The sequence below is a fragment of the Cariama cristata genome, unplaced genomic scaffold, assembly GCF_000690535.1.
Source record: "Cariama cristata isolate BGI_N322 unplaced genomic scaffold, ASM69053v1 scaffold18075, whole genome shotgun sequence".
Taxonomy (NCBI): Eukaryota; Metazoa; Chordata; class Aves; order Cariamiformes; family Cariamidae; genus Cariama; species Cariama cristata.
Genome location: NW_009617163.1, coordinates 16,277 through 80,849, shown reverse-complemented (window position 1 = coordinate 80,849; position 64,573 = coordinate 16,277). Strand labels below are relative to the sequence as shown.

Here is a 64,573-nt window from a genome sequence, read left to right as displayed (position 1 = left end):
ATCTCCTTCTATACGCATTCTCACAAAACCGATTTCGTTTTTATTACTGAACGTATGAAAGCATGTCATACAGAGGTCATTTTTTATTCCACTCCTGGCAGTTGATCCAAAGGCCGAAATACTTATTTCATTCATATAACCTGATAATAAACATATGAACAACAGTCAAAGTTGGCTGCCAACTCCCTACAGAGAAGTTATAGACAGAAAAATAATCAGTATGTTAATTATTTTATTTTAAATCCATGGTCCCCATCCTGAATCCAATTCTTTTAGGTGAATTTGGAAAATCAGATATTTGAACGAGAAGCTGTATGAAGTTAATCTTTATTAAGTATTTTTCTGCTAATAACATACTGGCATAAACTGGACTAATGGTTTAAAACTAGACTGTGAATCTGACTGTCCATCAGATATTTGTTGTGGGCACCCTGCAGTTTCTTAAATGAAGCATTAGCTTGACCCACAAAGAATAAACAAAGATTCTCAGGATGATGATAAACACTTTGGGGATATACACCCCTTCCATAACTGAACTAATAGATTCGAATGTGAACATAGTTTGCACGACATATTCTTTCAATTAGTTTTATTTTAGTATAAATATGCCAGCAATATGGAATCTAATGTCACATCGGGAATTTCCTGAAATGGGGCACTACTGCTAATGAAGTTATCTGATTCAAGCTTTTAGAGCGAGTTCCACACACAGAGTGATGTATTCCCATTTGGAAGCGACTGCAGTTATCAGTAGCCAAGAACAATACGTTGCTTAAGCGACTCCCTGAGGCATAGAAAGCTCAAACCCCTCTAAAAATTGGTGTGTGATAAATAATTGACCCATACATCATTTTACACACCCATACATATTACATAACGAAAACAAGTTAATATTTGTGCTGTGCTTTGAAGATGTAAAGTGTGAATGCTTTTATTACTAATAAACTGTATTTTTCATAGATCAGCACTGAAACTTTAATGAACCTCTGGATATTGAAATACATGTTACAAATCATTTAGTGATTCTGGTTTTAACTTCAGACTCCTAATTGACGAAAGGATTAAGTTTACGCCCATTTTAGGGTGCCATGTTGAAAAAATTGTCTTGAGACTTTATTTCAGGCACTTCAAGCACACATTAAGCTGACATACGATGGGAACATACGTACACGTGTTACATTGAATACAGGGTGCATTGCTAATACACAGTCTTGTGCACTGGGAAAATCTGGTGACTCAAGGAAAGCCATTAGCTACTTGTGGGTCAGCTTCTCCTACTGAGTAATCCAGTAGAAACTTCAACATTTTAGGCCCAAAATAAACTAAATGCAACAGAGCTGGAATAAAAATCTCCTCAGGATAAAGACGGGAAAGTGCAGAAGCATCGCAAACTCTATGAAATATTATAAGAAGGAAAAAATGCTGGCTTTACGTCTCTCTGAAAAAAATTAGACATCAACAAGAAACTTACTGACAACATTTCTGCTCTTTCTGGCCTTCCTTCCACAAAATACTCAGTTTAATAAACTGCTCTGTCATAAAGCACATCAGTTATATAATTTGATAGAGTTAATAATGGAACAGCTTCAAATACTATGTTCCCTCAAGTTTTTGAGAATTTTACTCATCCAGTATCTTGTACAATGTCCTCACACGTGTTGTACATTCAGTAAAGACTAAAATGAATTTTGCATGCAAGGCTATGCATTTTCATTGTCATTAAGAAAAGTTAATTACTGAATAAATTGCAAGTTCAGAAATATAATGCATTAGCACAGAACCTATCCTTTTTGCCTGAAGAACCTATTAAACTTCATCTTGTTAGCAGACTAAAAATCTTAATTAGCATTTTGTTTTGGACAAATCCTTGTAAAGCCTGCATTGTCTGTTGCAAATATAAGAGGAGAGAGACTCAGCAGATGAGGGTTTACATGTGAACACCGCATCATTTTTGAGTATTCCATAAAATCTGACAATATAATCTCCAACTTAAGAAACCAGCAACTGTGAGCAGTTTTTCTGCTTGTCTGTATTCTACTCAGCCCTGAATTCCTTTTCATTTATCAGTCAATGACCTGTTAAAAAGTTACATACAGTTAAACTCTTGTAACTATGTGGTTAACTGTACAACCTGAGTTTCTACAAACAAAAAAAAAAAAAAAAAAAAAAAAGAGCATTTTTGGTCGTTGATATATGCACAAATTCCATCTCATTGTCATAGATTTCCCAGTACAACTGTCACCAAATACACAGAAGACAAGATTGGAAGCAATGCAACAACTAATCAAGTTTTAACATCTAACTTGATGAATTTCAAGTGAGTTTGTCTGTTCGGTTTTGGTTGGTTTGGTTTTTTCTTCAGTGAAAGAAGCAAACACAATACCTTGGGGAATATACATATTAAGAAAAATGTACTTCATTATTTCACTTAGCATTTCCAAAGAACCATTACTTTCTAGATTTTAGGAGTCAGCTTTTTCAAATTACTACTACAACATAGGAAGAGCTGTGCATCCACAATCCCACCAAGAGTTAGTCCTGTTAAGACTAACAAGATCACACCCTTTTGCCACTAAACTACTCCTCTTGTTAACTTACTCCTTGATCAATCCCAACTTCTTGCATAGTTTCTGCCCAGCTGAATCATGTACATTTCTACAGATATGTTGATCTTCCACAGACTTTTGGATCTGAGGAAGTTTTGACAAAAGTATACCTCCTTCTATGCAGTAAGTATTGCCGGCTGAAGTCCTTCCCTACCTATAACGTATAGCAGAAATAACCATAAGACTACCTTTACCCTTTGCAGAGTGGCAGCCATATCATACTGGCAATTCTAAGTTCACACACACACACACACACATCCCCCACCCCTCGAAAGAATGCAGTAGAAGAAAAACAGGTCCCAATGGGAGTAATCTATAAAGATCACAAAAATTTAGAAAAACAGAGGGACAGAATTCGCTTGGCCGAAACAACTGCTTGCGAAACCAAAAAGGGTGGAAAATGAAAATATTTTATTACCACCACTTCTCTCCTGGTTTTGCCTACTTAAGTCAGGCAAACAAACAGGCAGTTCTTCCCTCCTAGTCCTCCAGGGACATGCAGTATCTGAAAGAAGAGTAAAAGATCCTTTTACCAGCTCCCCACCAAACAAGGGGTAGAAAGTACAGCACAAGTGTTTCTTCAAGATGTTCGCCGAACTACTGCAGAAACTCAAGAGACAATATGTTTCAAATGAAAGTACAGAAACCAGCATAACTTTCAAAGACAAAACGAATAACTAAACACTGGTGCCACTCAAACATTGCATACAAACAGTGTACAAAGCCACTCATCAGCAAAGGAAAAGTGTCTCACTGATCTCCCCGACTGACTTTACTCCATTTGTCACATAGCCGCAGAGTAGGAGTAGGTCAGATGAGCCCAGGTTCTTATCTCAGCAAAGACAAACCGACAAGAATGACTAAATGTCCTCCTCCTTTGCTGAACAGACAGTATCTAAAGGGGGCAGGAAAACAGGCCATTGGGGATTAAAAAACCTCAAAAAAACACCCAGCAGAAGTACCTTTCATTTAAGTCCAATTGTGCATTTCTCTTGTTGTGTGTAATGAGTGTTGGTATGCTGGACAAGGCAACAGTCTGACCTGTAGAGGAAGATTTCTTTCTGACTGAGAAATGGGAATGGATTTGGTGTGGGAGAAGGCAAGGAAGCACGAGACCTAATTTTTTTTTCTAATTCAAGGTAGGATTTAAAAAAGACACAGATTTGAAAAAATCTGACTTTCAAGCCATTTTCCATTCAAACCATTCAATTCCATTCCATTCAAACCATTCAAAAACCACTCAATTAAATGGTTGGATCTTTTTGTACTAGGTTCCTTCAGTGAAAAAGCTTTCTTTTTTTCTTTGCCTGTGTATTTTACATTTTTGAATGGACTTCAAGGTAGAACAGGTAAAACTAATAAAAAACACCGTGGGAGGGCAATTGCAGTGTTCTTAGTCAATAGATCACCATAACTTTTTTAACCCTAAATCATTTTGGAATCTAAGACAAAAGCATAAAGGGGCAGCAGCGTGAAACAAAAGGCAGGGTAAACAAAACATTGCAAAAAACAAGCAAGTTTCAGTAGGCTCAAACACAACAGAACGGCCAAAGAATGAATGTCACAGTCAGAGAGAGCAATTGAAGATATTTCTAAAAACATTGTGAAGGTGTAAAGGGAGTGGAAGCTAATTTCAATGCAGGTAAGGTTGACAGTAGTTTAAAACCTCTTGAGAAGTAACTGATTTCTGATCTCGGTAAGAAAGAGAAGTTTAGTAAACCAACACATTTTTTTAAATTCGGGTATTCAGCAGCATGGTTAAGACTTCCAATCACCAGAAAGGTTGGAGTTGGGGAGGGGGGGCAGCTGTTTTTAACACATTCTTATCCCCAGGGTCCCTCTGTATGGACAAATGAAAGTTGTAATGACCCACTGCATAAATTAAATCTCTCAAAGATGAAATACAATAGAAGATTGATGCATAAAGACAAAACTGGGCATAAAATAGCAGGATAACTGAAAGCCATAACCACATCTTGGTATGAGATTACAGACTTGGGGAACTTAACATCTTGTTTTGAAGACATTGCTCAAGGAAAGCCTTTTAAACCTGTATATTAAAACTAATGAGCTAAATAGGCCATGCATTAAAAAACTAAAATCTGGTGCCATTCTTGGAAGAGTGAAGACAAGCACGATCATTTTTTGCTCCCCTGAATGTTGAATTACAGTGATTAGATTCCTCTACAAGCTGCATTAATTTGTTATTTGCATGGAGACAGTGTAATAGGAAAACATTTTCCACATTAGTGCAACAGACAGCTTTTATGCCTGAGCTCTATAAAGAATAAATTTGCAATTTTCCAGAAAGAAATAAGGTAATGAATAACTGGAATTCCACTGTGGGAATACTACTTCTCTGTACAGTAGCCATTTCAATTAAATATACAAGATTTGAGACTACACCATTTTCATTGCTGTATCCTAAGAGGCATTGGTTTGCTTGAGCCATGCGGTCAGATATTTCCAAATCATGTAAGAAAAAGTTAAATTTTAACAATCAGTGAAGACAGTGAGGTCCCAAAAGAAGACTTAGTAAAAACAGGCTGACGTACAGAAAGATGTTAAAATAGGCATAAATGCCTCATGATTCATATTCCATATTCTTAAACATGTTCAGACCCAAACTGTGCATATAATATTTTCTTGTTGTCATCAAGCAGTACTTTTGCCATTTTTATCTAGCAAGAGCATTAATAAGGTTTCTTTATTCCTGCTTTTTTCACTATATTTCATACAATCAAGGAAGGGATAGAGATAGCTAAAAGCCAAAATTAAGGATAATGGCTCAAAGCCTAATATAGCATTTTATCGACTTCAGCGAGGGCTGAACTTCACACACTTTTCTCCATCTTGTAAGCAAAGAAATAGGCAGACGACTATTGTTTCCTGCTACCAGGAAAACTGCTAAAAGGTTTACACGAAGTTATTTAGAGTTATTTGCTGCTGCAGCACGTGATTAAATTCAAAACTTATAATCAGTTTCTTTCTTCAGATTTTCTTAGGTGGCAGACATCACTCTGTTTAGTCAAATTTGTTTTGTACAAACTTCTGATTTTCTCAATTTATTTTTAATAACTTTAACATAAAACAATGCTTAAAAAGATAACGGTGTAACATAATAGCTCAATACTGAGATACAAAGAGCTTTCCATAAATGCAGATGTCCTACATCTTTAACCTATTGTAGCTGAAGACAACTACACCACCCTGCTGCAGGACTTTCTCTCTTTTCAATTAATATCAGCAGGCTATAGTTGGTATTTTTATTGGTTTAGTACAGATGCTTATTCTGAACATAGAATTGTATACTAAATGCAAAAAGGTGATAAAAAAGAAAAAAACCCACAACTTGAAAAGGTTACTGAAAATCAAGATAAAGCGAAATAGAAATGGCTTCTAGAAAACTAATATTTGTATCCCTGTAGTGTTAATTATGCCCTGGATTTTAAGGAGAGTTTAAATTGCCTCTTTCAACAGATGTTCTCTTAAAAGAATGGCTTATTTGGGAAATGACAGGTCTTTGTCAAAGCTTACCCAGTGGAATACAAAAATTAGTACCAACTAACTATAGCCCCAAGTACTACAAACTCTTTATTCTCAACAACAATATGCCACCCCTGTTAGCAGCTAGCTTACTAATTATATGTAAGGTATCTTGAGCAGCTATAAAGAAACAGCTAGTTCAACTCCACTAGTTAAGTTGATATCCTTCCGCCTTCAGAGCTGGCCATAGTGAATTCAGTTATACATATGAAAACTGGTTTGATCACAAAAAAAACCAAACCAAACCAAACCAAAAAAAAACCCACCACCAAATCTCATCCAGCCCCCAAAAGATACACTGAAATCTGCCGCCAGGCTGCCTCTTCCCTTCCTTCATCTTTCAAACAACAGCATAATTTACAAAAAGCGATCAAAGATCAATATACTTCTGATAGCTATGGATATCTATTTAACAAAAATAAAGCCTTAAAAGTGAAAAAAATAATTAAAACTCAGATTTTTTTCAATGCAATTGTATATATTGGATCTTTTAAGCAATAATAGAAAATATGCCTTAAAGCAGATTTCAGACAAGCAGATGTGAATATTCTCAACAAAATCCTGATTCCTAAAGTTCAACTCAGGAATGAGAAATTTACTATTCTGGCATAAATCAAATTCAATCAAAACAAGAAGAATCATGGATATTATTTTTTACAATTAATTTCTCACATTGTGGATTAAACCCAGGATTATTCTACCAGACAAATCTGAACAGCCTTTTCTAGTTTCTACATAAAATAACCCACCTAGAATTAATCCAAGTTGCTGTTGCTATGGAGTGCAACGCTTTCTGCATTTAGTTGGTCACCAGTTTCCTGTTAAAACAGGTAACTATGTATCAAGAAAACTATAATATCACAGGAGGATAAAAGACTTTCTCCATAAATAGCCTAAGAATTCTCTGCATCATAACCCAAAATGTAAACAGGAGAATGGGAAACCAAATGGGCCTTGTATTAAAATGTACACGTTTTGGCAAAATAATTTTGATAATAATTCAGATCTTAATTGAATTGCAGCTTCAGAAAGATATATATCTGGTATCCTTCCGTGGCAGCAGCAGCACTCCCTTGACCTTAAAAGAGCCAAGATTTCAGCCCATACTTACCCTGATATGCTTCTGGGTTATTTTACTGAACTAAATCAGTGGGATTTGTCTGCTTCTTTTTAGTAACACCAGTCACTTCCTACCTATTTGGCACTCATTCTTAGAATATAATAGGTTTGGTACTGCCTTTTTCATTTTTGAATTCATGGTTCCTTGGTAGTCTTAATTTTCTCAGAGTATTAAAAGATGACAGATTAATAGGTGGTTCTTTGCAACTATGTGGGCAGATCTTTAATGGAGCTCATTAGTTTATATTAGTGAATAGCGTACAGAGATGTTGAAGCTGTTCCTAGAGGGCAACACTTCTACTGCTAAATAAAAAAAAAAATTAACAAAAATTAAAATCCTCACTTCTATGATTAAATAAACACCAATTAGGCCTATTGATGTGAAGAAGAAACAAAGTAAATTATTCATTCAGTATAAACATTAAAGAAAATTCCAAAACATATTTTGGTGCTACAGTGGCGGTTTTTGCTACAAAATTCAGCTGTCCTTAATACCAGAAAAAGGGAATCTTTTGAGATTTACCAAGCATACCTTGTACATCTGTTTATCGTCTAGGACACTTAGTAGTGTAATAGGCTGCTACTCAACACAGCAGAGAATTCTGTGGGATCTCCTATCATAATAAGCCTTGAGCTAGGAACGGATTATGAAAAAAATAATAATCACAACATTAAATGCAAGTCAAGCTTGGCACTCAACCAAAAAACCCTGGACATTTATATTAACATGGCACACATAAAAGGATTTCATTTTACACAAAACATTTTTTATTGAACTTTATTGGACTTTTTTCTAGCACCTGCTTAGGTTTCCAGGTAACCATGAAGTTTAATAAACCTGTACAATGATAATTAAACACTGTAAATAATTTATCTGCTTAATCTTCCTAACCGGCCTTTTATTCTTTTGTAGAAAAGTGATCCTTGCTGACATTCTGAATAAGGTTGGCAAAATAAGTGCAGTGAGGAGTGGTAGCATAAAGTGGATTTGCTCTCAATAATGTATGAAGCCACATGCTGGGTAAAGGAATCCTCACAAAAGCGGTACCACAGCAATCTGTTCCTTTCATCTGCAGCCAGCATTTAAAGTGAAGGTGCTGCTCCGAATCAAAAGCACAATCATTCATTTGTGAGCAGATGTCCTTCACACGGCAGGCAGCACTTTTTCAAAACAGAGCTGAACAAATGCACTGCTGTGAGACAAGTTCCCCTACCCATTAAAGAAGGAACACAGTATATATTAATTTAGCAGGTTGTTGAATGTTTTAAAGTAGAATTTATGAAGCAGAAAAAGCATGTGGTGAAACAAAATGGCTTTCAAACTAAAATATGAAAAAGCTCCTCTAGTTATTCGTTTGCAAAATGCAGGAGTCCAAGGCTCATTACAATAGTTTATGCAGGAAATAAGCTGAAATGTGAGGTGGGTGATTTTCCACACTACACTCAGATTATTAACTAAAAGAGGCCATTAATTTGATAATATGTGTGTGACGGTAAGATTGCACGTATATGTATTCTGTGTTCACATTTGTTCACAGAATTTAGGATTAAATCAAAGTGAAAGTTGTTTAAAGCTGTTGGGACTCTGCACCATTTAGCAAAATAAACCTGAGAGCTGCTTAGAAAGTGAGTTCTGACACTTTTGGTTAACTAGATTTTTCTAGTTCCCTCTGCATGCACAAGCCTCTTTTGGAGAGTATTTCTTTTTCTAATACTTTTGGATGTGGTCCATGCACGCTGCGGTAGACAGAAAGATTCATGCTGACTCCTGTGTGAGCCAGACTAGGAACTTTGTTATGAAAATTACGGTGGTTGCTCTTTCAATTTTTGGAGTACATTCCTCTTGCACACATTAAAATATATATTATAAAATAACATACAAAACTTTTACTCCTTACTCATAATAATTTGAAGCGCCATCACTACTACCCCTCAGTTACAGCAATTGTATATGCTGTATGTAGATAACAACACAGACCTTTCAAAAGCAAGATGTTATCAAATGAAGGCATGCAAGTCAAACTCTTCTGCGATGACCAAGATGAACAGGCAGTTACATCCCTCTATGTGTATTGTTTTATAAATACCTATTGGTTAGGGAATTCCTCTGGCTCCTTTCCATAATCCTCTTCTAAGGAGAAGCAACCTATGAGATCCGCACCATAATTTTAGCCACCGCTTCCACAGTCTGTCCAGTCACGCCGTCCCACCTGCAAGTTGCAGAGAGGCTGTGTAATACCCTCCCACCCATCACCCAGGCATGGGTGGCCTAAAACCATCCTGCACGCTTTGTTCAGCTCACTCGGTACCTGGTCACACCCAAACACACATCAAACCTTATGAGCTATCTGCCTTTGCCAACAAAAGCCGCATCTTTCCTTTCCTTCTTCCCTCTCTCCCGTAACATGGCCTATAAGCACATCAATATTTACAATTACTTTATCCACATTAAACACACACGCTGAGTTTTGCTGCCCACACAGAAAAAGGTTGATTCCTTCTTGCAGAAACATACTGTTACTAGCAGTATAATTATTATAAGGTATACTGCAATTTAAACCTGAATCTCTGTTTATATATGCATGATTATTATACCAGGAGTCATTTGTGGATAGCGCACAGATAAAAATGCAGCTAATAACTCTTACTGTAATGATTAATCCATTTATGAATATATTATTTAAACTAATAGTTCAGGTAGGGTATCTTAAACAAGTTACAGAGTACATCGACCAAATCAAATACCAGCTACTAGATCAATAAGAAACTATAAGTAACTCTAGGGAATAGGTACACTTGCATAAGAAATTGTGAATTTTTAAAATCCCTCTATTGGGAGAACAACCTCATAAAAAATAATTGCTTTAGGCCATTATCTTTGGATTTTGGCAAACTGATGGTAAACTAGAAATTGAAATAAGAATTTTACACTGTATAACAAACTATTTTTATACTATTTTTATATATTACTATTTTTTAAACTAGTCAAAGGAAAAACAATACCTGATACTTCTGTTTAGTTTTTCAACTCATTAGTATTTAAAATACAACCTGGTTTATGTAACATGTGAACACACTGTCAAGACTATGCCCTAGATTCAATATAAACGAAATATATTTATTTATAAACTTTAAATATTTTTCTTCTACAATTTACAAGAGACAAAAAAAAAGAACTTTAAACGAAGCATCTTTAAGGCAAAATTAAAAAACAAAAACAAAACAAAAAACCCAGAACAGCAAACCAAGTCAAAAATTAAACAAACAGCAAACCAAAAGGAAAACCTTTTTTTCTCATAACACATTTCAGAAACTGTTAACCTTAGTACAAAAGAAATTTGTGTACTACATAATAATAAACAGAAATTTATCTAAACGTCACCAAAAAGAAGCTCGTTGTATTTATGTTCCAAGTATAAACATACGTAATGAAAAGTCAAACTGGGCCAGCAAATGGCACACATAGTACCGTAGGCACCCAGTTAAACCTGGCAATTTAGCTTGTTGGCAACCACTATGAAAAGGTCTCTGTACTTGATTTAGTACTTTTTTTAATCTGAATGTATAACTTTAATCTTTCAAAGTAGGATTTTTAATTAAAGGTACCAAGTGCAAATTCACTAAGGAAGCCACTGCCCTCCACTCACTCTGATGCTAAAGGTGTGCTTTATCTCTGTTTCAAGTGATACTGCATTTTAAAAATTAATTAGTAGCTTGCAAGAACAGCCACACATTATTGAGTAAGTAACAGCATTTAAGTGAAACAGATGAAATATTGGTAAGCAATGCAGACCACAGTATAAGTATGTGAAGGGGGTCATAGGCTAATCCCTATTGATTTTCCAAGTATGCGTACAGCACCGCTGGGAAAGGCCAGTTCTGTTGGCAATCAGCTAGCACAAATACATTATAAATCTTACTGTCCACCTTCACTGATCAGTGTCACTTACTTCCTCCACTAAAGACCATGAGGAAACTACAACAAATCCACTGACAAACAACCAGGAAAGAATTTTAAAACCTTTCTCCTAATGCATAATTTCACAACACTTGTAACGTACGTAAGGTAAAACAGAAGCAAGTTTCAAGGAGCAATATGGTACTTGTTTTGACTGTTCAGATAAATAATCCACAAGAAAACTGCCGGACCACAATAGAGGAGGAACACAAGTAATGATGAACAAGTCATTCACATTAATATTACAAACGAACATGAAAATTTTGAGCAAATACTTTGCCATGTGTTTGCCTGTTGATGGAGGGAACTGAAACACATTAATATCCCAAAGCTGAAGACAATACTGCCCTAGCAGAGAAGGAGCAAGCAGACTGCTCTCTAGAACCACGCACAATAACCACCTTTGAGTGCAAAATTCACAACACTGCAGAAGAAATAAGCAGGTCTGCTGCAGCTATGATCGCACTCCCTTGAATGGATCATTCCAGCTACCCTTACTCAGCTGAGTACTGTTCACTCATGAGTAAACTAACTGCTAGCAACCTAGCTTCATCCTCATTTATTAATAAGCCTCCAGGTCAGTATAGCTTTTCTGAGTAACTTCCATATTGCTGCAAGAGGACCAATTCACTTCCTTCTCTAGTTCTGTCCACCTTCTCTGTTTCCTCCAGTAAATAACACTAGAAAAGTCAAGTTCATTCAGGAACACTGCACATCGTTTCAGAAAGGTCAGTAAAAAAGGGTTTTCTAAAAAGGAGACCAGGAGGTCTTTCTCGGAAAATTTTGTGCCACAGCAGCCCATTTATCATCTCTTTGGTTTTCCTTTTAAGCAAGCATTGCTGCAGTTAGGATATCTTTTTTAAGACCCACTCAGCTGTCTCATGCATTTTCAGCCACCAGTGCAAGCCCAGGAATGCAGTGCCACAGATGAGGAGTACGCTGGTTTACATATTCAAACTCAAAGATTCAAAGCCATGAGTCTACTTCCACAAGGCACAAAACAAAACAACACAATCCATTCCCTTGATCCACAATCTGTGTGCTTCATCTCCTTCCTTTACAGTCCTATGATGAAATTTCTTTTATAGGAATGGCAACAGTATTGCAAATCAGCCAGAGAAGCATCCAGGTCTTCATTTGATATAAAAATGCTTGTATAGATTGGGTTTCTTCTCAGACACCTAGTAGGAACAATTTACCCCAGTAATAACACATCTTACTTAAGGGTTTTTTCTACACATTTCACAGATTCATTATAAATACCTATGCAATATCACAAATTGCACAGATTCAGGAATTTTAGAGGTTTTTTTTGGGGGGGTTATTGTTTTGTTTTGAAGAAATGTTGCTGAATACTGTATAATGTTACATGCTGAATGAAAGAAAAATGATGCGTGTGTCCAGACTAGTCCTAGAAGTAGCAAAGAGCTCCAGTGGCCATAAGGTAACTCCTATATAGATAGCAATAAAAAGTTCAAGGCTTAACCAACTTGGTAGGGGAAACAAGGGCTGTGTTGTCAAATGCACAAATGAGGTATTGAAAAAAGAGTAAAATACAACATATTTTGTGTTATAGTTACCATCTCAGCGGGTATATGAAACAAGACTGATAGGCTGATTTTGAAATAACTAGTGCTTACGTAAAAGCAATATATGAGCTTTAAAGTAAATACATACTACATTTAAGCAGCTAATACAGTTAAATACAGCTTCGCTAGGTTCAGATCAGTGAGAAAGCAGTATTTAAACTGGTTCTGTATTAACTACATAAAGTGCAAAAATCAAGTTGCACTAATTACTCTGTAGGTTAGATGTTCTGAAACATACACTTTCATTGTGGAATAAGGTTGTGCTACAATTGACAATTCCAACCTAGTTGTACATAATATATCACAGGCAACACAACATTCAATTCACCACTTTCTTAAATGTAACAGATTTAGCAGTTCTCTTTGCTGAAAGTGGAAAAAACCACTAGCTTCCCTTACAAATCTGGAACACTCCTGAATATAACTTCTATGGTGTCAGCTTCTGCTGGAAACCCAGTTTACATTCACTTTCAGTACAGTATGTGTTTGCAGAAAGCAGTGTATAAAATGAGACCAAAATTTCCATTTAAAAATATCATTTAATGGAATTTTAAACTGTCTAAGAAGATGGATACACTGTGTTTGTTTTCTACATTAATGATCTATAAAAAGAATGGAATAGACCATAAATACAGTATTTTTTTGCAACAGCCTTTACTAAAAATGCTACTACTTGTGTTTATCATTTATATCCTCATACACAACCTCAAAATTGATTACACTTTAAACCACACATAACTTGCTGTGTTTTTCATTTTGAGTCATATTGCAAACATTTTTATAACTCTGTTAATATATTCCATACTTTGTATTCTTATTGATTATTAATATTTCTTTAGGAGATTTTATTGCTTTTCAAATAAAAAATGTTAGGTATTTTAAAAATCTAGAAAATACTATTGCAACCTATATACTTTTCTTCCTCATGATAATTCTAATATAAAAATTGTTAGCATGAATATTTGCAGACTATCGTTTTTCACATTTAAACTCAAGAAATAAAGTGGAAACAGCTAATAATACAAGGTACTGCATAGGTTCCAATTTTTTTTTTTTCTCAAATCTCTATTTAAGCTGTTGGGCTGAATCCATAATTGTTTTGAACACTTAAAAAAATTAATATACCAAAAGAGTGTCCATATAAAACATCATGGGTTTATATCAGGTATAAATTATCTTTCCTAATTACTACTGCAGTTTGCAGACTGAAATACAATTTATATTTAGGATATGATTTTGCTATTAATTATCAAATTGAAAAAATTAAAATCTTGCATTATAAATTCTCTCTTGGAAATTAATGTTATTCTTTTTTTCCATAATCCTATCACACAAGCAATAAGTGCATTGCAGCATGAACACTTTAATTTTTCCAGTTAGTTTTGAGCAAGCCCAGAGGTGAGGTTTAATAAGGATCAATGGCACTTTATCTGGGACAGGGCCACTTCACAGCATGCAAATTACACAGTAACACTTAAAAAAAGAAATAGATTTAATTAAAAAAAAAGTAGAACCACAGGCTCTGGAAATTCAATTAAAGGATTTATGCAAAGGTTTGCTAGGTTTTTATATGCAGTTACTGCTTATATAATGAGCTTTTCATATTAAAAATCAATAGGTAATCTAGAGTAGAAGATCATCCCCTTAAATACATTTTTGAAATCAATTTGAAAAATAGTCCATCAACTGCTGTGACTACTCTTGCTGCTTCGATTAGACTAAGAGCAATATTTAGATTGTAAGACGTGCTATGGAATATCTATGCTTGGATTTTGCTTTCAAGTGTTCTTATACTTTTAAGTGCCCAAGTAATCATACAGTAATTCAAGACTGTGTACAATGGATAAATAATTTATTTAATTACTAGCAAGGGCATAAAAGTCCTGAAATATGTGAAAAACCTAGGCATCTAATGGCACAATCTGACAACATTTTGAATATATGCAAAAACCTACATCTATGAATGGCTTTGCTATCTTTCTTCTCACCTACTAGCCACTTAGCACACCGAGATAAATATTTCTGTTTATAACTTATTAAAGTCACCAGCTAAGGAAGCAATTAGCCTAACACTTGTCTGAAGTGCAACTTTCACACATCATGAATTTAAAGATGGATCAGGTCCTGCGTCCTTCAGGTTTAATCTAATTTGCCAAGATACTGTGGTGATATAAGATCATTATATTAAAGTCCAAATATCCTAGTTAATATTCAGCACTTGTCACAAATTCATATCACATGCAAGCAAGTACACCTTCGAAATGAATGAAGATGGACCCATTGCATCAGCACTTAATTTGCATCTGTCTAACCAACTGCACAGAGTTTGTAAATATTCTGAGGTGAACATTGTAAAGTGGTCACTCAACTGTCCTTTTTGTTCAACAAAAAAACCCAAAGCAGTGAGAGTTATCAAATACGAAGAATCCAAGGGATTCACTCACAGCAAGGGCTGCTGCTGTTGTTATTGCAGCATGGTAGTCTCCACACAAGAGAGGATAAACACAAGACTCCTTCCTTGCACATGTAGACTTTTCACATCTGCTTCCATCCGTTCATAGGTCTTTCCATTTTATTCCTTAATTGAGCACCACGTTGTTGAACACACATTTTAGCCACTGAGAAATTCTTGGACCAAAATATTTTTCTGTTATATGCTTGCAGGTAATGCCTAGGCACAGTGCTTTCGTGGTTTTGGATGCTCAGGAAATGTAGATTCTAAATAAGAGCTTCTAAATAATGAAATACAGAGGGAAAAACAGCACTCATTTATTACATTACCTCACATGTTCATATGATAGAGAGAGGAAGAAATCTTTATTTCTGTTGTTGGTTATACATTCATGCATATATGTTTCATTATCTTAATTCAATACTTTAGAAGAAACATAATTCCTTTATAAAAGGTTTGAAAAATGGTTCTGGCATTCTACGCACGAAACAAAGCAAAATGACAACCATGAGAGTCAGGGATTAGAGAAAATTTCCTCTATCTGTACCATGCTCTGCCAAGCAAAGTATTTCAGCTATGAAATATCCTCAGAGGCAAATATATTGTATGAAAGTTTCAGAGTAAGAAGAAAAATAAATAGTAGCTGAAAAGTAACTAATAGTTTTCAGTTACATTGATGATATTTAACAACAAAACCATACTGTTCAGGAAGTGAGTTTACCAACAGCTTGCCTGTTAAAAGTTTATATTATTTAAACCTGCCTCACCAATACCCAAAATTCCTGTTTCAGTACTCTACCCTCCACATCCATTCTTCATCCATCATTGCAGAATACCATGGAGCTGAAGTACAGACTGCAAGAACAAATATCCTTGCTGTCATTTCTCTATTAAGTCAGTTAAATATCTTCATAAGCATTCTCTGAAGTGTATTTCTTCATTGGATTTCAATTGTTTCTTAAAAGAAAAATCTCAAAGGAATCAAAGAAAAATGTTTGCATACTCTCATTTCAAAAGAAATGTGGATGCAGACTAATGCTATCTTTTTCGATAGGTTTGAAACAAAGACGTTAATGAACAGTAGGTTTATTTTAATCTTTCTTCCTACTAACTGAATTTCTCATGCACACCATATTTTTCTGCACTTTTGCATTTTAAACACAGTGTAAGTACATGAGGGGATCAAAGAGTTTCAGATGAATCTGAAGAGTTATAGCAAGGGTAACGAGGGTCCTTAGTTTCTAATGACAGAAGCATATGCTCTCAACTTTCTAAACTGCATCCAACTGAGCCATTTATCAAGGCCTGAAACTTTTTCATTATTTAAAGCACTACGACAGCTTTCCACTTGATGCCTTGGAAGTACACAATAATAGAGACTCTATAGTCATTAATTATAATATCAGCTGGTTGATGAAGTTACTGTACTTGCTGCTTGGTGATTTCATTTTTAATTGCAGCAGGTGGTGTGGAAAGAAAGTGATGTACTGACACACATGGTCACCTCAATAGTATTTTCTTTTTTATGTATAGATAAATGCAACTTCTTTTTTTTTAAAAAAATTCCTTCTGTTTTAGATCCCACTGCATATAGTAGCTGCAAGGAAAAATGAGCACACAGAAGACACTGAAAATTAGATGCTTAGAAATGAAGGGATAGAAGACATATTGTCCCCATTTTTTTTTCCTTTCAAAATATTTAAGATACTGGGGTTTTTCCCCATGTAAAGATTCACGGTTTCCAAACACAGCTGTCACAAATAAGAGTCATAGCTACATTTAAAGTACAAGTTTTTTCTTCTGATTTTCGGTCTTACTAATGTATTTGAATAAGTAGTCACTTTTGAACTCTACATATCTGAAAATAAAGATGTATTTAAGCAAAATTAAAATTCATCTGTATTAAATTCTAAGACCATTCAAAAAATGAGTGTGTGATATTCTAAATGGTGTGTTCTAATTTTTTTTTCTGTTTTGGAATTAGTCTTATATGCTCCATTGCTCTAGCAATTTACTAACCCATATATCCACATAGGTTTTTGCAATTTAAAACTCATAAGCATACTGAAAGCAAAAAACGGATTAAGACAACAATTGTGTGTACTGATTTATCCTTTTGTTGTCTTCAGACTGCTGTTGTATATGCTCTCGAATAGTCTATATTGTTCTTCTGATCCTGTCCACTCTTACAAGTGCATTTTCCTCCTCTGTAATGTTTTCATTTCATTAATCTCTAATTTAACAGATTAGATAACTATTACAGGAGATTTTGCCATAGGTTTTCCCTGAGATTGACAGGCAATAAAAACTGGTATTTCCTAATGGCCACAGACATCCGTCTTCTACATAAATCACCAAAGTCCCTTAAGAATCCCTTATATCCAAGTAATAGATCAATTGTACTCAAGCCTCATTACAACACACACACTCTCTGTTCTCTAAAATAAGGCTGTGCTACCTTAGCTCAAAACTACATTAAATGTAATTAATACAACTGCGATGTAAATGGACACAGCATCAAAATGTATATCCCCAGGGAGAACAGGTTCTGAAAGCCGCTATGTGCACTGTCATGCATGGCACACATGACTAGGGAAAATTTGAGCACACTTCCTTACTTAGGACTTACAGTAGTTACACCATACCATTGAGAAGCTGCGGTACCAGGAGCAGGAAGCCAGCCTTGCCGCAGCAGCACACCCCTATGGCACAGCAGCAGCAGCTGAGTAGCGGCTGGATACTGTCTCTTTCCTAAAGAAAGTCTTGCAAGTCCTCTCTGACATGATGTTCACTTCTACCTTCAAAAAAAGCTACACATACATCATTAGAACTCCAAAAAAATAAACGGAAAGGACATTTATCATAAGTAGCGAACGTAGGGAAACGTCTGAGGTGATGTAACTTGTTTAGCTGTAAATTAGGGAAAAGGCAGGTGGCTTCTAACAATTTAGTACTTTATTTGTGTGCAACTATGTCATTTGGAAGAGAATGCTGTAGAAAGAGGGAATCAGCTGAGCAAAAAGGAGTGTGCGGAAGTGTTACAAGGTGTCCAAACCAGGCGAACAAAAATAAAGCTGCTGTTCTACAGACACGTCTTCAGTGTTCCCTCGATGACAGCCCTGTTCATTTAAGGAAACAGTTTGCTAAAAAACCAACAAGCCAGTACTACCGGCTTTCATGAACATATTGTTTCGCTCAGACAGAATGCAACATCAGAGCCTGAGCATAGCCCCACTACGAACAGGACTTTACCAGCGGACTCTGGGTCTTGCTTCAGACCCAAAAGCAAGCTACACTGCCTGAACTCTCTGTGATGTGCTGACCCTTCTCCTCTTAAGAGGTCCCCTCGGGTCCTCTGTTGCTACATACGGTAGGTAACAAGGAGTTAGATCTCATAATAAGACAGCTCAAGTGGTTTTGGAGAAGGGAATACCGGCGGTAATCTCTCTCTTTCAAATAGCTCCCAACCAAATGCTGAATTTGTTAAATTCTATCTATTGCACTAGTTTCCAGAATGGACTTGTATGACTGCTGGAAAACAAATCATAGAATTGGGGCTTGGATTCAGAGGCATTATATCCACAAAGAAGTCTAGGAATCATTGCTACAAGGTATTTATTATCTGATATACATAATCTTTACATAATTCTTCTTGATATGTTCTTATTTTGCTGATCTCACCTTCTTAAGGAAGATGTTTTGCAGCCTCCTTTTAATTCACTTCTTACATTACTACTATAGTGGCCTTTCTGTATGAACAAGGCAGGAAACCAGGTTTGGGCTCGTTAAAAATATAACGGAAGCATTCAAATATGCAAACAAACCCTTGAGCCAAACTCTGATCTCCTGCATGTCAAGATTCATAGCACTGAAAAAGGAACAAAGTTTGGCACCTTTTGCTCACAAACACTGAGCACGGAAGTAGGTTATCTAATTTCAAGGGATTAAGCTCTCTGCATCCACAGTGCCTGTTGTTTTCTACTGCAAGTAGATTCAAATCTACAAAATGCAGAGTAACCCGATATCTCACATTGTGGGACCACCCCATGTTATTTCCTAATACAACATAAAGGCAAAAATAATTACAATAAAAAGCTTGGAATTTGGCCATGTCCATTCTTTCATCATTTTGCTTTATTGTTCCTTTCTCTCTCCTTGTAGTTTTGGCTTCTTTCTGGTTTTGTGGAACCTTAGCCCCTTACATGCCTGCAGTGCAAATGTGCAATGCAACCCAAACAGCATCAGCCATATGCATAATAAACATCAAAATTTCAATAGTCTTCACATTTACTACTCAATCTAATATGTAGGATTACACATTATATCAGTTTTATCAGCTAATTTGTTACTTTCTTTGTCCTGGCTTACTTTTCTGTCATCTTCTATAAAAGAACTTAGATGTTTCTACAAGGGTACCAGAAGTAATACTGTATTACATTTGCAAAGGCTGCACAGTCTCATTTGCTGTCGTACTCTGCACAGATGTAAGAATTATTAACAATGAGCTGAGACCCACAAGGTCATATGATTCAAATGCAGATCCTCAAGGACTTTTATTTCCTCCCTTTCATCAGGTTATTGAGCCTCTAAACCATCCACAAAGATTACACTTGTGAAAGTGGTTAACCATTTGTGCCATAAAAATATTTATATTGAAAAAATTTTTTTTTCATTTATGAGTATGAAAACTGGTAAGATAGTCTACAAAATGGAACTGTTGTATACTGAATCGCCAAATCCAAAATGTAGTTGCCAACACTAAAATGGAGTAAACGAAAACTACAAACCAACCCATAAATGAGTAACACTAGCATCAGTCTCAAAATTAATACAAAGGGTGGCCTTTTGATTCATCCAGCATTAGAGAAGACATCCTTCTCAGTGTCTCATTTTTGCACTGGACATAAGATTCCTAATACATGTATCATAGTTGAAAGACAGTAAAAAAAAAAATCTAGAATAGAACAGCTTTGCTTCTGTCCCTAGTCATGAATGAGAGCAGGGGGAAACAAGCGTAGCATTGGTTTTCCTTTTGAAGACAGACAATCTCTTTTAAAGCTGAAGCAATGGTAGGCAGCTACGGAAAACATGCAACACACGCGTCTCATGAAAAAACTCTGGAAGCTCAGCTATCACATTAAAAGGAGTTGTTGAGTTTTTTAAATACATGAAAAGGTCTTGCAAACAACTGCTGCAGACTGCAAGTCAGAATCTTTTGATCCTCAGTAAAAGCCAAAGAGATTGCCCGATATTTGCACATGCTGCCCTGGCAGAAGTACACAGAATGGGAAGAGCCTGTATCATAAAATTACTGCCACACCCATTATCCGGTACCCCCAGAACAACAAGCAATTGATATCCACTATAAACCCATGTCAGAAATTGCTAAAACTAAGTTTATATTGTACCATAATTACAGAAAAGTGAGGAGCCAACCAAAACTGAGGATGTATCTCAATCAATACTGGCAAGAAATTAAACAAAAGGCGGCAATTAACTCATCTATATTATAGAATATGTTTCTACTGTCAGGAATCATTTAGCTTTCCATACATACAGCTTCTGAGAAAAGATGGAATGCACTTCACAAAAGCAAGGAAAATTCCCTTTCCATTTAAAAGTAAATGAACTGAGTCTTACAGAACCATGTGTAAAAGATGTACTATTGCGAGGGGGAAGGTCAAGGTAGTCCTATTTCTCAAGTGCAGTTTTAAACCTCAAAATATTGGGGAAAGTACACCTAGTCCCCAGAGAAATCTGTGCCAAGGAGCTAGTCTTAATTATTCAGCATAGCTTTCCTAATCTATCAATTTACCTCCATATATTTATGATCTTTATTGTCATTATTAATGTAGGTCTTAATATAATCCAAAGACATCAAGTCATCAGGGATTGGTGAGAAAAGCACAGACATTTGGGAGCAAAATGAGAGCAGAATGTCTCTAAAGTAATGCAAAAGGTGTATGCTTTATTTTAGAAGTAATACAACTTGAATATGCTTTTGGGTTTTGATTTTTCTTTTGTTTCCTAAAATAGCTAGTATACACAAGACAACATCCTGATTAACTGATTAACAAATATAGACAGAGAACTCACATTACTGTACTTCCCTGGAAAACTAAGAGTCTCAGTTTAGCAATGCCTACTTCAAGCTTTTATCAGCACTAATTTCAATGAAAAAAAAATGGTCGTAAAATTCCGAACAGAGGGAAAACAGACCTTAATTAAGCAAAGTGTTATCTCTTTCTATTATAATGAAAGCAAAGTTACAGTTATATTTTTACCAAGATTTTTCCCCACTTAATGAAGACATTATCCGTGAGTTTTCAAAGTCACTTTACAAAAGAGCATTCAAGAGACATTAAAGTCAGCTTAAACTATAAAGTCTTTTTGAAGTCAATAAACAATAAAAAGAACAATGAAAAGACAGCCTTTGATCTCTTCTTACTCTAAAGTCTTTAATTTCTGTTTTAATCTACTAGATGCATTAAGTCTTGTTTTAAAATATTTTTCATCTGCAAAGTACTGTTAGCTTGCCTGGATTTTTTTTATTCATATATATTCTTACTGTACTAATGTACACTTCTCATTACCAAGGATGGGTGTCATCTGGAAGTTCTCCCACCAAAATAAACAGAAAAAAGTTTTGAAATTATTTTTCATTATGTACTCTTTTAAAATTTCTTTAAAAAGAAAGAAAAAATGTAAAAGGAAAAAGAAAATAACATCTTCAGCTTTGAAATTTGTGAGATCAAAGACTATAATGCACATAGATTTTTCAAAGGATAAATTATTAATAACATGGGCGAACACATGCTGGTCAATAACATGGTCAAAGAATGGTAAGTTAAGAGCACCTCTCTACAGCCAATTACAGTTAATCTGACTTTATTGTTTGCAAGAAATTCCAACTTACTCATTAGATTTTTAATACAGCTTTTAAAAACCCTTTTTAGCAAAGCTGCAAATTGTGACAAGCTCTTGTAGCTCATCACTTTAACATTTCTTAACTTCTGTTTATCCTTTCCTCAGTAACATGGGCCATGGATGTAAACAGGAAAATACAAAATTGCAATGAATGAAAGTGTGTGGAAAGTCTACAGGCAGAGGCAGCCATTAGTTCCCATTGTGCCACCAATTTCTTTCAGGTATCTGGTATAATCCCTGGCTAGAAGGCGTAAAAATTCTCTCCATACCTCTTCACCTTTGACACAGGTATAAGCCTGCTGAATATCTTCTGTATAAATAAGTGTACCCTTCCGGTATTTGCACTCCTTCAGGAACATGGGATCATCCACAGGGTAAGACAGAAAGGAGAACCACATCCTTGCTTTCAGACCCAGATTGCTGTAGCAACCTGCCAATTCACTCTTTATATATGTCAGAGAATTTCAAAATGAGAGAAAACATAACATGGATAGTACAGTGAAAGCGGGGCTGAGCAGGCATAGTAACATGCCGTACAGTCATTTCTTTACAATAGCACTGTTCTTGCCTTGCACTTGCAAAGATACCTTTCCAGGTGTGAGGGACAGATGAAAGCCGTATCTGCCAGAGAAACAACCTTCCCCTTCCTCTGTTATGCACAGTTAACCTAGAAACCTGGTGACAAATTGAGTGCTATTATTGTCTTATTTTACCTTCTTTCACAGATCAGCTTTTAACTTAAACACATAGTGTTTGTAGGAGTAGAGGTGAATCCTGGGCCTTTCCTGACCTAGATTAAAACGCCACTGCTTTTTGGATCTAATAATCCATTCTGTCTTCAAAATATTTCTTTCACAATTCTCCCAAATGAAAGCATTATCCACCTCCATTTGTTGCTGAAGTTGCCAATTTTTGCTGATGATTTTTGTAAGAGAACAGGTCTAGAAGTATTTATTTCACAGACACCACTGAATATCTGACAAACGTGAGATCTTAGTCATTCATTTCTAGAGTGGGATATGAATGGGAACACCAAACCATTGGGCTCTGAATTTTGTCAATATAAGAATTTTATCATTTTTCATACAACATATTTCATTTTGTTTCAAATAAAACTAAATTCTATGGGACAGATCTATCTTTCTTTCTTTCTAAGAAAGAAAATAACGATGTAGAAATTTAAACAATGTCTTTTTCTTACATCAAGTTAAGCAAAAAGACAAAAATTTTCACTTTGCTCATGGCAGATATACTTAATAAAAAGAATCAGACTGAGAGCACTTTACTACGTTCAGACTAGCCTTTTATTGATTTGGGTGTGCTATGAACCACATTATCTAATCTACAATAAGCCATTTACCAAGTGCAATGATCTATGGGCTAAAAGGCTTAGATTTTTAGTTCCATTGTAGACTTTTTGATGAAATGGTAGATCAGCAGAGAATAATACTATAATAAGATTGTGAGGGACACAAGTGTCAATATTAGGAAATTAGAAAGTTTGGCTTACTGTTTTAAAACCTCTTGATGTTCATTTAAAAGCCCAATATCTCTTTTTCTAGACTAATTGCGTCTCTATATTTAACGGAGGTCCCAGATGACATCCCACAGGGTGTCAAGTTCACAGAGGTTCAAGGGCTTATCCAACTAAAAATATTTTTATTTTGCAAAACCAAAATCATCCGAGTATATGAAAAGTTTTTGGTGATGCATGTGCTATAATTATATGAGGATACAAGTTATCATGATACTGTCTTCTTGCTATTGCTGTTTGACATAATCCAAGTTTCATCTGCTGCATAGGAGATTTTAGCAGTTTCCCTTAAAAGAGATTTGATGCATTTTGCATCAGAAACTTTTCTTTACCTATATGCAACAGAGCTGGGAAATGAGGCTGAGATCCCAATTCGGCTTGTGACTTACACGTAAACAAATTTGGACTAATGCTCCCACAATCTCATCTTTGATTGCCTCCCCTCTAATTGTCAGCTCTGACCACTGTGCACATGGGAATTCTCCAGCTGCCACCAGGAAATACCACCGAAATCTTAAGACCATTCATTTATCTACTGTTCTATGTTAACCTAGGAAAAAACCACACATACGAGATCTGCTTCCTTATTTCTCAGTTTTGCTTTTTGATTGAAATAGGTAACACTAAACTTCCTGGCAATGTATACCATAACTTCCTTCTCAAATTATCAAGCAATTCATGCAAAGATAACTTCTTCCTGAAAATGGTTCCTTTTGGCTGACTTGCACTCAGAAGCTTGTGAAAAATCTAACAGTGCAAAACAGATTTGCAACACCATAGGCATCATCAAAATAACATCTCATGTTAGGAAAGACAAACAGAACAAAAATTAAGTGGCTTCCAGTAGACAGAAATACAATCCATTATTTGGTGCTAATTAAGCAAAAAACAAAACACATTTATGGCATTATTTTATCTATAGTTCTACGGCAAATTTTACTGCATCATTTCTGAGTAAGTCTGACAGGTTACATGCCGAAGTAAATGTACTGAAGACACTAATGTCACTTTAAAGCAACTCAAGTTTTGATGTTCTTATAGTTTTGTTGTACTGCAACTATTAGGATGCATTGCCTCATTTTTTGAAAATGAAAAAAGGAAGTGTAACTGGTTCAGGCTACCATGTAACTTTACAACAACTGACACTAACTATAATATAAGCCAGTTTGTATTAAGATGTTATCGCACCTTTCCAGTTCTAATCGCCAATTATGACTCTATTAGTCCTACTTGGCAGTTCATCTGCTCCTGCATCAGCTAAGGGGGACTTGGAGACAGACCTCTGATCTTCATGTTTCCGCTTCAGTGAGTGCTCAGCACAGCGGCTGTCATCTTGAGACATTGAGGAGGTAAGGCATTGCCTTTTCTAAGATAACTACACCTGACCTTACAACAATTTACTAAGGAAATACCTGCCTAATGGCAGTGTGAGTGCAGTTTCTTTTACACTCACAACGGCACTGCAAATTAGAGACAACAGGATAAATCTATGACCAGCTCACTAGACACTTCATTAAATCACTGTTCCCTTGCCTTGTAGAGCACTAATAGAATCACAGCCCTCGTTAGCTACTGAATAAAAGATCAATCACATTCTTTGAGAGCTCTTGCTACCAGCTTCCAGAGGAAACAAGGAAAAAAAAAGACATATTTAGGATCATCAGTAAGATTCTGAATGGCCTCACTGCAAGTTGGTTAAATTACCTTTTCCACAACTGACTCCGACTGTAATACTCTGAGGAACTTGTTAAGTCTGCTTTCAAAAGCTGCTATCTAATATATGACTACCAGGCCCTGGTCAAAAGTTCATAATGTGCATATGTAAAAAGGTACTAAATTGCCTGAGGGCTAAAACCAGAGGAGTTTAATTGCAGCAAAATGCTGAAAATGGTCTGTTGAGGGTCTTTCTATTGGGATACTGCTGGCACTAGCTGATTGAAGTACAGCACATAAAAGGCTTACAACAATATTTCCTTAAATGCAGCTGAAACTGCTAGCACTTGCTAGTGCATATATGGTGTGCCAAGAGGAAAAAAAAAAAAAAAAAGAACTTTCACTAAAACAAACAAAGATTTAAGGATTGATATAATTCATAATTCAAAAGTGTGTGGATAAAAGGAAAAATTAAACAACCGTGAATATCTGTCAGTATAAGTCATGTTATAGGCTCCACATGTTGTCATGGTGGGAAATGTAAGTACATGTGCAAACATATTTAATTGGCATTCATTAAGATTCGCTGCAATGAAAACTGGAACGCAGCTTCCATCAATCTATTTATGACCGCACTTGGAAATTTTGGAAACAGTCACCTATGAGACTGAAGATTCCTATACTTAGCCTGAAATCCAAGGACTTGTGTGTAGTAATTTGAGAATCATTCCTCTAGTTATTTACATGATAAAGAAAAAAAACGACAGGAAGGAAAAAAGAAAATATTTTTCTCTGAAACCATTCACAATATACTTTTTCTACTGAAAAAGAAAATCCCAACAATATAAATGTTTATGAAAAATGGTCATCATCTGAAAATTAGGAAGAAACAGCAAATCTTCACTTAATTCTATTACATTTGATTATCTCCACTAAAAGTATTACTTTATCGAAGCAGAAATTGTGCACATTTTAACTCTTTGCACAGTGAACATAAGCAGAATACTTTTCCTTCTGTGTGAGCATTTATGAATATGTTGCCTGAGAATTTGGATTTTGACTATAAACAGTCATCTGAAAAAAACAAGTGATCATCTTCAAATTTTGCTCTTTTTGTAGAAAACTCTGTGATTTACTCCTCAATATAGTTTTTTCATTACCTTGGCCAAAACATACAGTTACAAATTTTTAAAATGGCTATGGTGAAATATTTCTCTTAACTTTTTGTAAATTTTATTTTTACCTTTTGAAAACCACATTCACAGGGAATATTATCTGACATGCTACAGATACTAATTTGAAATTCTTTCCTTCATTAAAATTCATTCCTTCTCTGCCAGTTTTTCTTGAGCTCAAGCAGGACTTGATGTGGAAGTTAAGGCATGTACTGTGCAGGAAATGACATTAGGTCAGTGTAACAGTCCCATTCATTGCAGTAGGAGTTTTCCACACCCAATTATTTTTTCCCACTCATATCAGTTGAAGGCTATGCTACAAACTGCAATAACAAATGAATCCAAGTTAAAGCCTTCTTGAAAGGAGAACATGACTCTACTCTGAGACTGAGGTCTGAGAAGGTACAGAAAAAGATACAAATGCAGGTGATAGGGGAAAAGGCATCAATGTTCAGTACCACCTGTAAGATTTTGAAAGGCAAACGTTCACCTATGTATGGATGATCTGTTGCCACTACTTTCTAGATTGACAAGGCAAAAATGTTATCTACAGCACGTATTTTGTTCATCTACAGTATGTGCTGCCTTTGGGCATGTCATGGCTGAGAAAATTATCTACAGCTTTGCATAAAGGTTTTAGTTTAAATACCTATAAAAGGTTTTAAAATACCTCACCTAATACTCTGAAAGAAAACAAGAAAAGTTCTATGTAATTTTTTATTTGTACTTAAATGAATATAATACAGTAGATGAAATAGCCTTTAGCCAGCCATTACCTGGTAAAATGGGAAGTGAGCACACTATTGATAGCACTGACTTTGCCATTTTCAGTTGGTATCAGTTAACATACAGCAAAATAACAGCCTTGGACAGAATCCACAGACAAGGTAACAGGAACATGGTCAAAAGCATGAGAATCAGCAAAGAGTTCAAATCAGCTCGAGAAAGCCCTGCTTTCAGCCTTTAAAAGTTCACATATCAATATTCTGCAGTAGCTTTACAGACTGTCTCCATGGAAAGACCGTATCACCTCTGTCTTCTGATACAACAGTTATCAATGTAGTCTTGGTTTACAACATAAAAAATAACCAGGCCACTAGAAAGTCTGAAAAGTAAATTCATCTTAGTGGATAATGAAGAAAATTGCTAATTCATTTACCTCACCTCAACAGCTCAATTCAGAGAAGTTTGAAAAAGCATGGTTCTGACACTGACAGCCTTTAGGGCAACAAATAAACTTTGTGGAAATGACAAACCAACAGTGTCTGACAACAAATTAAGAATATCAAACAAGCTTTCATTTGTTTACTTTTGACATTCAGTGCTGACACACGGTTTGGAAGTCATTCAAATTAGATTAAAATATATGTTTGGGAAGAATTCACAAAAATCTCCCAAAACCAAGAGGGATAACAGACTACAAATATTTTAGTAGACATAGTGTTTAAAACAAATAGGCTGACTTCATTCCAGGTCTCTTAGGTCTCTATTTCAGGTCTGGACAATCCTTTCTTTCCAGCTTCTGAACACTACAATATAATTAATTAATGGATGCATCTGCCAGCAGAAGGGAACAGGGAACGGAAGCAGGAGAGCTAAAGTTTTTTTCTGATTATGATAGTGAACAGGAATGACCACATAATTTGGCCCAGCCACATTTCATTACCAATGATAAACATTATTTTAGGGGAATAGATTAGCAATTAGATTGCATTTACAGGAATCTTTCTGTGGACAGTGACAAAGTTTTCTGATGAGTCTTCCGTCCCTTCCCAACAGCAGAAAGAGCATTGAGCTGCGTGTTCAGCTTTGCAGGCCTTGAGTATACATGCACAGTAGTTGATTTTCCAAGACAAGCAATGGTCTGGATTGCATTCTGAAGAACATAATTGGCCTTAGCTGAAGGCCATTTAAAATGCCACGCTACTGTCTATTGAATAAGCATACATGTAATGCAATAATGATAAATTTCACCTCATCACCAAAAATAAGGTCAGATGCTGTTTCGATAAAAAGACATTTTATATGAAAGCATTTCCTTTAGAAACATAAAGCCAAAAGGAAACAAAAAATATTATATCACAAGTGGAACTGCCAGCTTTGTTGATACTTTCTGCTAGAATTTCTTTCAAAGTTGGAAATTCACGTACATTTCTCATCAAAGGAATGGAGGAAGTCAACCCATATTTTTTTCTCACAAATACAAAGCCACTGCTTTTGGTGCAAAAGCTGAGAGAGAAGCTCACTTTACACATACCAGTTCAGCAAATGGAATCAGTGTAGCTCTAAGACCACTGAGCTCAGGGTAATACCTTGTTTCTTGGTAGAACTAGTTAACTCATTTCCAGTTTACTCATGATATCTTGACAAAAAAACCAAAATAAATTACTTTCCCAGAAAACCTCTATTTTACTGTCATTAAGTATGCAGAAAATAATGATAAGTTTTTACATTTATATCATCAGATTACTAGCAGAATTGTAACACGTGTGCCCAGTCCACAAGAGGAAATACAGAAGAACTTTCCAGATGCCCAACCACTCCAAGACCCTGCCTACCTGTTCAAGCGTCCTGATATTCGGGGTCTTTGCCTAGGGCAACTGCAATGGAGGAATTTCTTTCCTACACAGGCACAACACTGCTCTGCAGTGGAAAGCAGTCTATTCAGTACTGGGGCAGGGAGCACCAGGACATCCAGTATCCCTTTGCAGATCGTGCCCCTGCTCCATAAGTCACACTGTTAGATCAACAGCACTGTTTCAGATGGGATGAACTATTCAACATGAGTAGACAATCAGATTTCTAAATGACACTGTTACAAAGTCATTATCATAAAAAATTGCCAAGATGGTTGCTTTATTTGAAGTGTTAAATTAGTTTTCTTGTAGTGGTAGTATTCATCATAATGGAAGTTTGACATTTCGGGACAACATTTTAATAGTAATGCTGTTCAGTGGAAAGAAATAGTGTTCCCAATTTTCTAGCAAAACGAAAAAACCCTAATTACATTCATTAATAGATTACAGTGACAGACAAGGTAACCCTCAGAAAAATACCTACATTCGAGAGTGTTGAATTGAAGTGAAAACTTTAATCTTAGTATTTCTTGGAAATACTTGGTATTCTTATGCTCTAGTTTGTAAGTTTGGAATGTTCTTCAATGTTTTCTGCATAATGGTGAGTATTGCATTCAAACAGAAATCAGTAACAACCTGCCACTTCAGCACAAGGATTTTGAAATCTGTTCCTTTTATATGAAGTTTGGTACTCCACACATGAGTAAATACTTTCATAGCCAGTTAGGAGTCTCACCAGCTATTTGTGCATGCACAGTCATCTATTAGAAACAAAAGAAACTAGCAACAGTTTGAGCAAATATTAAAAATAAGCTCACAGTAAGTTTCAGCTCCTATGCCTGCTTAACATTTTTCTGAATTAATAGCAATATCCGCTTAAGCGTGTTGAAGTTGAAAGTTCCATCCACAGAAGCACCACATGTATGAGAACTCCATTTTTGGAAATGTCAACTGTTAAAACAGTACTGCTCTAAGAGATGGAAATCCACAGCACTAGCAAATCAATCCTGCATATTTGGGACAAATAGATCTTGTTTTTCAAGACAAACAATTCTATCTCAAAAATGACTTTACTTTTATATAAGAGGCATCATCCAGCATTGCTATCTTTATCTCATTTCAATGTGATGCTTTTGCAATTAATAAAATTCCTCAACTACCTTCTATAGATTTTTTTGGCATGCACAGAAGACCATGCTATATCCATAGTGATATTTAATGACTGCAAAAACATGTTGTCAGTAAAATAATGGATGGAATTTGACTATGATGTTTATATTTACTGTCATCCTCCTTGCTAAAAAAGGATTGATGCTATTCCTCTAACAAATTCCTAGAAACAGCAAAATAAAGAGGCTGGAAAATCCAAATGACTCAAGTATTGTAAGTCTCAAAGGAAACTTTAAAAGCTAAGTAAATTCAGAAATTCTCTGATTACAAATCCTCATACCGACTATCACAAAACTAATAAGTACTGCATCATTTGCTGTGCATTTTTACACTGAACTAAGCATGATAAATTCAGTATTACGCTCACTTTCCCCTCCTGAAAAGAATGAGTACATTCTGCCACTTTATCACAAGTAAATCATACAAACGCAGGCCGTATAACACATAACAAAATCTGGAACCATTTTAACATTTCAACTGGCAAATGGATTCCAGTTCTCTTTTGCCAAATCTTCCTCCTTTCTTCTTAAATGTAATTCTTGAATCATACAAACATTTAAAACAACTCTTTAAGACATTACCTTCAAGGTATTTAACGTACAATCATACATTTGTGCTTTCTTCCTTTTTTGAGAAAGGTGAGAAAGCACTGACCGAAGGACTAAGACAGTAGGTTAAGAGAAGGAAAAGTAGAGGCAGAAGGTCATCTCACACTGATACTGACAGTAAAATCTACATAAAATTAACGACAACTTTTTGGTTTCATTAATTTTTCTGGAACACATATTCCCTTTTTCTTTAGAAACACATACACTCTTACCTAGAAAGAAGGCACAGGAACAGTAAAAAAATTAGGACTATAGTAGAAAGAAGTTCAGGATTTGAACAGTACCTAACTCTAGTTTTTTCAATAACTTTCAGAGAGCGGTATACAATGGAAGCTACTGAACTACAAAATACTAGTGAATATCCAGTGGAAAAACTAAACATACTCCCTAAGACAGTCTCATCAACCACAGACCTATTTCCTTGCACATGGGAATCTAGCCAATGCTCCAAGCTGGCCAAGGAATATCCTGCACTTTGAGTCTTGCATTCAGAAAAAAGAAAATTACCACACTCATATCCGTAACACACACACAAAAAACCCCAACCTAAAACCAACAAACCCAACCCAGTAAGTTCCCTCATATTTTCCTCAGGAGGAAAAAAGATACCTATATATACCGTAAACTTTGGAATAGAGAACTGACAAGAACTAGAAACACTATTAGTATCACAGTGGGATACCTCCCAAAAGTCTAGAAATACGAATTTTCTATACATACACATACATTTTCAATAGCTTTCCTGGAAGGAAGTTAATAGGAATGTTAATTCAGTTATGCAGTTATCATGTCCAGGTTTTTTTAATGCCGACATGATGACGAACGACATGTCACATGCAAAAAACAAACAGATGAATCACTTTTTCAGGAAAACAGACTCTTACTGTGTTCACCTTATCCAGGAATATTACATATATTAAAACCCCAAGTTTATTTTTAATTTATATATAGAGATAGGTACATACACACACATATACATGCAAAAATAGTGAGAATACTGAAAAAACATTATGTAGTACTCTGCATTTGATATACTGTATTATTTTTGGACCTTGCAAATACACTTTTTTAATGACTTTGCTCTAAAAGAAGGGACTTTCTAGCTCAGATTACTTGGACACTCTTACTGTTTACTCTTCCATCTTTTTTGTAAAGTCAGAAGAGATTTCCCCGAGAACTTCAAATAAATAAGATATCCAGCTGCACAAACACTATACATTCTGTTAGATTACTTTGGCTTCCTAAGGAATATTTGACTTTCTCTGAATGTAAGTGATTAAAGAGAATCCATCATATGAAACTGATTGGTGAACTGTTTAAAGTGGTATGGCACCTCTTCAAAGATGACATAAAGAGAAATGAAAAGACCATGTTATGGTAAAGCATCTCAGATATCCAAGGAGTTCTAGGGAAACGTTAATGTAACTAAGCACCTCATCCACCAATTAAGAAATAGTATTTAAATAATAGTTCCATAAAATAGGATCTACACTGCATTCTTTTTTAAACAATTTGGTATTTCGTGTATTCCAAATAAGGCCAATAAAAGCTTGGGGTTTTCTGAACATCTGTCCATTCATAAATAGCAACTTCAAAAAAAATGTAAGAAAAGACAAACCATGTTCTAGAATCCACAAAGGTTATATTGCTCTATGAGTTATGCTCACAAAATGACACAGGTTAACAATGTTCAATTATGTAATTCCATTATTTTTACCATTTACCCTTTTAAATTTAAGCATAGGATTTTAACTTCTAGAGGTCAAAGAAACAAAAAATAAACTTTGTCCAAAAACCATTGCTTTTGCTGAACTTCAGATGTGTTGATCAGCAGCTCTATTTCCTAAAGAGCTAACTAGAAGGCTTAGTATCAGCAGGTATGTATGTGCATATAAAAGACAAGGAAGAAAGAACTACGATGAAATAAAAGCTGCACTACTGCCTAATTGCCACGTCAAGTGACATAGACAAGAAGGCCTCAGTTCAAAGTTTAGTGGTACAGAAGGAGTTTGATTCCTCCTCATTTAAGGAATAAACAGCAGATTTACATTTTAAAAAAAAAAATCATAGCCAAAAATTATTCAGTTCTTGGACTCTAAAATCAGTAACAAACTTGATTTAAGAGAAGACAATTGAGAAAGTGAAAAGCACACTAATGAAGCACAGTTACCTCTTACAGCCATTTGCTCATAAGCACCCCACCTTTCCATCATTAAGGTCTTCTCACCGTTTCTAAAATTTGGCAGATGGCAACGGTTTGAAGTGGAACTCAGATTTGTCATCTTACATCTTAATCCACATGGGATTTGGTTTTCGCATTTTGTATCATTCATAGCACCATAATTTCAATAGCTGAAAATATCTCCTTCAATTGACGTGCCTTGTATAATGTGTTTGGCTTTGCTTAACGTACTTGCTAGCTGTACAGCATAGTAGCTATGTCTGTCCAAAAATTAAAAATCGTTAATTAAAAAGAGTTTTAAGGACTACTTTTTTATAAGAAGTGATTAGAAACTCATTGCTAGCTAAAAACTCAAGTTTTATCACAATGAATATTTGAGACTATCTTTCTAGAATGCCAGCAACAGATCATTGGATCATTATAAATGAACTACAGCGCATTGACTCTGCTTTTGATTATAGTTATCTCATTCATAAAAATGTTATCTCTATTACTCTCTTGTTATTAGAGAAAATGAATAATCCTGTGATTTATGAGCTAGCTGGTAACTAAAAAGGTCTGGATCCCACTGTGTTATTTACAGCAAACTGTCTAAGTGACCTTGTTCAGGCACACAAATGAGAAACTGTGGGGTCACAGGCAGGGTTGAGTCGACTCGTCAGCAGTAACTGTAACCGGAGGGCTCTGGGGTGCAGCGAGGGGCACCCGGAGGGCTCTGCAACACAGCAAAAGACAATGCAGGACTTTGGGGCACATCTGCATTTGGTCTTCAGCAATGTACGGTTACGTCAGCCAGCAATTTTCACTGCTAGCTAGGTTACAAAGTCATCAAAGATTAAACCCTTACTAGGCAAAAAGTACAGAATTAGTCTATGAAAATCCCTTTTGTTTACCTGACCTTCTTAAATTTATTAATAGAACAATATACTAGCATAATCTGAAGACTATTTAAAAGTAGGTGAAGGAAGACCAGTAGCAAAGGTAAGAATTACTATGTTAGTTTGGAGATATATTAAGACGACCTAGGCCGGCACATATTATAAAACTGTTAGACCATAGCTGCCATTTTCCTAAGTTAACAGCCACATGTTGGCATTAGCACCAAATAAATGCATGAAAAAAAATAGAGGCAATCTGTTTCATTTCTTAGAAAGATCTTCAAGGTGTTTAAGTTCACTTGTCTGTTTATACAGAAAATCACTAAATTTTAACCTAGATTATTCCCAGCAAACGTTACTGTTGTTAGCTAAAGATAAAAAAAGAATATGAAAACGCACATTTACCTTTTGGTTTATACAACTCAAGTATGTCATACATTCAGAGAAGTTCCTCCCTGTGTATTTTCCCTTACGTTCTCTTCCTCAATCTATTATTTTTAACAAAGCTATATCATAAATGCTTTGCGGTTTTCTTAGCAACACTTGTCAAAAAAATATTAGATTTATGTAAACTACAGAAGAAAAAGATTTTTGTGTGTGGTCACAAAACCAGAAGTGTCGCAAACTTGTTCATAACCAGAGTTTTAACATTATATCTATGTGGCAAAGTAGCATACAGCCACTTTTGAGAGAGAGGAAAATATTTCTAATCAGTCAGGAAAAGGAAGGGAGGCCAAGAGGTTGTACTTATAAATCCAGAATATTATCTAGTGCTGCTATTAGCTATTTTCTTCCCTGACAAAACAGAATAAAAACATGAAAAGAATTTTCACAGAGCACTGCGAAAATACAGACTCCCATAAGGAGAACCCTTTTTTTTCCCCCAAACTTTAAGTTTTCATCCTACTCCCACATCTCTTTGTAATACCTGACATTGGAAAAAAGAATACCTGTAGAGGAATATGCAAAATAAATGCAAGCGCAAAATTCAAAAAACCCTCAGAATCTCAGAATTTCAAGCATTTTGAAAGCACTGAATTCTACTACCTAAGCACCTAAAAAAAAAAATATCTTTTTCGCAGTCTCTTCAAACTCACAGTTCTAAATTTTAGTCATCTTTGCCCATGGAAAATTGGTACCTTACTTGTTTTCAGTTATTGCAGTAGATAATCAATTTTTGCAGCAAATAAAACAAATGATGATGTTTCAATATGAGAAAGATCTCAAGAACACTACCACAAGGATAAGGCAAATTCCTAATAGTGAGTATAGTAATGACATAAAAAAAACAAAGGTAAAGGGACAAAAAAAAGGCTAAATATCCTGTTCAGCTGTTTCTGTCAGACTGCAACATCTTGCCTGTCACCCAAGCACTTAAAAACTCATAATACAACAAAAACTTCCTTCCTTATGGTTTCTCAAATACGTTCTGAGCAAATCAATGCTGTGTAACACCGCAGAGACACCATGGTACTTCAACTGCAGTTTAGCTCTACAAGTGATGGTGACTAAAAGAGAAGGAATAAGAATAAGGAAAAAACAGGAACTTGAAGTCTTGTTTGGAGGACTGCAAAAGAACACAGGAAAAAAAGTACAGTGAAGGAAGTTGGGGACTTTCAGACAAGAAAGAAATTATAGATGCATCATACCAGAGTGTAAAAATAAAAAAGATGTATTTTTCAAATCTTTTGTTAAGCGCTTATTATTTTATTTGTAATGCAGCTTATACTCACAAATCTAATACCCCCCTCATTATTCAATGAGGAGGTCTGTTTCTGACAATGTATCAATCTGAATCAAGAAATGAAAATAACTGAATGCAAGACTGACTTTCTGCAAGTTTCAGAAAGAGATAGACTGTTCTATGCTGTTAACTACCTATGAGGCCAATCTTTTCCAGATTTCAGGCAGGAGACGATAAGGTATCAGACAGGGCTGGATGTGAGGTTGCACAGATGATTAGCATTTGTGGGCAAGTCAGACCTGTATGCAGACATTCCACAAGGTGTATATATAGCTTTCTAATCCAAGAAGGCTTTTCCAGGCTGAAAAATAGGGAAATATGCTTTTAATTTCAAATTCTAATTTAATTACATGTAATATAAAACATTACGGACCAAATGTTTCCCTGACTTGCAGTCCACATACTTGGCGGGGCATTCTGAAATTCTGCAAGGATCTAGGGGGAGAGGAAGAAATTCCTTACTTCCTCCACAAAACTATAGGATATAAGAGAGCTGTTCCACAAACATCTATGGGGTGGGGGAGTGCTGGACACAGCAAATTCCATGGCTGTTGTTTCCCTCTGAGCACCGGTCTGCACCCTGAGACCCTGAGCTGTTCTGTTTGGCACATCGATAAGTTTTCCTAAAGACTTTCCATTCCTGTGGTGTAGGTTATGGGGGACGGATTTAATTTGCCCTCATATTTCATGCTACATTTATTTTAGCAGGAAGCTAAAATATATATCAGTTAAATGTAAGTTTGATAACAAACTAGCTTATACTACATTTTATTACTAGATAGGACACAGAAATTCTAGGTGGATAGAAGAATTTTTGCACCATCCTTCCAAAATTATTAACAACTACTTTGGAGGCATTTCTTCACCATCCTATTACAATCAATCAAAATATTCTTCCACATATGCCTTCTTTCCTTTTATCCAATTCAGTCAATTTTAAATAACAATATTCTGCAAGGAAGCGTATGCTATCAGGGTTCAGTAAAATAACTGTCCTTCCATGTTACTAGAGGTACAGTCCACAAACCTGTGTGTTAAAAAAAAGAGAGCTGTTGCTTAGCATCACTTTAAAATTTAAACTTTTGGCATTAATCCATAAAGCAGGAGAATCGAATATCTGATTTAGACACTCTCTACAACAACTGCTAATATCCAGTAGATACTTAGTCCACTTTTACTTTCTCTCCCTCTTTCACTTCCTGCCCAAAACTTATTTTGAGAAAAGAAACTGCCATTTTGATCAAGTCTAAACTGTGAGGCTCTTTTCAAAAAGAACTGCCTCTTGCTTTTCAAGAAACCCCAGTGCATTTTCAGGAATGTCTTAGGGAGGAAATACAGGCCAAATTCTACGCTGAAACACACACATACCCACCCTGCCCATGACTGCTCTTGGAGTTGAATATGCACAGTTGAGGGCAGAATTTGTCCTGAACTGTGAATTCAGTAATGGAAGCCAACATCAACTCAACACAGCCCACACAGAGCTTTGGACAGCAAAAAATGTTTACTTAAGGAGGGAATACTATCCCCAGCTCTAAGGGTTATTTCAGCTTCTTTAGCAAAGAACAGGGGAGAAAGAGAAGAGATGATGAGACTGCAGGGCCTCTTTTGGGCTTCTATCAAAAGCAAACGCATGTGATCATTAGGTAAAAGCAAGTCACTCCTGTAGATGAGGATCCATTTCTTGCCAGAATAGCATTTCTGAGTTGACGTTAGGTGTGAGCGCAAATCATCACATGAAATTTAAATTTAGACACTTCCAACATACAGTAAAAGTAAAACTAGTGAAGCAGTTGTAGGCACAGGGGTTTCCTCCTGCCCATATGAGCATTGCTATACATGCCAGCTGCCTAAAACACTCCTTGGATAACATCAGAATGACAAAAATTCATTGTTTTATGTAAAACTAAGACACGCAGAAGATTTTGGGGCCCTTAACAATATTCCTTATAATTGTCAATAGCAAATACTTTAAATACAAAATCCAGTTCTGAAAAGCTACTATCTTTGGGGGAGGACAGAGAAACCAAAGAGCAGTTCAAGTATCAGTCTCTTAGACAGTGAAAAATTAAGGGGAAAATGGTCTTACTGCAGCTAACTGGATGCTTAAAGGTGACAGGTTGAGCTCTTCTAGTTCTAATTTATATCTCAGCAACAGAACCAATGCTTTATTCCCAACCATTAAAAGGGGGTAACACATCTGCTAAAACTCTAGCACAATGGCTGGCTTTGCACTGCAACAGGAAATGTAACCCAATAGTCTCGGAACTTCTACAAACCCGAGCCATTTCTTAATGTAAAAGGATTTGAAAATTCAGTTCACTGAAACATCTGTTAAGCTCTTGGTACTCTAACACATGATATTCTTTCTGCTCCGTTACCTGCCAACAAAAATATTTGGTTCTATGTAAGGCTATCACAAGCCTGTGATAATGGCACTCTGCTTCTAATTTTATATGCCATTGTACACTCACAAAATCACCTGGGGGTGACACTAGATAACATACTCAGTGTAAGCTCGAAACTTATGATAAATTTATTTAATTTTAATCTTGTATGTAAATAGTAACAAATCAGATGGGTTCTGAAGGACTAGCATCAATTTAAAACAAAAGATACAACTTAGTCAAACTGTTCTTGAGCCAACTTTCAAGAAGAGAGAGAAAAAGAGAGGAAGAGAGAGAAGGACAAAAGGAGAGTGAAAGAGAGAGACAAAAAGTAAAAAAGAGCCCCAAAAAAGCCCAAGGAAGCAAAACCTGAAAGCCTTAGATCAAACCAGCTAAGCATATGCATGGCCTACACAGTTACTTTCAGAGCTTCTCTGCCAATCTGTCATTTACAGTGGTCGCTTGTTTCAATTGACATTTAATTATACTATAACAGTCTCCAATTTACTGAGTAACTATATAGTGGTAAGTAAAAGAGCAGCCCTTTGAACATTAGTAGAGCTACAGTTACTACAGTAATAAAATGGTAATTTATTTGCAACCATTGCTTTCTACAAAAAAAAAAACTTGTTCTCCATTTCTGCCTACCAAGTCCTTGTAGATTTTAGATCTTGAAAAGATGTGGGTGGGAAAAAAGCAACAGTCTTTCAGTTTCCAGTGTTCTACTGACCAAGAGTACTTCCTGTGTGTCTATAACCATCAGTGATTTAAATACAGTGTTATGTTTCAAAACCTGACCAGACAGTTCTTTCTGATTCAACAGAAGAGTTCACTATAATCAGCACAAACATACCACAATTTTTATTTTTTTTATGCTGTAGTCACTCATAAAACAGGTTTGGAAAATGTGAAGTTGCATTTCTTCTTGCAGTAAGGTATGACCATTTACAGAAGCAACTAAAGCTATGCCTCTAAAAGCCTCATACTTGAAAGACAGATAAAACCTACCTAAGTAAGAATCTCTAACCAGGACAATCTCTTTTCCTAAAAGAACAGACAAAGTGACCTGCAAATCTTTTCTTTAAGTAGAAACTTAAAATAACCTGCCTTCATAAAGTGTCCTAATTACTGAAATTAAGTCACCGTAGTCACAGCAAATAACAGCAAACAGGTAAATAAAAGTGTGATAGTAGAATACTGATTCTCAGTGCTTCAGGAAATCAGCTAAAACTGAACAGTTACCAGCAGTGTTTCCTAGGTTAAATTCTATCAAGTTGAATGTCCCAAGTGCCACACGCCAGAGGCTGCTTGAACTCTCCCCAAAATGGCAATTCACAGTACACAATAGCATGCATTTCTGAAGAAAACACTACACCCTCATCAACCAAAGTGGAGCTATTCAACATTCAAGAACTGAATACTACATTAAAAAAATATATTTCAGATACACAATGTGTATTTCTTCATTGTTGGAAACAGAACAAAATAATTACTAAACTGTTGTGATTTCTAGTAAGTAAACTTTAAACAGATGATTTTAAAAGTAACACAGAAAATGATGACAACTAAGTCAAAGGCACGAAGACTGATTTCTCAGTAGCAACTTGCAGCCAGGACAGAACGTAAGAATTCTATTGTTCTGGAAAAAACTAGTAGGGAAACAAATGTACTTTCTAATTTTCTCCTGCATCTAGCATCAAAGTTCAAAAAAAGCTGAAATTCTGAGTGTTATTCTGAGCTATTCACCACTCTCAGAACATCTAGTAAGTCTATTTTTGTGAAATACAAATTTAAAATGTAATTATTTTTTATTAACAGCTTTTACTACAATAATACCAAAAGGCCCTAGTTAGAATCAGGTATATGCAGCTGCAGCCTGTGTGTGTTTGTGTGTATATACATATATGCATATATGTGCATGTATCTATACAGACTCCAGGAGTCCCTACAGTTCAAAATGTAGCAAAGAGCTTCAATCTGGCTCCAGAAGGATTAGGCTCTCCACGTACCACAATGCTGCAGCAGCTAAAGCTGCTGCCTCAGAGATCAAAATTGGTACAGGCATATCTGCATGGCACCTTGTCTGAACTGATAAACCTTCCCTCTCTCCACACAACCTTGACACGGATCCCTCAATTCCAGTTATGGACCAGGCTCAGCTGCAGCTACTTTAAATGCTGCTGCATCATGCTGCATTGTGCAATGCAGACATACTTGCAAAACGCAGGAACGTACAGTTGACAACCCTGGGACTGCAGCTTTAAGCTTTAAGATATACACCCAGTGTTCTGTCCAAAACACTCATCTAAATTCTGGGGTAAGCCGCCACAGAAATACTGAGAGGAAGCCCATAGAAAGATCCTCAACAAAGTCTGCTCCAAGTTGATGACAGCACAGTCCCTAAAAAAGTGGAGAAGCAGCAAATCATTTGCTATCTACAAATCTTAAAATAGAAAAACTCTTATACTGATGATGTTGAGAATTTCAGCTCAGCTTGTTTGCATACCAAGGAAGGCGCACTTTTCTAGTTTTACTGGCAAACAGAACATTGGTAAGGTTCAGGGGAACATAACAATTCATATCAGAATACAAGTTATAAAACTGATGCTTACCCTCAATCCGTACTCTCCATCATAACATTGAAATAACCTCAGCGAAATACATACAAACACGAAGGATGTACAGAAGTGCACTAGAGTGCACTATTATTCAGTGATGATATTTTTTGTACTATATTTTGTATTCTCTTTTATGTACCTCCATAAATAAATAGATAATGTAAAAAACTCTATCAATTGCTTTAAAGAACTCAAAATGAACTTCAGTGTTTTATTTTGTTCCTTAGAGGATGTGATTATCTGAGCAACAAACACAAAAGGTTCCTTTGTGAAAATATGTCAGAGCAAATAAAACTAACAATTCATAAAAGTTCCACCAACCGGATCCTTTTCACAGGACATTGATAACATTCACTTATCTGTTCTCAGGAGAACTTCAAGAATTTGTTTTACAAACAATACCTAACACAGCAGAGACATGGTTTTAAAGGTCCTGGTCAAAAACCATGCTGTTGAAAGATATTATTACTTGTCCCACGGTGCCAGAATGCTCAGTTACCAATCTCATGGACATAAATAGGTTTTGCATATGTACAGGCTGCAAACTGCACGCAGAGGTTAGAGGTGTGAAGACTCTCCTGACTGACACATTGTCCGTGCACCACACCAGAGTGTTTGTATTTTTTGCTCCACAGGTCTTACTGAAGATCCAGTATTGTTCAAGAAGCTGTTCTTTTTTGGACATGTAAGCAGAGTTTTAAACACTGTAAGACATGTTTTCCGCTTACATTAACCCAGTATAAATTAAGATTAATTTTATTATCTCAATGATAATGAAATGTACAAGCAAACTTTTTTGTGCAGCTATACATACAAGTTCTACCACCAATTTGCTTAGCTACTACAGGTTATGAGGTAGATTAAGCTACTTAAGGACAGATCCTTCTGCCTCAACTATTTCTTTGTTCTTTTTCAAATAAAACCAATTAATTTGGTCTGTATTGCCAGCTGAGGGGGACAGTAAGTTATGCTACACCACAACCACTCTTGTCAGTTGTGAAGTCTTCTGTAGAAGTGGCCTGCTTTCAGCTTGAACAAATTATCATGGCTAGATAAGTTCTGCAAGGGTAGAATCTTTTCATTTCCCTGATTCATAGCTGCAAACATTCAAGGGAGATTCCCTCTTCCTGCTCCACTTTTGGGAATACCCTTCTTTGTCAGTGAATAAGGGATGAGAAACAGTCAATAAGGTTAAAGGAAGACAGTTCTCAATTAAGTAAAAGTCATTCTCTGCCTAAAAAAAGACTTTGGACAACTTATAAATAACCTGGGTCAGAGGTTCAAGGGACAAATTAACCCCTCCAAGCGCTGGGGATGCTGTAAATTCTTATATAATGAAGCCTCATAATGTTGGCTATGAGAACTGCGTAGCCTTTCCTTATGTCACGGTCCCAGTCCAAAGTCCAATGGAGACAAAGGGAAAACATCCATTGCCTTCAGTCCTTTGTAGGAATCAAGAAAATTGTTGGCTGGGTTGATTGTTTTGTTTTGTTTTTTTAAATATGAATGAAGGTGCTTTTACCACTGAAAGCACTTTCCCTCAGCCATTAATAATGTCTGTAGGATCTTTTCTAACTGGGGCATCTGTTTACATAAAAAATGCAGTCAAGCATTTTCCACTTAAAAACTAACGCAATTTTTTTGATGTTTTACATATACTGAGCACAGAAATAACTCTAAACTATCCCACACCTAAGATCACAGTGAAAATCATACATTCAAACAAGGAAGTCATGCACTCTAACAAAGCACCTTTCCTGAAGACTGACAAAGTTAATTTAAAATGGTGGAAGAATCCTCTTCTAGAGAGCTATCTTGGCACGATGTTTGTCATTAAAATCAGGGTCGTAGTCATAAAAGGCAATAGGTCAAAGCAGATACATACATCTGGATTTTTATAACCTTACTCCCCTGGTTTAAAAATGAAGATATGTAAAATACTAAGCCATTCACTTACCATGGATTTGGTGAAAGGTCGAGCCAAGGTAAACAGCAGGGTATACACCCACCAGTTACGATGAATGGAGGAGTAAATCATATTTCCAGGATGGACTGAATTAGACGTCACCCCATGGGGAGAAAGGCGTCGGTTCAGCTCGTTGGAGAACAGTATATTGCAAAGCTTGGAACGATTGTAGGCCAACATTGCCCAATACTCCTTCTTAGATGGAGAAAGCAGGCTGAAATCAAGTTTTCCAGAGGAGTCTTTAATTTCTGTAAATCTAAAAAACAGTAAATATGCCTTAGATACCCCAGAGTTAATTTCACTCTCATTAAGAACAACATAAAATGTAGACAACAGAGTAGAACTTGGCCAGAACCACCATAAAACAACAGCTTATTTGGCAGTTGAAAGCATCTACTGGAAATTACCTGAGACCCAAGGAATAGTCCCATACAATATGGCAGTAAAATTATTGAATAATTAGCAAAAGCAAGTGATAAATAAAAACAAGTCAAAAAAAGTTTTAATGATTCAATGGCATCATATATAACTTACAAATCACTTTATTTGAAATCCAAAAAAAAAGATTTTGCCATAGATCCATGAAAGCACAATCAACTTGGAGGATATAATGTAGGATAAAATAACTCTGCATTAGAAGCAGAAAAAAATCAGCATCCTTTCATTTCCCCTTCTTCCCTTCCCCTGATTATTTCATCCAGTGTTCACATACTGCACACTTTCATTTAAGTGTTCAAGTAACTATGGATGAGTCTTACTGCCTCTTAGACTCTTTTTTAGATTAAAAATTGATGAATATAAAGGGGTTATAACCTTGGTAACGTGCCATCAATAGTCTTATATGTTTAAAAGATAAATGTAAACAAAGCCAAAATGAGTTCTGGCAGAGTATAATGTTTTTAAGTATACCCATGGCATGGCTGAACACAAATCAAAGTAACTAGTTGATGTTTTTTAATTGGGTCTGACAGAGTCATTAAACACCAGCTGTTTGTTTCTTTCCCTTTTTTTTTTTTTCCTAATAACAAAGTAGTGAATCTTCTAAAGACGTTTAGATGAAGAAAAGGAAGTTTCCATATAGTATTTTTCCCCCCAATTCTTACAATTTGATTTCTCAATTTACTGGCATATCTTAATATTAGAAAATAATACTACATTTAGTTACAGATCTATGTTTCATTCAAAATAGCTACTAAAAATAAAAAGGATTTAGCAAGCTCTTTTTAATACTCAGAGTTTTCAGAATCAGCTGGGGAGAACAGGGATAAACATAATCATAGTATACACTAGAAAAATGTTTCAAAATATCTATACTAATTTTGCATCTCATGCCCAGAAATGAAGAGATCAGCTGGAATTTCTACATTCATTCTGTGAGCAGAATTATAATACACTCAGAGAAAAGCAACTACAGTATTTGAACTCAAGAGGAATCCAGGATGTTCTGTATCTTGCAGAATTAGCCCTTCAATTTCAACAACAACATTTCTCTTTCATAATTTTTGGTTAGATAAAATACATTTCTGAAATTAACAGGGTTATTCTGGGAGGAATTTCCTATATTCATTCCTCAAGTAATCACTTATGACACCAAAAATAATCTATAAATACTTTGTGTATACTGTATAACGGAAACACGGTGGCATATTTTGAGTCCAGTCCTGCAAGTGTGCTTATGTGAGTCACTTATGTCGGCAATCTCATTGAATTCAGTAGGATAAGGGCTGTACAATCAAATTAACAACACAGAAATAAAGACAGAAGGAAAGTCAACCTACTTATTATTCTGATTTTAATACAATGTGCTTAAAGTACCCAAAAGCTTAATTTAAACAGAATTCATTTGTGCTGAATCCAGAGTAGTAACTAGAAACGAATGAAGAACCAGAGAGGCAAATAAATATTTTGCCTTGGAGCAGTCTAGTATAATATCTTCTGCAAGCACAGGACTTTATTTTTCCCCTAACAGGGGGTCTTGACTCCAGCGAAAAGATCCAGCCAAGGTTTATGGAAGTAATTAGATACCAACACTTCTGTTTTACAACATAGTTTAAGGCTCAGAGTTCTCAAGTAGGTCAGAAAGTACTACTACCCAATAATACCCAATGTCTAAACTAACTCCTTACATGAACTTCTTGCCATTAAACAGGTCAGGAGAGGAAAAGCACATTTATTTACAATGATCAGTTTAAGTGTTAAGATACACCATAATACATGAATTGGACCCCTTAGAAAAAGGGAAATTTACTAGTTGCATTTATTACTTTATTAAAAAATAGACTGTTACTTATTGTTTGATGGGCTTCTATAAACCTTGGCTGATCTTACTGAGTTAGCAATGAGCACTTTAAAAATGTTTTTGAAAACACAGATAAAGATGTTCAGAGATGTGAGCTCTAGTTACACATAGCACTTAATACAGTGAAAAACGAAGATGTCATTTAAAATACTATCAGAGATACAAACTTACAAAGGGGAGCAAGCAGCTGACAATTCAACATAATCTCCCATTAAATAACAGCTCATTTATACATATCCCGTTGTGCCCTCCACATCTGGCAAGTGATTGGAGTTGGCAGATTTATTTCTAGAGCTATCTTGCCTGCCCCGCAGTAGCCTCCCTCACTCCTAACAGGACTCTGCTACTTGCTTTCACAAACCTGGTGTGATTTGCAAAGATAAGGATGTCCACATTTTGTTACCACCTAATTACTAGACATTTCATGTCTTTTAACACCGGGGAGGATTATTACTGGCATTTTCTATTGCTTCCTTTCATTTCAGCCATCATAAATTTAAAATGGTAAAAGTAAATCTATCTGCAGTGTGTCATTTATACCATAAGCCCCTGTGTTTGGAAGTGATAAAGGTTTCAGCCCGACCCTTGGCTGGTCTCTCTCTACCAGGTCCCTGGGGTTACATTTTATGGAAACATGATTAAAAAAATAAGCTTCGTTCTGGGTCACTAAAACATTTCAGAAATATAAAGGCAGGGAAAAAAAAAAAAAAAGCCAAAAAAAAAGCAGCACTCACACATTCTTCCTTTTGGTTTGCTAGAGCTGTTACACATGACCAAAAGTGAAACAGAAATCAACAGTAATGTTTAAAGCTGGACGTTATAGGTCTAATCCTGCAGTCCCTGAACTAAATCAGAAGGCAGTAAGTGGTTCATGCCCACTAAAATTCAGAGTTGAGGCATGCATTTTGCACAAGGAACTTTATTTAAATCAAATCTGTCTTTTCAGTTATTAACACAAATACCGCAAGCATGTCTGAAATAAGGCAAACCTCATCAACATCTTTTTTGCCAACCGTACTCCTGGCAGTAGAAAAGTCGAGCATCTAATATTTTAATTAAAAAATTCACCAAAAGAGGCATGGCCAGATTTCTAATATGTATTAACTACACTACTTCCCATTTTACAATTATACAGCTAATGTCTGCATTGAATTCCCTAATTTCTCATTATAAAACAATTGGATTTCATCTAGCAGTTTTTAATTGCATTGTTTCTCCTGCTAAAATAACTGCACATTCTTCTTGGTAAGATGTTGAAGTTGTTGAATGACAAATCAATATAGGTCATGCCATTCAGATTTAATCAATTATTATTCCATCTCCTCACAAAATCAATGAATGGTCTGAAATGTGGTGAATATCTGCATTCATACAAAGAATGATCAAAAAATACCTACACACTATTATAAAACTAGAACACACTTTATCCAGCAACAGAGCCAAATCCAGTAACATCCACAGGCATTAGTAATGCTTCTATTTTTAAAAAGATTATTCAAATGCAAATGCTTTAGAGTAAGGCCTCTCATTTTCAAAAAGTTTTGCGGTTCTGCCATAACTGTTTTATGCTCTAAGGATTAAAGTTTTCAGCTAAATCAAAGGTAACATTCACCAACCTGTGTGATTCGGAGGACACCACCACAACCCTAGCAGGAGATGACCGGCGTAAAACGTCTTCCAGAAGCTGGACGAGATAGAAATGTCCCAAGTGGTTCACCTGGAAGGTGGACTCCAGGCCATCCTCCGTCAAGCACCAGGGAGCACCAAACACGGCAGCATTGCAGATCAGTATGTGGAGAGGCCTGAATAATCAGAAGTATTGAATAAAATCTAATCAGGAAAAAGAAATCTCAATGAAATACATGTAATTACATTGCTGTGTGAACTGGGCCAAGGCGTGCCTCAGGTGTAGGTGTGAAGGCTGTAGCTGTGGGGTGGCTGCAGGGTTTCTGTGAGAAGGAGCCGCCCTGTGCTGGACACAGCCGGTTCCAGCCGGCTCTGCAGCGGCCCCACCACAGGGCATAGCCGAGCCCCTCAGCAACGCTGGTGGCACCTCTGGGAAAGCCAAAAGGCAAAACGCCACACAGCAGAGAGGAGCGAGGGAAAACAAGTGGAAAAGAGCAGCGTGAATGGCAGGGTGAGAGAAGGAGGAGCAGGAGGAGGCCCTCCAGGCGACGGATCAGGGCCTTGCCTGCAGCCAAGGGAGAGCCCAGGCTGGGGCAGGTGTTCCCTGAAGGGCTGCCGCCTGTGGAGAGGAGCCAACGCTCCAGCAGAGGAAAAGGGTGAGGAGGGAAGAGCAGCAGAGAGGAGCTGTTGTGTACTGACCACAACTCCCCATCCTCCTGAGCTGCTCAGGGTGTGGGGAGGTGGAGGAGTTGGGATGAAGGAGTGAAGTTGAGCCTGGGGAAAGGGACGGAAGGGAAGAGGGAGAAGAAAGCATTCTTTTAATTTTTGATTTTGTTTCTCACTATCCCGATATACTTTAATAAATCAGCCCACCACAACGGTGGTGACATCTTGTCATCTCAAGATGCCTACAAGACTAAGACTACACAGCTTCTCCACTTTCTTCAAAAATATCAAGTAGACTGGTAACACTTTGCATGTCGAGAACCAACAGGACCATAGCAAATCCTGTATGCCCTGAACATTCACAACAATAGTGATCAGCGGATGGATGGCTGATATGCATGAGCAGGTCACCAGAAATAACCTCAACACTATCACTGTTCTCCCAATTGCTAATCAGGAAACAGTCTCCTTCTGGAGCACTTAGAAAAGAAACTTTTCCTAGGGGAGGAGGAACCCCTATCACTTTCCTGTGCAGGGTACACATCTATTCACGACATCTGCACAATTGGTAGGGGAAAAGTGATTAAGAAATAAAGACACAATGCAACAAGGCATACACCCACATGTTTTATACTTCTGCAGCTTGTGAAGTATGCTGTTAAAAAAACACAAGCTGATAAAGACTGAGTTGGAAAATAAAAAAAATCCTCCAGAAGCTGTAATCTTTGGTGAAAAAAATGCACACAACACATATGAGATCCTTAAGACAGAATCCTTCCTCACTGAACTCAGCTAACACAGTTTAAATAGAAACACCATGATGAAGGAACTTGAAATGAAGCATTTCTACCAAACTAAGCTAGAAAAGAACCTAGACTGTCACATACCTCTCATTCAAAAATCAGGTCCAGAAAACTTCAAATTCCTTGACGTCTCCACTGTAATCTCAGGATGCTACACACCTTGCAGCCTTCCCAGTCTCCACAGCAAGATCAAGGACAAACACCCTTTCTCTTCTTCCTTGTCTTTTTTCATATCCTTATGAAACACAGTAAAGACTCTGGTTCTTGGACCTCAGATGGATCTACATTTGCTAGATTGTATCATCTCTAAGAAAACCTTGGCACCAATAGTGTATTCTTGTCCTTGAGTCGGAGTCTGATGCAGCAGACCTCAGCAAGCATACCTGAGCTCAAAACCTCAGACTTGAGAGTCTGCATCTGGCATCCCTGGCTCTGATATAATTAAATAGGAAAGGTCACACAAAATAATGACAGCCAAACAAACACCTTTCATTCCTGCACTAACTGTGCACTAATACCTGTGATATCCTAACACCACAATATTAAGATCTGTCACAATTGTTTCTTTAGCCCGTTCCAGCCTATTATGTCTTTACTGCAACTGACCAAATCCCATGATGTAAAATCAATTATCCAACATAAACTCTAATTCTGAAGATAATAAATGAAGCACAACTAGGAAAAATAGTTGCGTGCCCTGTGTTCTTTTCAAGTTCTTCTTCACAGTGCTATGCACAAAAGATGACAGGACACACAGAGTCAGATCATTTTCCTACATGGTTGAAGGACACATGTACTGCAACTCTGAGCATCTGCAAAAGGAATTCTGGAAAAGAATGTGAAACATGAAGCCCCAGGTTGTCAAACACACCTAAGTAATTAGATTTCTTCAGGCATGTTTGAAAACCCCAGATTTTGATAGCCTAGTTTTCAAAAAACATTTCTGGGGGAATCAAATGCACTTTAGCTGAATACTGAGACAGAGCGCTGCATAAGTACTGACATAAACAGTAGGCTGTATTTCCTTATTAAAATAAATTTAAACTTCAAGCCCACTGGGAAGTTACCAATGTAGTCTGCTTTAATAAGAAGTTAGCAGTCTAATATCTGTACCTGTGCCAACTTGGAAAATTTTAACAAAAACCTTCAGACGCAGTATGAAACATCTGTGTACTTTGAGAGGCTCATTTTCTGAAGTGCTGAATTTCTGATTTGCCTTTTGGTCAGTGCCACTTATACACATAATATCTTCACATACATACTACACCCACAAAAGAAACTGAAGATAAAGAGGAACTGTCCTTTTCAAAGCAAGGTTCTCTCTTTCTGTTCAAACTGACTTGCAAAAAAGCAGTTCTGTTTTTCATCTTTGCAGTCTCACTCAACACAGTGCAAGCAGGCTATTTACTAAGACAGGCAGCATTGTATGTTTTAAAAGGTATCCAACCTTTTGAGGCATACTTTATCAAAATGTTTTAAACCCAAGTTCATTTTGCCTCTTTGAGATGCTTCTACCAAGAGGAAAACAAAGCCTCATGAAGCTTGAGAGGGCATGTGTAGAAACTTTGGATGATTCATCATCTCTTCTGAAAACTTATGAAAATCTCTAGCAAGAATTAATTTACAGATCTGTAAATCTGCTGGGAAAAAGGACAAGTTTTTTCAACACAGATGCAATTTTTGGTACAAGAGCCTCCTGTATGAGAACTGAAGCACATGAGTACAGCACTAATACAAAAAATACCATTGCCATTCCCTGCAAAACCAAATGTGGCACTTTTAAAAAGATCGTAATTCTAGTTGATAATTGCATATGCACTATGAAGTAACAGACCACAGTAAGACAGAAAAGACTCACATATGAACCAAAACTATATTCCACCTATCCAAATTGTAGTATCCTTCATTAATACTAATTACACAATAACTACCACAGGCAAAATACACACTCTATACCTAAATCTGTCAGCCCAATTAATTAAAAAGATGATTCTATAATTATAAAACTATAAAATGTAGTCACATTTAAATTGTAAGGGCATTTAATTGGGTTTTATAAAAGAAATAAAATTATGCATCAGTCCTTTTCATGTGATTTGTATTTTTCAAACATTTTCTTCTAATTTTTTAAAGTAATTTAAATTAAAGAGACCGTAAAGTTAAAAGCATTTACAATATTCTATTAGAAAAATCTGTGAAGAAATATAAAAATAAGTTCAGAGACATTTTAAACTAATATCATACTGAAAAGGTAATATCAGATTCCCTTTTAGAATTCCTTTAATTTTAATTAGCATTAGAGGTTTTAAATGGTTAAAAACTGGTTTCTCTAGAAAATACCACAGAAAAGAAACCTAAAAGGTTGTATCAATAGATACTGCTGTTGTGCTTCATTTCAGCTCAGAAAGAATCACCCCTCAGATTTGGATCCATGTCGATGAAGCTATTGGAGTCTCTTGTCAGACTGCTAACAAAGGTCCAATTACTGAAAATTGTCATCTAAGTTTTTGTGACCGGGACATTTACACACCAGGAAAGGATTGAGATTATCTATGTAACAGCCACCATAGAGCTATGAATTTCAGCCACAGATGACAGATTCTAATCTCAATGGTGCAGAGCTCTGTTATCACTGAACATATCATTATGCAGGAACAAAATTTTTAAGATACCTGACAATTCACACCACACATCTGGCACTACAGCTTTGCTTTATGACAGGAGTATTTTTAAGTGATAGTAGAACTATGACCTTGACTCCACAAGTTCATTAAAAACATTACTGCAATTTACATTAGGCTTCCCTCTGAGCCGAAGGAAAAAAAATAAATCCCCCCTTGGTTTAAAATAGTTCAATAGTTTGCAATTCTACATCAAAGGCAGAGCTAAGGCCAACAAAAAAATGTCAGCAGCAAAGGAAAATATTCTTTAGTGTTTACTCCTGGTATCGACATTACCAAGCTGCTCCTTCTAACCATGATGCCTATTTGATATTTCTGGAAACACTGTATAGTTAAAACCTTGCAGAGTGTTTTGAAAATTTACCCCTATGTCTCCTTAAAATGTCTTCAGTCAGTGACTTACATCACACCAAGCAAGCTAACATGGTCTACCATTACAATTTAAGTATGCACTGGGACTTGAACACGAGCTGTTCCATCATAGCATGTAGTCACTGTTTCTTATCTTTCACAGCATGACTGAGACTCAAGAATACACTGCTTTAACCGCAAGCTATACAGCAATTCCAGAAAACTCTCATCATGCTGGTAAGTGTAGCTACAATTTAGTGAAAGTTAAAAAGCATGTAGAATTAACAAGGACATTCTTAATTGTGAATATCTCAGCTGAAAACCATCGAATATCTTGTGCACTTCACAAGTCTGTGACACATTACTAACCCTTCCATTGGGCAAGTCATTCAGACCTCATATGCTGTGCTCAATTCACCATTAGAATCAACAAAGCAATCAAACTGCCCTGCACTATGGGAAAATACAGTAAGTGAATACATTAGACAGATACAGAAATTAAGTTGTTGCTATAAATCAGTTAGTTATGGAATTTAATAATCAATTTTTTAGCACCTGATGTAAAACTATGATCTGTCAGCAGCCTCCCAAGTTGGCTGCGTGCCGCAGCAGATATTTCCAAGGGAATTAATTACTGATGATTTGCAAAGGTAAGAATAATATTTTTCAACAAATGTAACCTGTGCACTAGGAGGTTAAACAAACACCACCAAAATGTCAACAGACTTCTTGGCTTTGGTGTTCTCCCATTTCAAACGTAATGAAATAGTTAACCAGAAATTATGCAAAGGGAATACTTTCAAATCTTCCCATGAAGCAGAATGTCACACCATCTGGGGCACTTCTCAAGTGATTTGAAAAGTTCACACCGTTTGGAATTACACAGAATTTCAACAGAAAAGGCTTCGCCATATCCCCAAAGTCCCATAAGCAACTGTAGACCTATGTCACGGCCAGTAAAGAAGGCAGAGTTGTGATTCCTCTTCCACAAAGAAGCAAAGTCACAGCCCACCAAACTTTTCCATCTCATAACTCTAAACACCTTTGTTGCTTTCTCTGAAAGTTAGAAAATGGTACTTCCTTCTGCGAGGGAATGCGTATATTCACAAAGGAAATAACCAACACGCAGGCTGGGCTTATGGCTCTCCAAAAAAAGGGTGAGTTAAACAACCATCTCCAGAAATCCCTCTCAGTTTTACAAGCAGCACTGATGGGAAATGATGCAACAAGAAAATCACTAAGAGTCAGACAGCAGCAGGAAACCTCAGAACCATATATAATCTAACACCAACCCAAAAACATTCACTTCTTTGATGAAAACAAAACAAAACAAATAAAAAGCACTGCTTAACTCAATGAATTTTGGAAATGAATGCTTAATGTCTAACATCCCTTTTTCTAAAAATATTGATTGAAAAGTCAGCAAAAATACCCTCTGTTGCCACCTGTCAGTTGACAGAATTGTGGATCCTTGTTAGACAGGCTTCATTTTAAGGCAAGACACTAACACAGGACTTAAATCCCTGATGGATGACCTCCTGCTAGTAGCAAGGAAAATTCTCTGAAATTCATCCTACTGGATTTCTTTGCAGGATTTGACACTGTTGATCAGCAAATACTTCTGCTCCACTTCCAAGAGATTAATGGGAGTGGACTGAAACTGTTCTGCTTCTTCCTTCACACCAAATACATGGGAATTATTATGAGCAGTTGCTCCTGTGTCTTCATAATATATCATCTGCATACTGCCATATAGGTCAACCATCTCTCAACCACTATTCATTACCTCTATAAAATCTTCAGTATACAATTTCATGAAAGTTTGGAGAAGGAACAGAGGTCTCAACAGATTTAGAGCTAAACAGAAAACATCCATTAGTCCTGGCCTTCCCTTTATTAGCTTTTCTTACACATACAGGGGAAAAAAACTCAATTAAAAAAAAACCATATCATCTTACACCTCCAGAAATTAATAAGTTCTCTTCCTTTGAAGAAAAATTCTGTCATTTTAGCTCTAGGGGGACAGAAGAGTTTGAGAGGCCTACTTTTCCTCTTAATAGGGTACAGAAGCAACTTCAACTATTGTGAAAATTTTAAAGTTAAACTTCTGAAAAGAGATTCATACCCAATATTAAATAAATAAACATTTAAACATTTAATCTTTTTAAACATTTAACACTTTAAGCATTTGTAATGCTGACATCAAACAGACCTCAGTGAAACCCACACTGCCCAAAGCACCTTCCCTCAAAAATGATCCAAGCCGGGATTTCTCCTTTCACTCTTGTATGACTTTCGCAAAGACTACACAAAAAATAAGAAAAGCAGGGATGAGGTTTAATTTGTTGACATGATCTGTGTCCCACACTTGGCTAATTTATACACTGCAATTATGGTATATGATACTGGAAATCTGAGAGTTTTGGAACTTTTTAGTCTACATTTTCTCATTTGGTACCATTACATCAGTAAATCACTATCTTTTGATAACAAACTATTGCTTAAAAATTAAGGTCAAGATTAGTATTCATACTTGCTTTTTAACTTATAACTACAAGGCAAGAGGGAGAAGGAGGAAGAACTGTATTTTACAAGCACATGGTGTGTTTCTTCCTTCTATTAGGTTCATACCAGGGAGACTCTCACTTTTGGGGATTCATTATCCACAGCTCTGAATTCCCTTGTGCATAGCTATAATCTAACCTTACATTTCCTCTGACTGACAGCACACAGTATACTCAGGGTATTGATATTAACAACAGGTGTCAGTGCGGCTCGTCCCTCACCTCAATGCCTCCTCAGGACCACATTTCAAGACAAAATCCATCCAAGAAACCTTTGTCAAAGCGTTGTCTCTTTACTAGTTCTGTATCCCTGGGGACTCAAAATACTTCCATACGTATGGATTTTGAAAGTCCTGGGGCCAGGTTGGGGTGGAAGAGGGACAGGATAGGGCTCTGCAACTTAATTTCTATATCCATTTAAGCTTTCAGCATTTCCATTCTACATTCTCTTCCTTTTCTCAAGTCCTGGCACAATAAGAGGAGCAATTTGTTCCATTCCTTGCCATGCCTTGCAAAGATACTTTGTTTTGTTTTGTTTTAAATCTCCCAAATGCTTAGGAGACAGCAGCAATGAAAATATCCAGAACCTGGTAATTTTCATTCAGCAGCACACCTAAGGACATTCACTACCTCAAAGTGGACACATACATCTTTTTCAAAATCCCAATGGCAAATCATTTTTTACACGTATACACAAGCAGCTACAAACAAGCATAAGCTGGGTAAAGGAACATTCATTTTTGCAATAACTGTGGAATTATTTGTTCTTTCTGCATGTACTTCTAAATATACAAATTTCATTTGTACACAGTAAGTACTTGTTAGAAAAAAAGAAAGCTACAACTCACAAGGAAGGTCAATTACTACTTTTATTACATATTCGTGATATTTCCCCCAGAAAACAGCTAACTCCTTGGAAAACATTTTCAGGACCACAGTTGATGATTCAAACAATAAAACACTTCATGCATTTTGAACATTTCACTTGCCAATGACAACTCCTTCCTCTGTTTTGCCTAGAGATATATAGAGCTGCAATAGAGTTCAGAAAGCCCCTAGCAGCTGTGTGCTGCCATTCAGGCCTGTAAGATTCCATGTTGTGATAAAAATTAATGTACTTTGACATCCTCTGGGATTTTTTGTGCCTTGGGAACAGCTAATGAAGAAATACAACCTTTTCAGACTATAACGCAAATTTTTGGATTCTAAGATTAAGACACATGTGGTATATGCATGGCCTGTCTAATGTCAGCAGTAAGGCTTCCATACCCAAGTGCCAGAAAACTCTGCCTTCATGTGTTTTAATTATCTCCCATAGAAAGCCTTTAACTAAATAGACTAAATGCATTTTAATGTATATCTAATTAAATAGCTACTCTTGCCTTACATTTCAGAATTTTTTTAAGACAACATCAATTAAACACACAGATCTCAAAACCCATTAAGCTATAATGCTGCAAAATCCTTGTTTTATTTGCAACAGAATACATTTTAACCATGCATATTAAGTCATACATATTTTACTTCCTTAGATACTCAAAACAGCCTTCACAGCTGGTGCATCTCGTGGAAATTTTTTAGGAAGACAGCACCCCAAGACTCTATGAGCCATCTTAGAGTCAGCTTAGACTTAGGCATAGACACATGGCTCAAAATGGGAACCACAACAACCAGTGTCCTGAGCAAAAAGTCACTGGAGAGTTACCAAGGTTTCTTCATTAGGTTACAGTAAAAAGAGTGCAGAGTGTCCAAAGACAAGTGGCAAGTTTGCAAATTTTAGACACCACAGTTATAAAACTATGTAACAAACACCTAACAAAATCTCTCTGCTATTAATATGTAAAAATATTTAATATTTTTGCATATGCAACCATATGTAAATTTACGGTGAACTGTCAATCCTATTTTTATTTTAGTATAGACTTTTACTTAAAAAAAAAAAAAGTTCTGAGGCAGGAGGTATTTCCACAACACAGCATGAAAAGTGATCTGGTGAAAACGTCATGATCTCTGCCTCCAGTAAAAGCAGGGAGGAGTTAAGCTTGAGAGATTTTTAATTTAAAATACTGGAAACAGTTTTTGGATCCACATGACTTGACACATGCTACCACAATGGGTGTATAAGAGCTTAACAACAGAAGAAAGAAGAAAAAAAAAATATTTATGCAGAAAGCCAATCCCTAGGCTTTAATAAGGAACAGTACCACCACAAAGAGAAAAAAAAAAGTTTCACCCTAATAATACGTATGTTTGTTTCAAATGCAGTCAGCCTTTGATCTCATTTAAATTTAAGATCCGTGCTGTCTGCAACAGTAACTTCTGAACCATGCATGTTTCAATACTTAATTCAATGTGGATAGTTTTTGATATCTCAGAAAGTACAATGTTGTTCAGAAGTTTGTGCCTCTGTGGCACTGTCACAATGGCAACTATTGTAAGTTGAGAAGACAAATATAATAGCACAAATTTTACTAGTTTTAATTCACAAAAAAGTATTTCTATAAATGGCAAAGACTTAACGGATTTGTACAGTGTTAAAAAATATGTTCAAATTTTGCAAGACAATATGTAGTGGCAACGATCATCTTTGACAGAGATACATCTAGTACAGAAACATTAAGCATATTGGTATAATGGCATCACTATTAATTCATTTAAATAATATATTAATTTTCTCTGGATCTTTTAAGTTATATATGCAACAACTTGCTAAACAGATCCCATTTTTATCATATAACGTCTATGATTTAATTGTGGTTAAATTGGAATTAAAAAACAACTTAACACACCTGCAATATGTCAGTTATAATACAGGAAAATGCAGAAAACCAGTATTCTGGAGCGAATTTTCAGCAGGCTCTGAAATCTTAATTGCACCCACAAGGTTTCAGAGCACTTCTGCTTGCAGCATGAAAAATGAATGTACTCATAGAGTTTGAGGCCTCAGTTAAGGAGGCCAGCTGAAAATCTGGCCCTCTCCTTTTTGGGTCTGGTTAGGGAAATAAGAAGAGACTAAAGTTCCAAATGGAGAATCATAATTCATAACTGCTGTCTTTTCCATATTTTTTACACACAGCATAAGTGAATAAACTGTTATCATATGCCAATTCTCACAACAAAATAAATCCTATTTTAAAGTATAGGAAAGTAACTGCAGTGAAAAGCTACATATGGAATTCCTGCATAATTGTGAATTGCTGCTACCAATTCAGAAAATTCTAAGTAGTAGCTGTTGGCAAACACTATTTTATATCTTTGAAGAAATTCAAGATTTTTCAGGATAATTTTATTTTTTTTCCTCGAACATTGAGAACATTAAATTGATATCTTACTGTTTGGCTGAAGATAACTTTAATTCAAACCAAGTGGCACTATGCACCGCTCAAAACTAAAGATGCACATAAAATTTCAGCTGTAACTTTATTACTCACTTCTGCCTGCTAACTGTTTTGATCATGGAAGTGTTCTTATGCTGAGGATCAGGCAAATGCCATGATACCATGATTGCAAATATTGACAACAGGTAGCTATTTTGGAAATTTTAGAACTGAAACATTAGTGCTGTCCCTCAGTTAAAGTACGCAGGTTTTAGTTGAATATGTGAGGATTAAACTGAGAAATAGATACCAAAGTATCACATCCACAAATCCACGCTCTTACACAAATATCAAATCCTATAGACCCTGAATTATCAAACACTGATGCTGACTAAATTTAAATGCTACGCTGCATACAATCACAGGAGGGCAGTCATTTTTTCTATGAAGTGGATTAGTACCAACCATAATTCCTCACATTGTGCCCACTCAATGAAGAGGAGATTCAATTCAGTGGTTTTTAGTTCCAAAAGCCTAATATGAAAGATTGGTTGGTCTGCCTCTTCCAACTGCACAAAAATCAGCTAATGCCAAATCCATCTTAGCCCAGAACATTATTATAAACAGATCATTTATTTGATTTTCCATAACAGAGACATTCAATCAACTGCCTGAACTGGAAAGTAGCAGAGGAGAAAGAGTAGATACAGATAAAAGAAGTAACTTGAACAAATCTAGCCAATTAGGTGCACTGAGATCTCTTTTCCTACTCTCATCCTAACCCTAGCACTGTCTTCACATGGAAGGAAGGTGGAGGTCATTCACGCCCGGTGGAAATATCCAGTGGGGAATGTATCTCCAGACAACAAGCCAGGAATACTAAAAGATAGATAGAAACCACTGTAAAAACAAAACAAAACAAACAAAAAAAACAACACAAAAAACCCCATGCAAACAAAAAAACCATAGAAATAACAGCACTGCATTTCAAACGACAAGACAGCCTAATATTAGTCACCATTACTGTAACATAATGAGCTGACTTTCTCTGAAGAATCTGTTCTGTAAATCCTTCAGCCCTATCTTTTACCAAGTTAGCCTTCCATTTTATGTATTAGACACATTGTGTTCAGGCTGTGCTACAATGAAGTAAGAGGTTGATCAGACATTAAACAGCAATATTGTTTTATTTTGTCTTCTCCCAAAGATGACTTTGGGAGATCCAACTAAGTTATTGCATTTAGCTCATTCTGCCCACAGAATCTTTGTAACTGTGAGAGCAAGAAAAAATGGATAGCACTGTTCTGCTCATAAGGAAAGTTTATATTCTGCTGCAATCACAGAACTGCAGGATCTAAAATAATCTGCAAAACCCTTTTACCCCAAAGCTTTATTTGAAACTGCATGGATAAAAAACAGTCTCAAAAAGAGAAACAGCTGTATCAACTCAACAGTATAGATAATGCAAACAAAATAATTTTTTTTTTTTTTTCTGTGAGGATGAAAGATTTTCTAGAATATATTTATAGGAATACAGCGTAAGTTGCCAGTCTTTATATACTCTGAGCCCAGATTTTATCTGTGGAGAAGGCTGCAACACCTAACAAATCCAAACAGGAATAAAAGATTTCTATCAAATTTCAGAAGCATGATAACTTGAAAATGAATCACCTGATTTTTACTTTCAAACAAGGAAGGCTTCTTAGCTCTTAAGTACCACTCCAATTTATATTAAATGTTTCTTTTCAGAGTAACTCTTTCCTCCTGTTTATTATTTATGTTTTTCTCAATGCTCCTTCTGCTGCATCATTTGTTTTCTGTATGCAACCAGCCTCTATTTTGAGGAGAGGATGACATTCCTTCATTCTTCACGTAGTTTCCACAATCTCTCAGATTCTCAAGCACTTTCAGGAAGGCATTTTTTTTTTCTCTACAAGTGATTTGATTAAGGCAGGAGGTTTACAATCTCAGCAATTTTCCTTCTGCTCCCTGCAATCCCACCATCACCACCTTCCCCAACTGCAATAGGATTTGATGTTTTAACTCAATGAAATTTAGGGATCCTTTTTCTGGAGTAGTTCCGTTTTAGTTTTCTCATCCAGGAAGAGATCTGTGAAACATAGTCCTTGAAGACACTTTTCCAATAGCTATCACCAGGGAAGAACAGGCTCCCAGGTTGTGATGTGACTATGAGTACATCCTTATGTCCGTTGACAAAAAAATAGTGTCTAGTGCCACAAAGTGTCCCAGAAACGCGGAATTTCAAAAGACAAGCAAACCTATTCTCTGTTTTATAAATTTTCAGTTATTAGGTCATGTGTCACCAAGACCAACAGATTCTGTAGAATACCTATGTGTCCAAGAAGGCAATAGTGGACTGGAGAAATTAAACCGACAATAAAGCTATCTGTATACAGAAGTATAAGATGTTCACCACTGAATACTAAAGGCCCCTTCACATAACGTGTTGTGAGAAATAAAAATACAGCTCTTTATTAAAATGTGTGTGTTCATATGAAGTTTCTCCTTCACACTTTAAAATTATTGTAGTTTCAAAGCCTTTTAAGAAAGTTAGGCTACCAGCTGACAGTCTTGCTAAAGCATAAAGAACAAGACTCAGTCTGTCACTGAAGCCTGTAAGATTTCTTTCAATTGCTCCTAAAGCTACTAATGCAAAGGAATCACTGACCTGACAAAAGCCTCTGGACACTACAGCAAAACAAATAAATGAAGAGACAAAAGTAGTTAGTGTACATTAGGGCTGGAAAACACATAGGGCTAGCATTGTAGTAATAAGATGCTACTGCCATGTAATTGCTTTTCTGACCATATCCAGACATAGTTAAATCACAAAAGATCAGAGCCAGAAAGATCTAGTAGGTCTTCCAGTCCATTCTCATGCCAGTGCAGATGACTGCAGATACTTTTCTGTATCTGTATCAGATAAAAGATCTACTGCTACAGTCAGTGTGGGGGGTCTGGTTTCCATCCAGCTTCAGACCTTAAACAAAATATAACTGGAAATTCACTTTGGTCAAAACCCCACAATTCTCACAACAGATACAGACATTAGACTTTCCTATAAAGGAGCAGTCCTTGGAGTAGTCCTGCCAGACAAAAACACATCTGAGCACATGTTCGAGACAGAAATATCTGAAGGCAAGGCAGAGGCTATAAATGCTGTCTATTGCTAAAATTTTTCCAAATAAAATGAGTGAAACATTAGTAAAATCTGTCCATCACTGACAATAGAACTTAACAGACCTACGCTGCTAAAACAACGCATGCCAACAAAAGTAAAACAGGTTTTACTGATTCTATATCTTCTCATTTTCTAAGTTCTCTGGCAAAAATTGATTTAAGCATGTTCACTTCTAAGGATTTATAAACATGCATACCAAATAGACTAGCTAGGTTGACCATGATATCATCTGCAACACACAAATCAAGTCGAGAGCTGCATTTGGAAGAAGGGTGGTTTTAACTTTCCACTGTACTGTACAGTTTTTAAAGAAATGTAGCATATTAAAAGCATGAAGAAGCTAAATTAAAACACTTACTGTTCTTATATTATGAACCCGAGTTAGTACTAAAGTGGCAATACTGCAAGGACTTGTCCTTCTGTTTCAAGAAAGTTTTAATGTATGAAGAAGATATATGATAAGAAAATACTGTTACCAAGGATTTTGGCAGTAAAGGAACTTGTGTTAGAAGTCAGTTTTGACAATTCTTTGAATCTAAAAGACCTATAAGTACTAAAATGTCATCTGTCTATCCATGTGAGATTTAGCTTTGGCAGTATTTCAAAAGTGAAAAAATGTTCTTTGTTATATATTTTCCCTACGACAATATATTTTCAAAGCTGTCTAAGAGGCCATATTCTCTTGAGAAGTACAGTAAGATGTACATGTGTTACGGAAATATTTGCAGAAAAAAGCTAAGTTTGAATACTCACAACAATCAATGGGTCAAACTGCGGATAAAAGCACAAAGTGTGGAATTTATTGTCAAGAGTTGGCACAAAGATTTCAAATAATTTCTTCAATTTAGAGATTCATTGTTCTGTTCAAGCTAAATTGAACAAACCATTTGGAAGCTAACCTGATAATCCCCATATAAATTTGTCTATTGTTAAATGATGTCACTCTCACCCCCTCTCCCTCCTCTTCTTTTTTTTTAGTTATGGACTATTCCAGATACAGGTCTGGAAAATGGAGCTCTATGGCTCACAGGGCTGGTTTTTTTAATGCTTTAAAAATAAAGAGAGCGAGACAGAAGGATAGAAAAGAAAGTAAGACAAGGAGTATACTAATTGCTCATCCCTGACCTCTTCCAAACCACAGCAAAACTGATAAAAGTTGCCTGAGCTGTTTTCTATGCAGTTCAGTTTGGTGTTTTCAATAGCCACAGGGGTATCAATGCCCCTTTTAAAGCTGGGGCTACACACGGAATAATAAAAGATCTGTAATTACTTTTTTTTAACATGAAAACAAAGGATCTTTAACTTACATTAAAAAAATAAAAAACTATGAAAAGATTATTCACTAACTGTAGTTGCTGATCAGTCCAACTATGGTGAATTCTGCCAACTGTGCTCAGCTGATAAAGACATTAAAATAACAAGAAATTACTACATGTAATTTTCTAAGTACTTACACATTCTTGGATTTGAATGCTTCAGCAAAGTGCTGCACACTCTGAAGAGAAGTAAGGTCTAAGGTCATTGCTTCTACCTTGGCTTTATGCTGGAACAAGAGAAAATACAAAAAAAAGATAAATAACAGCAAGTTTAGTTCACAGTGTCATGTTACAGTAAACGTGTAACTTGAAACTTGTCCCATTCCCTTGTTTAACATTATAGCCCCAAAGTGAATACAAATCATCAAAATGAATGGACGAGCACAACATTTAGTGCCAAAAGTAGCATTGCAATTTTGTTGTTCTGCTAAAAACATACACTATGTAACACACAGCCTTATACTATACAATGAATTGACACAAGGTAGTGTTAAGGTTAATATGGTATCTTTTTTCTTTCATTTTGCTGGTGAAACTTACGTAACTCTTGAAATAAAAAGTAGAGTAAGCATTATTCTTACTGCATGGTATTTTTTACATACCATACCAACAAAAAAAATTCAGTAAATATTCTATAAAAACTAGCTAAATTCAAACTCACACATATTAATCCAAAACAATCTATTGTTCATAGCAGGTGATATAAAAGACAGTATAATATGAGTATAGAAAACAACTGATCAGCCTACACAGTTTTTTCATACAATAAGAGTTTATCAATGCATAATATCTTCTAAAGGAATTGCGTATGTACTTAAAACCAACTTTTCACGTAGGAGAGGATGTGCAATCCCACAAAATGGCAGGTTAACCTGAAGGTGCTAACCTTAGGTGCCACCAAAACAACTCTTCTCAATTTTCAGCTTTAAGATCTTTGTTCTCAGATCTTTTGAAACGCTTATACTCCAAACCTCAGAATAAAATGAACCGAAAATCTATTTTCATTGCAACCACTAAAGTGAAAGTCATCACAGAACCAAGTGGACTGTGGCTCTTTCAAGCCACAGTTCTGAACTAGCTTTCATTTGACTGCAGCTGCGTGTCTGCACCACAACATCCAACAGCTCTCTTTAGTCCTTCCACAAACGCTGTACTTTAAGACATTTACGATCCTCTGCAAAATACCGACAGTCATGACATACCAGTCACGTAGAACCCCTAAGGAATTACGAATGTGTGTATTTGTGCTCACCCTCACTTTTAGACTCACTGCTGCCCAACACCACGTAAACTCTCTGGTACATAAAAGAAAGCTGGCAAAAGCTCTGTACTCTCCCCAAACCTAAACATGTCAACTTTGAGTCCACTCTGCCTAGCTTCCTCAGCAAAAAAGAAATTAGAGGGACACTTCACATAATTCCAACATGCTACCTACACCTACATGTAACGGTCACGGTTCAGACTGGACATCAGCACTGCTGAAAGAAAGAGCAAGCAAAAGATGGAGCAGATACAGTGGTATTATGCAATCAAAGGCAGCATTTATGTGGAGAGGCGATAGGGGCTTTGTTAGCACCACAGCGCAATGGGGGATCTACTGTGATTACAAGGTTCTACAACGAGCATTTCTGGAGGAACAAAAAGGAAGCAGCACACATGTCAGGGCAGAAGGAAGCCAAGAAGAGTGCTCCCATTGTCTCCCAAGTTCAAGCAATTCATCTGATCGTGTTTCATTACATCTGGTACTTTTCTCCCTACATCTGTTTTCTATTTTACTAGCACCCATTCTGCCTGCCACAATTACCTTATAGGTTGGATTTAAACAGAATGTCACTCAAATTCCTTTTGTCCCACTCCAGCCAGACTTACAAGGACAGCAAAATAAATACAACTAAAATTTCAACAGGTTCAGTTCCCATAGGAAGTATCAACTGATGGAGTCTGAAAATGCTAAATCAAACTTTGTTACAAAGAGTTTTTTTACCCTCACAAAATGCACATCATTCTGGAATTCATTTTGCCCCACTGGGTAAATATTTTCTTCTGTTTGATGGTCCAAGACTTGAGAAAGATGATGCTGCCTTGCATTATGCAATAGAGCTCTGTAACAGCTTCTCTTCAAGTTTGCAGTTCAAAGCTGTTTACTTAATAGAGAAGCAGCGTGCATAGTTGGGTTTATTTTGCTTCTGCTTTCCTCAGCTGGAACATTCTCCTGTCTCTCCCAAGGGTAAAAGGACAAGAATGCTACAAATACAGGGACATAAAGGAGGGGGGGAGTGTCAAAAAAAAAAATAATCAAGTAGTTTAACAGACTATACCACAACCTGTTAGCTACTGTTCTCTTGGGGACACAGATTCAAGTCCACATGATATTACTCAGATAATGCTTTGCCTCTTGGTGCCATGTGTCAGGCTTCTGCTACTGATCCCAAGAACAGAAGAGAGGTGTCTGTGTATTTCAAGTCCAAAAGGAAGAAAAAAAAAAAGTATGACACTTCAAAAGAAATTAAGCACACTAAGATTGGCCTGGATTTGTGGATTAATATATTGAAAATGTAAAAATCAGAAATTTAAAAGCCATAAATAAATTATTGAAAGTGAGAAATGGTTGACTGTTAGATAGCAAATGTAAACTATAATTATGTTTCTTCTGTACCAGTTTCATCAATGAAAGGAGACCACCTTTCTATATATAATCCATTTTCTTCAGCCACTAAGGTAATCTATTTCAAACAATTTAACACTACTTCACCTTTTTTTATTTTAGCTTTGACACGCATACAGTTACAGAAAAAGACAAAGAAAAAGATTTGTTAAGAAATTCAGGAAATTATATCTAAAATAACCTGAAAAAGGAAAAATGAAAAAGGAAAAAAAGGATGGGTTTAGTAATATAGTAATGTCACAATTTCTTTAAAAAAAGCTATGAATAAGGCAATATACTTGCAAGGTGTGTTCTTAATAACGTAAGAATATCTCCAATCAATGATGAGTAGAAGAGTTTTTGTTTGTTTTCTTACAGTAGCTCAGTATTACCTTTGTTATAATGTTTTGCTTCTT

At 36.1% G+C, this 64,573-nt stretch overlaps 1 protein-coding gene across 1 annotated transcript; it reads right to left on the bottom strand.

Moving 5' to 3' along the window:
• Positions 1-42,679: 42,679 nt before the first annotated feature.
• Positions 42,680-61,740, bottom strand: LOC104161876 (WW domain-containing oxidoreductase; the record flags this gene model as incomplete). Its single annotated transcript, XM_009700451.1, has 3 exons — positions 42,680-42,944; positions 46,604-46,789; positions 61,652-61,740. Coding segments are annotated over 3 exons (540 nt in total), but the record flags the coding sequence as incomplete, so codon positions are not given.
• Positions 61,741-64,573: the final 2,833 nt, after the last annotated feature.